This window comes from Malus sylvestris, chromosome 6 (genome assembly GCF_916048215.2).
Source record: "Malus sylvestris chromosome 6, drMalSylv7.2, whole genome shotgun sequence".
Lineage (NCBI taxonomy): Eukaryota > Viridiplantae > Streptophyta > Magnoliopsida > Rosales > Rosaceae > Malus > Malus sylvestris.
In genome coordinates this window covers 6,577,687-6,639,687 of record NC_062265.1, presented here as the reverse complement: position 1 = coordinate 6,639,687, position 62,001 = coordinate 6,577,687, and the positions used below count along the sequence as shown (strand labels likewise).

The following is a 62,001-nucleotide window of genomic DNA, read 5'->3' as shown; positions in this document are numbered from 1 at the left end:
TTTCAACGATATTTTACATTGGGTGGAGTATATAGGCTATGTCACATATTGGGCTTACTTGAACTTACTATCCACGAGAGTCAAATTTTAGAACTTTCACTTACAAATGAAGAAGAACACTAAGATTGTATTACTAATAACAATGGTAATGGATCAACTTTAATTGTTATAATGCTAACGTCTTGTTACAATATAGACATAAGATATTATTAGTGAACATCATGAATGACCAGTGATCGTTATTCATATTTGGGACCAGAACAAATCTTCCTAGGCCTCCCCTAGCTTCTGGGGTCATGGGGATCCCTATCCCTCTACCAAAGAAGAAAGCCAAGACTGATGTTGCCTCTACTCCTCGGGCTTCTCTCCCTGCTGAGACTGCTTCCACCGCTGCAACCTCTGAAGGATTTAGAGAGATGCCCCCACCCCTTGCATCTATCTCTGTAACAGTATCCTTCTTCAAATTTATCGGTGTTACAACATGACTGTTAAGTTTCAACGTAAGATTGCATATTATAGTGATCAAAGTATTCTAAATATGAAACGTGTGAATTGGTCATCTCTATATATAATTCCCTTTTGTTGAGGGATCCTTCAAATAAGTTTATTTGAGAGATCTTTTGTGAGACCAACGACCCCATGTCGTATTTCAACGATCCAACAGTCTATTATCTAGGTCTTTTTTCAAAGATCATCTCTATCAAAAATCACCCAAAACCCAAAACAATTTGACCGTTGGATTAAATGGTAACATCAAGCTTCTAAAAGACTTTAGGCGCTAGTTGGGCGGCGGGCTGGGGGGCCTAGCGCCTAGGTGGGTGCCTAAGCGGATTTAATTAAATCTATTATATTTCGGGTAAATAAATGTCTATTTATACTTCAAATATATATAATTTCATCATAAACTACAAAATAGAATGACATATATATATTATGAGCTATTGGAACATAATGAAAACATGGGAAACAAGCACATAATGTGTGTTCATTTAAGTATTCAACAAGTCCCTTACAATTTATTGAAAAAAATAAAATGCAAAATGAAAGTTATCTATTTTTTGTCTAAGTGAGTCGCAAACTAGGTGGGTCTTGGCAGGCTAGAGGATGCCTAGGCGGTCTAGGCGGACGCCTCAGTAGGTCTAGCGCTAGGCGCCCTTTCTTAATCTTCAAACGCATAGGGATTATCGAGGCGATGACTAGCCGCCTAGCGCCTGGGTGGGGTTTTTAAGAACAGTGGGTAACATATTAGCTTCTTTGAAAAACCGTATTTGTGGTAGCAAAATCCTCAATCTTCAGTCTTGAAGTTAGTTTCTCTTAAAAGAGTTGTATGCATAGCAAAAAACTCACCAAATTTTTTGGAGATGGAGGCATTTGTAGGAGGAGGTCGCCAGGCATGGGGTGGGTTTTGCCCTATACATGGAGGCATCTTATTGGTCAAGGTGTCATCTGTTGGATGAATGAGGAAAGAATATTCCTACAATATTAATTAGGAGGAAATATCTTGAATAATGGTGGAAGTATCCCTAATTGATTGTGAGAGGGATCCTTACTTGGTTAAGTTGAACTTAAAAAAAAAAAAAGGATTTAGTAATTAACCCTATTTTTAATACCTTTGACTTTTCCACGACGCAATTGAGCAGTCGTAGTTAGCTGCTTAGACCTTCAGGAATGCTAAGCTGCGGGTGAGAACAGTTGAGGATCCTAACCATTTAATTAGGGCAATCTTGTATTCTTGAGAACAGTTCACATATCGTCTTCTGGATTTTTTGGATTATTTCTGGCTACAATATTCGTCTATTTTCTTTACTCAAATTGGATGTCTTAATGGTTTTGGATTTGTATAATTTTTGTAAGAATACTCTATAAATGATGTGCTAAAATATAAACGTTTGGATTGTTAAAAAAAAGTTATGGAATGAGCAACACAAAATGTCCCTCAAATACAATTATTAAGGAATCTCACAGCGGAAGGGAACTCTCTCTCTCTCTTTCTCTCTCTCTCTCTCTCTCTCTCTCTCTCTCTATATATATATATATATAAGTGATTTTTAGTAGAAATGATTTTTAGAAAATGTTTAAAAGATAGACGGTTTGAATCATTGAAAAAGTTACAGAGTGGGCTCTATAAAATGAATACCAAAAAATGGGTGTTCCCCAATCCTAATTCTTGAGCAAATTGATTAGTTAGGTCAAGTGAAAGAATATTGGGAAAAAATCTCCTGAGGTATTGGGAGAAGTCAGCTGCCAAATGTCTGATGTCCTAGTCACTTTGTGAATAGTTGCAAACGTTATCGAGATCAAGAATATTAACCAAACATTTCAAGATGCTTACTAGGAAACCAGTTATTAGTGGCGTTTTGAAAACCGACAAAAAACATATATTACTGTCGAATTTTAAGCAAAATCCGACAGAAAATGGATCCAGTGGTGGATATAATAAGTGACAGAATTGCCTCTGTTAGGAAATTAATTTTCCGACAGAAAATACTCTAAAACTGACAGAAATTGTGTCGGATATAACCAACATAAATTGTGTCGGATATAACCGACATAAAGTATTTCTGTCGGCTAAAACCGACACAAAATGCTTAAACCATTCGACAGAAATGAATTAATAATGAATAAATAAAACCATTTCCTGTCAGTTTTAACCGACAGGAAGAAATTAATAATGAATAAATAAAAACATTTTCTGTCGGATAAAACCAACAGGAATGATATTAAAAATATAAAAAAATATAAATCACTTTCTGCATTTTCCATATCCCCGCATTCACCATCCAACCTCGCCGGAGCTCGATCTTGCCGGTGACTGTCAAGGCCCTTAAAATCTTAGGCAAGGGAGCAATAATGGGCACCGTTTTCTTAGTCCACGACTGGTCATCCGACCCCTCCGCCCATCACCACCGTATGTCACCATTGTCTGCCTCCCTCCATCACTTCATCCAACCCTAGTTCAAAGTTAGGTGTGGATTAAAGTTCTACAACGAAGTAAAAGCAAAGCTCATATCAACCATGAAAATCAATCACCCTCCATCGAAACCAAAGTCCAATGAACAGTTCTTTATTGAAATCATTAATCATTAACCATTTATCTACTCTATACATACAAATTTTAGCTACTCTATACGTACATGGCCAAAACTATTCCAATGAATGGTAACTAAGAATTATAATGATCAAAAGGAAGGTATGTACCGCAAGTAAACAATTGAGCTGAAAGAATATTGTTGACTTGCGAGGAAGGTACGTACTGAAAGAATATATGTTGCAATCTGTCCTCATCTGCCTTATTCCGACAGCTACCCACAAACTGAAGCTTAGGTTTGGGCAAGTGTGCATCTAATTTTCGTATGGCAACTGCAAAGGCCTCAAGTTGGAGACCATGTGCCTGAGAATGGAACAACGAAATTAGAAAGGACTTGCAATATCCACAAATAATAAGGGCCCCATAAAAGAGCCGTAAAAATCTTAGTACCTTGTGCTCATAAGGTTTATATTCCCACCTTCTCTGGTCGAAACTGAGCAACAGATATAAATTTTGCCGGTTCAACTGGCCTTTCCAACGAAAGCGCCTACACAGACAGCAACTTGTTAACAACCACACCTAAAGACAATTACACATTTGCAGCTCATCTCACACAAAGACTAGTCAAATCGTTGAAAACCACGTTTCAAAGTAATATGTTAAGATATTACTGATAACAAACCTGAAGTCCAGAAGTGTCACAAGGAGGGTAGACCCGCTTAGTCCGTGTGGGAATGTTCCAGAGCTTTTCGATATGGGACTGAGTCCAGGACGAATTAACCATAACAAGATGAGCACAATAGCCTACAATCTCTATTCACTTTAACGAGACGACTAATAACTTTCTGTTAGCTAGCTAAGCTTGGTAGCTAGAATCAAGTACTACTATGCTGTGAGTGTGAGACAGACACCAACGAGAGAGCGAAAGAGTCTGTATGCAATGTGTGTGGAATTGTTGGTTGGAATTGGTTGCAAGCGTTCGAACAGAATAGAAAAGAAAAGAGGAGAAGTAGAAGGAAATGAGGATAGGAGAATAGAGGGAAGGGAGAAGCACCGGCTCAAGGAAGATGGAGGAGTTTTAAAAATTTAGGTTATTTTAATTACTGTCGGTTAAAACCGACAAATTTTTTTTTTTTTTAATAAAAACCGACAGAAAAATTTCATTACAGTCGATTATAATCAACAGAAAAAAAAATGGAGGCAAAATTCCCTCTAAAAATTTTAAAATTTCCCTCAAAATTTTAAATTCCCCCCAAAATTTTGTTACGATTTAAAAAAATAAAATAATAATTGTTTCGTTTAATAAATAAATAAATAATATTTATTTAAATAGAATATGTTTTTAAAAATTACATAAATAATTTATTTGTTTCTTTATCGCATATTTTATTACATGGATTATTCTCTATTAATTCTTTTTACACATATTATTTAAATACATATTCTATTTAAATTATTTATTTTATTTAATAGAGAATAAATAGAGAATAATAGAATTTGTATTTAAATAATATGTATTTGTTGACCCTAAAAACTACCAAGCCTATGTGGCGCGTAGGCCGAGTAATTAGTAAGTTAACTACGTCCTTCGGTTGTATGCGGGGCATGCCAACTCATCGGTCGAGCTCGGCCGAGGAGTAAAATTTGTTGATATTGCATTGGGTGCGCTGCTGACTTCTGAATCTCGCGACTTCGGCCGAGGAAGGAACTTGTCTCGGCTTTCGGGTTCTAGAGCCTGAAGACAAGGCTGCTAACTTAGCGAAGTTCAATATCAAATTCGGCTTTCAATGTGCCGAATGTAGTAACTTGTAACACCTCACTTCGCCAAAAAGGCTAATGAGATGACCTCGACCAATAAGGATTCGGAAATCCTTTTCGACCGAGACTTGGATAGATAACCAATCGTCCTTGCCGCAGTGCTGTTGATGCCAAAGGAAGATGCTGCGAGATCAGCTGATTCTACGGTGACAGAGCTATCTATGCCGACTGAAGATATCACCGGTTGCTTTCACAGTGCTGTTGATGCCAACGGAAGATGTGTCAGTGAAAAGAGAAAATAAAAAATCTCAAAGTTGTTGAGAGAGTTTGCGCAGGGCAGTTGTGTGTTGAATTGGAAGTCCTCCTTACGTTGCGCATTGCCTCTGTATTTATAGAACTGAAGTACTTGCTATCCACGATCAGATAATGTTGCAGAAAACGACTGAAACTCAAACTCGTAAAGTGACTGATCCATGGCATAAGCGCTAAAGCCTATCTTCATATGGCTGACTTTTTAAAATAATAAAAACCATTCTGACTTATCTTATCATGACTAGAAACCTAGGCTAGCTAGGCTTTCCTATGTCATCATAACACCACCATAAAAAATAAAAAATAAACAAAAAAAAAACTAGCTTTTCTAGGTCTTGTCGCATCATCATCACCCAAAGTAGCTATTTCCTTACCCCATTGTCGCATGCAACTTGACCCTATGAATATTAAATTCACTTTTAATTATCACCATATTTAAATGGATAATAATCTGACCAGAATCCAATCCCCTCAGTAGTTTCCAAGTGATCTCATTTATCTGATGCTGTGCTGTTATACTTCAAGATATATATCTCATAATAAATCATTATTAAAAGATAATTATGATAAAAATCATAACTTTAAAAATCATTATCTTTTAATAATGACCTTTATTTCTTGATCCAACAGTCGGGAGCTATGTTCACTCAACGGCCTTGATTTCACAGGCCGATGGTGTAAATTTGGGTCCAAACATTACCCCCAAGTTTCCTTGAGCTTCGGCTCGTAAGCTGAATGGTTAAGGAAATTAACTAGTTCATAGCCAACAACATCTCGTCGTATTGCCGAAACAAATTTTGTTCCTCGGCATTAAAGTCACCTTTGTTCTGCCAATGTCATGATCTTCCTCTGCCAGTGTCGTAAACTACTCCAACTCTGGACTGCCGGGGTCGAGAAAACACTAGTATCGGTCGAAAATACTGGGGTCGAGGGTAAATGGGGCCGAGATCGAGAAGAACTGGGGTCGAGGTCGATAAAAACTGCTCATGGAGCTCGACCTGCCTATATATATAAACCTGATTGCTTGATGTGATCTGTCGGCCATGCAATTGACATATAATAAACATATATATGTATCGAGAAGAAAGGGTGTCATATATATATATATATATATATATATATATATATATATATATATATATATAAGTACTAATGTAAGGTGACTTCAACACCAAAGCCATATGCCGCACATATCTACATAAAAGTAGCTTGAAAAGTAGTCTGACTTTGACACCATACTCGGCCAAATTTCTTTTACTCGGCATTGTTATCTTCTGTCATGTACTTCTTGAGCCCTCATGTCACCCTCTGGAGGACTCCACCTAAAAGCTGCCGCAACTCTCAACTGCCGAGGCCATGAAAAAATTAGGCCGAGGTGAAACAGACCATTCTTGACAGCTCGGAGTTAGTGCATCAAAGACCATGATCATCGAGAAGCAAACCATGATTCATCCTTTGTCTCTCTTCTGCACCGAGTATCAAATCTCGACAAGCAGCTCTTTTATATATACTCATCCTCGGCAAGATTAAGTCTGATCTGCCGATTATTTCACCCGTGCACCCGTGCCCCCGTGCCCCCTTCATTTTCTTAATCATTGGCTAAGCAGCCGAATGGTTTAATAAAATAATTTATTCTTAAAAATAAAATGAAAGTGGCTGAACTAATAAAGAGGAGGAGGCCAACGATGCTTTACTCCAAGCCGAGATCTTAGGCCGAATAAAGAATTTCCTCCAAATAATTTTGACTCAGTGAAATATTTTTCATTTTCGGCCACCGAATGTGTTGAACAATTATTATGCCCCCAGGCATAATTTCGGCTTTTAATTCAAACAACTTAGTCGAACGGGACTTCTCCATATCGGCCTTATCACCAATAATCATGTCGATTGGCGTGATTTTTTCGATTAGGCCTATGTCTCGGCCTTGTTCGTCATTGGAGCACTTTTCTGACAAATCATTTTCTAAGTTGAGTTGTGGCTCAGAAACTTGAATTTTTTCTTCTAGGTCTACCACACTTCCAGTCTCGACCGAAAAAATAGGTGGCCTTTGTTCTTCGGCCAAATTAGCAATTTTCTTATGCCGAATATTGGTTGTGGCCGGAGTGGAAATTTGCCCCCCGGCCTCTTGCCTTTCAGAAATTCTTCCCAATCTCTCGAGAAGTTTTTTTTGCTTCTTTAATAGGCGATGACACTCATCCCTTGAAGCCTGATCGAGATAGATCATGTGAACTTAGTAGTTTTAGCACTAGGTCCCACTGGGCGTGCCAAAATGTTGACCCTAAAAACTACCAAGCCTACGTGGCGCGCAGGCCGAGTAATTAGTAAGTTAACTACGTCATTCGGTTGTATGCGGGGCATGCCAACTCGTCGGCCGAGCTCGGTCGAGGAGTAAAATTTGTTGATATTGCATTGGGTGCGCTGCTGACTTCTGAATCTCGCGACTGCGGCCGAGGAAAGAACTTATCTCGGCCTTCAGGTTCTAGAGCCTGAAGACAAGGTTGCTAACTTAGCAAAGTTCAATATCAAATTTGGCTTTCAATGTGCCAAATGTAGTAACTTGTAACACCTCACTTTGCCGAAAAGGCTAATGAGATAACCTCGACCAATAAGGATTCGGAAATCCTTTTCGACCGAGACTTGGATAGATAACCAATCGTCCTCGCCGCAGTGTTGTTGATGCCAACGGAAGATGCTGCGAGATCGGCTGATTCTAAGGTGACAGAGCTATCTATGCCGACTGAAGATATCACCAGTTGTTTTCACAGTGATGTTGATGCCAACGGAAGATGTGTCAGCGAAAAGAGAAAATAAAAAATCTCAAAGTTGTTGAGAGAGTTTGCGCAGGGCAGTTGTGTGTTGAATTGGAGGTCCTCTTCACGTTGCACATCGCCTTTGTATTTATAGAACTGAAGTATTTGCTCTCCACAGTCAGATAATGTTGCAGAAAATGACTGAAACTCAAACTCGTAAAGTGACTGATCCACGGCATAGGCGCTAAAGCCTATCTTCATATGGCTGACTTTTTAAAATAAAAAAAAACCATTCTGACTTATTTTATCATGACTAGAAACCTAGGCTAGCTAGGCTTTCCTATGTCATCATAACACCATTATAAAAAATAAAAAATAAAAATAAAAATAAAAATAAAAAAAACTAGCTTTTCTAGGTCTTGTCGCATCATCATCACCCAAAGTAGCTATTTCCTTACCCGATTGTCGCATGCAACTTGACCCTATGAATATTAAAATCACTTTTAATTATCACCATATTTAAATGGATAATAATCTGACCATAATCCAATCCCCTCAGTAGTTTCCAAGTGACCTCATTTATCTGATGCCGTGCTGTTATACTTCAAGATATACATCTCATAATAAATCATTATTAAAAGATAATTATGATAAAAATCATAACTTTAAAAATCATTATCTTTTAATAATGACCTTTATTTCTTGATCCAACAGTCGGGAGCTATGTTCACTCAACGGCCTTGATTTCACAGGCCAATGGTGTAAATTTGGATCCAAATAGTATTTAAATAGAATATGTATTTAAATAATATCTTTTTACATGTAAAATATGCGATAAAGAAACAAAAAAAGAATTAATAGAGAATAATTTTTAAAATAAATAAATAAATAATATGTATTTAAATAGGATATGTTTTTAAAAATTAATAAATAAATAAATTATTTGTTGTGGTCTATTTTATCTGACAGAGGGACTAGGGCCGGCGACAGAGAGAGAGAGGAGAGAGATGTGTGTTTGTAGATTTGTAGGGGAATGTGTGTGTTGTTATCCCTCCTACATTGTGCCTTTATTTATAGTAGTAAAGGGAGAGAAGATATTCCTTCTCCTCCAAGTAATACAAGTTGTAATAGGAAAGGATAACTAGAATCAAATCTTATCTAGGATTTACACAATCATACTTAAACTAGGAATGTTTACAACACTCCCCCTTGAGTGGGTAAATACTCAAGGTAGATTCAGCATCATGCAGAAGTTGAGGAAGTCGACTCGTCGGCATTGATTCCAAGGAACAACGCTTATTCTCAATAAGGTAGGAACTTGCATAAGTAGTAAGTCTCACTAAAAACCCCTAAGGCTATGGCAAAAACCCAAGTAGGGACAAAATCCATAGTCTAAGGAAAAATGCGTGAGAAATGCAAAGTCAAAAGAAACGTCTACAGGACGTCATCAGGGATATGACTAGCCCAAGGTGGGTGCCTCGTTAAAACCTAGTTAGGTAGCAAAAACCCAGTGGGAAAAATGCTCCTAATCGTAGGGAAAAAGAGTACATTAAGATCAAGCAAGTATCTAGAAGATACTCCCCCTGAGTTTGACATAATTCCACAGAGAAATAGCAAAGTTACAACTCAGAAAGTTTACGCATACCAATTCCATGAACAAGCTTCTGAAACGTCGCCTTCGGTAGTGATTTGGTGAAGAGGTCGGCCATATTGTCTTGTGATCGGATTTGCGTGACTTCAATCTTCTGATGCTCTTGTTGTTGATGTGTAAAGAAGAACTTCGGCGCAATATGTTTGGTGTTGTCTCCTTTGATGTAACCCTTCTTGAGCTGTTCGATGCAAGCTGTGTTGTCTTCAAAAATCGTCGTCGGGGCATTAACGGCGGGATGAAGATCACAGGAGCTTCGAATATGGCCCACTACTGCTCTCAACCAAAAGCATTCCCGAGTTGCTTCATGTAAGGCAAGAATTTCAGCATGGTTAGACGAAGTGGCAACTAAGGTCTGTTTAGTTGACCTCCAAGATATTGCGGTGCCTCCAACGGTAAAGACATAACCCGTTTGAGAACGCGCCTTGTGCGGATCAGATAAGTATCCAGCGTCGGCATAACCAACAAGGCGAGAATCAACCCGATGAGCATAGGGTGCGGCATCACTCGAGGATTCGTAGGGATAGAATAAGCCCAAATCCGTAGTACCCTTAAGGTAACGGAAGATGTCTTTCACGCCAGTCCAATGTCTGCGTGTTGGTGCATTGCTGTATCTTGCCAAAAGATTAACAGCGAAGGAGATGTCGGGTCTAGTGCATTGAGCTAAGTACAATAAAGCGCCTATCGCACTTAGATAAGGAACTTCAGGCTCCAAAATCTCTTCATCATCCTCCTTCGGACGGAAGGGATCTCGCTTTACATCTAGCGTACGAACGACCATAGGAGTACTCGAAGGCTTCGCTTTATCCTCGTTAAAACGGCGCAACACCTTCTGGGTGTAGTTCGATTGATGTACTAGGATTCCATCCGAACAATGCTCTATCTCGAGACCGAGACAGTATCGAGTCTTACCTAGATCTTTCATCTCAAATTCCGACTTCAGGTGCGAAGCAGTTCTCGCGAGCTCTTCAGGAGTTCCGATGAGATTCATGTCATCGACATATACTGCAACAATCGCAAATCCGGAATGTGACTTCTTAATGAACACACAAGGGCATAGTTCGTTATTCACATATCCCTGACTAGTCAAATACTCACTTAAACGGTTATACCACATTCTTCCGGATTGTTTCAAACCGTATAGTGAACGCCTCAGCCGAATTGAGAGCGTGTTCCGGGGTTTGGAAATATTTGAACCAGTCAATGTAAGTCCTTCAGGAACTTTCATATAAATTTCCGTATCAAGATCCCCATAGAGATACGCGGTTACTACGTCCATCAGCTGCATATCCAGTTTTTCGGAAACTACCAAACTGATAAGGTATCGAAAAGTAATCACATCCATAACGGGTGAGTAAGTTTCGTCATAGTCAATCCCGAGGCGTTGTGAGAAACCTTGTGCTACAAGACGAGCTTTGTAACGCACAATTTCATTCTTCTCATTACGCTTCCGAACGAAAACCCACTTGTAGCCAACGGGCTTCACATGTGGAGGAGTAGGAACTACAGGTCCAAACACCTTACGTTTCGCAAGTGAATCAAGTTCAACTTGGATTGCTTGTTTCCAGTTTGACCAATCAGCTCTACGTCGACATTCATCAACGGAACGCGGTTCAATGTCATCGCTCAACATGATCTCAGTAGCTACTGCAAATGCTAATGCATCGTCGACAATCATCTCATTTCTACGCCACACATCATCTAAGCTAGCATAATAGACCGAAATCTCACGATTCTCGGGAGGAGGATTCGTCTCTTCAAGGACGCTTCCATAATCTAGAATTTCCTCATGAGTTGGGTAAAATGAGTAAGCGATAGTCGGATTCACGGTAGGCTCTTCAGGACCTTGTGCCGTGGTTTTCCTCTTCCGGGGGTGTGAATCCTTTGAACCAAGGGGTCTGCCACGCTTTTGTGTAGGGGCAGATGATTGGCTAGCCGCTAATGTACGTGGATCACCAGAATTGGCGTCCCGGGCTTCCAGGAGGGTAGTCCGTCGTACATTTGGTACATCCATCTTTGCAGGCGTATTCGCAGCTGGAATATGTGATCTTGTCACGCGCGCTAGATCGGTGAAAGCATCTGGCATGCTCTGAGCTATGCTCTGGAGATCTAATATGCGCTGCACTTCAGCTTCAGACTGAGCGGTGCGGGGATCTAAATGAGACAAAGTGGGAGTCGTCCACGATAATTCGCGTCGTTCATTAGGAACGTTGACGTTCTTATCTCCCCCTAACGACGGGAAGACTGTCTCATAGAAGTGACATTCCGCGAAACGAGCGGTAAACAGATCGCCTGTCAAAGGTTCTAAGTAACGAATAATCGAAGGAGAATCATATCCGACATAGATTCCCATCCTTCACTGAGGCCCCATTTTTGTACGTAAGGGCGGCGAGATCGGCACATAGACCGCACAACCAAAAACGCGCAGATGCGATATGTCGGGTTCGCATCCGGTGACCAACTGAAGGGCACTAAATGGTTGTGTCGTAACAAGCCTCAGGCGGACCAACTTTGCTGCGTGCAATATTGCATGGCCCCAAGCAGCGATCGGGAGCTTGGTACGTATGACCAACGATCGAGCAATCATTTGTAAACGCTTAATGAAAGCCTCTGCCAGGCCGTTCTGGGTGTGAACATGGGGTACATGATGTTCAACTTCAACCCCAACCGACATGCAATAGTCATCAAAAGTTTTAGATGTGAATTCTCTAACATTATCCAATCGAATAGATTTGATCGGATAATCAGGGTGGTGAGCCCTGAGCTTGATAACCTGAGCCAACAGTTTGGAGAATGCAGCGTTCCTTGTGGACAACAAGCACACGTGTGACCAACGTGTAGAAGCGTCAACCAAAACCATAAAATATCTAAATGGTCCGCAGGGAGGTTGAATCGGTCCACAAATGTCCCCCTGAATCCGTTGTAGAAAAATGGGAGGATTCGAACGAATCTTGTCATAAGAAGGCTTAGTAATAAGCTTTCCCATAGAACATGTTTGACATGCAATTTCATGGATCGAACCTAAGCTTCGGGTTAGTGGATGCCCGTGTGAAGTTTTGAGGATACGGCGCATCGCTATTCGTCCAGGATGTCCCAAACGATCATGCCAAAGTGTAATTTCGTGTGCGGTCCCTGTGGTAGGGCCGGCCACATAGTGGCATTCTATGGGGCGTATGGTCGTAATATACAGACCACTCGGGTTGCGCTTCATCTTCTCTAGAATACGCTTCTGGCCATATTCGTAGGAAGTTACGCACAGAAATTCAACTCCGTTTTCTACGTGGGTTTTAGCGTGGTAATTGTTATCTCTAATGTCCTTGAAACTTAGTAACGTTCTTCCGGAACGTGGAGAATAGAGTGCCTCAGCAATGGTCAAGATTGTACCATTGGACAACATTATACGTGCCTTACCGTATCCTTCGATCAGGTTGGATGGGCCTGAGAGGGTTGTCAGAGGTGCATTCTTAGGTACGAAGTTAGTGAAATAGATGCGTTCACGCAAAACAGTATGCGTGGTTGCACTATCTGCCAGACAACTAACTTTCCCACTAGTCATACCTAGAATGAAAAATTAATTTGAATCGGTCACATGCATAAAAGTTTATAAAAACAAGTATCAATTCAAAATAATTTCATTTATTCAAGGGAAAAACTTAATATCCAAAATAAATCGCCAACTAATAATCCAAAACATAAAGGAAAATTGTTCAAAATCAACCAAAAAACAAGGTGGGGTTCGGCCACAAGGTGGAATTCGGCCCCAATTGTCTTATTTTAACTGAAAAATAAGTCTATGTCTAAGATTCTAATCTTCCATAGGAGTGGTATCCTCCTGAAAATCAGAAACCTCCATCTTTGTAGTCTCCGGTTCGTCCACTTGCAGGAAGTTTGATTCAAACTTCGTACGACGAGAATGATATGCATCCACAACCTTCTTGGGAGCACGGCAAATACGGGACCAATGGTCCTTGGAACCACAACGATAGCACATATCGTCATTCATTGTGGCAGGTGCTTTGCCCTTATTCTTGAAGTTCGGGGCCTTGGGAGCGAGGTTTGGGCGCTTTTGGGCTTTGTTTCCTCCCTTGGATGGGCCTTGGCTCTGTTGACCTTGGTGGGATGGCTTCTGGCCGCCCTTACCACGCCTCTTCTGGCGTTTTGGGTGCTGATTAGTGCTATAATGTGCTTCAGGCACAGCAGTAGCCCCAGTAGGTCGAGCTTGATGATTCTTCATCAACAGCTGGTTCTGCTTTTCAGCAAGAAGTAAAACAGAGATCAAATCCGAGAACTTAGTGAACTTCTGAGCTCTATATTGTTGCTGCAGGACAATATTAGAAGCAGAGAAGGTCGAGTAGGTCTTCTCCAGGAGATCCTCTTCAGTCAAAGTTTCATTGCAAAACTTGAGAAGTGATCGGATTCGACAAACTTCAGAATTATATTCATTCACAGACTTAAAGTCTTGGAAGCGCAAGTGCTGCCAGTCGTGTCTTGCTTCAGGCAAGAATATGTCCTTTTGGTGATCGAAACGATCAGCCAAAGCGACCCATAATGCACGTGGATCCTCCTCAGCAAGGTACTTAGTTTGTAGAGCGTCATGGATATGTCTTCGGATGAAGATCATAGCAGTGGCTTTTTCAGCCTCGCCAACAGGTGCATCTGTTGCTTCTTCAATAGCAGGACGCAAGTTCTTTGCAGTGAGGTGGAGCTTCACATCTTGAACCCACTTGAGGTAGTTCCTTCCAGAAACCTCCAAAGCGGTGAAGTCGAGTTTGTTCAAATTCGACATGTTCCTATCACAATAGATGGACAAGATGTGGTTAGTGTAATGGAGAAAAATCAATCCATTCACATAGGAGTAGAACATACAGGTTCTAATAGACATGTATTGGTTTAATTTTGCATGAAAAACTTCGGGTTTTCATGGGTGATATATTTAAGTGAAAACTTCGGGTTTTCTAACAAGGCATGTGTATAAGAAACTTCGGGTTTCAAAGTAATTATGAACTTCAGGTTCATATATTCCTGCAGGCAAACACAAATATATATGCAAACAAATATGCAGAGAATATATGCAGAAATATTGTATAATGATAAGTGAATTAATTTATTTTTGGTCTTCGGGGCCAAATTAAAGTGTGGGTGAAAATATAAAAAACCCATATTATTTTAAAAAAAAATTAAATAATAAAATCTCGGGGCCTAAAAATATAGGCCGAGAACCCTTGGGTGGGATTATAGGCCCACGGGGTGAGAAGGGGGAATGGGCTGCTGTGTGCAGCCCTAAAAAAAATTTTTTTTTTTTTTTTTTTTTTCTCGGGCCGTTCCAGGCGAGCCCAGAAATATTTTTTTTTTTTTTTTATGCGGGCCGCTCCAGGCGAGCCCATAAACTTCTTTTTTTTTTTTTTTTTTTTTATTTTTTAATTAGATGCATATATAATTCAATGAATCACATATTTACTTTGATGCATATGCAAATAATAGTTTCAATGCATGTACATATGTAAGATTCAATTCATGGCAAATATCAAATTCACATAATTGTAGCAATTTTGATTATGAAGCATACACAATTTATGTAGAATCTAAAATACGTAAAACGTAAAGTTGGGTCATGCATCATGGTGAATGTTCATGCTATCATGGCTTGCAAAATATCGAGTTAAAAACCGTTGTTTGGAAAGAACCTGATTGCGTGATGATATGGATGAACTGGTTTGATGCAGAAAAAAAATCTTCAACGTCAGATTCCTAAGCGCAGCGGTAGGAGCGTGCTGATAACGTGTTGTGGTCTATTTTATCTGACAGAGGGACTAGGGCCGGCGACAGAGAGAGAGAGGAGAGAGATGTGTGTTTGTAGATTTGTAGGGGAATGTGTGTGTTGTTATCCCTCCTACATTGTGCCTTTATTTATAGTAGTAAAGGGAGAGAAGATATTCCTTCTCCTCCAAGTAATACAAGTTGTAATAGGAAAGGATAACTAGAATCAAATCTTATCTAGGATTTACACAATCATACTTAAACTAGGAATGTTTACAACATTATTTAAATTATTATCTATATATATAATTTTTACACTTTTGGTTTAATAGAGAATAATCCATGTAAAATATGCGATAAAGAAACAAAAGAAGAATTGTACCATGAAAATGTCATCACACAAACTAAATATTGTCTAATCAATACTTGAAAAACATAAATAAATATTGTCTAATGAATAAATTTGATATTCAATTTAAAATATTTGCACTTATACTTAATGGAAGTATAACATTAACTCTAAGTGTCACATCCCGGCCCGGGGCGGACCACTTCCCAGGCCCGCTCCACCACCGTAGCACGATATTGTCCGCTTTGGGCCCCGACCATGCCCTCACGGTTTTGTTTCTGGGAACTCACGAGCAACTTCCCAGTGGGTCACCCATCATGGGAGTGCTCTAGCCCCCTTCTCGCTTAACTTCGGAGTTCCGACGGAACCCGAAGCCAGTGAGCTCCCAAAAAGCCTCGTGCTAGGTAGGGATGGGAATATACATTTAAGGATCGCTCCCCTAAGCGATGTGGGATGTTACACTAAGTGTTTGTTTAATCTACCGTTTTGATGCGATACGTATTCTACGAAGCGTTTTTCAACAATACAACCGTCAAACTTGTTTGTACACACTTTGAGATCGCATACGTAAAAAATCACAAAAAACAAACATTAGGAGATTAGGTAACAAAACAAAAGTTTTCAACGGTTATAAACGAAAAATCACAATTTAACGGTTACTTTAGCTCTGATTTTGATGATTTTTTATAGCTACACTCCTCGACCCTATAAGAATGCATTGAACGAATTCGATCTTCAATTTAAAATATTTACACTAATGGATAAATCTTATTTTATACTTAATGGAAATATAACATTAACTTTAAGTGTTTGTTTAATCTACCGTTTTCATGCGATACGCATTCTACGAAGTGTTTTCAACGATCGAACCGTCAAACTTATTTGTACACACTCCAAGATTGCATACGTAAAAAATCGTAAAAAACAAACATTCACATATTACGTAACGGAACAAAAGTTTTCGACGGTTATAAATGAAAAATCACAATTTAATGGTTATTTTAGCTTCGATTTTAATGATTTTTTACAACTACGCTCCTCGACCCTATAAGAATGCAATGAATGAATTTGATCTTCAATTTAAAATATTTACACTAGTGGATATCTTATTTTATACTTAATGAAAGTATAACATTAACTCTTAAGTGTTTATTTAATCTTCCGTTTTGATGCGATACACATTCTATGAAACTTTTTTCAATGCACATTTTAATGCAAAGTTGAGTGAGTGAATAGAGCCCCATAGGCATACTTATGTTTATATGAGTCACTCAGTCATGCTACAAGGTGTTTAATGAAACACCCCCACTTAACTGTCTCTCTCTTGAATGCCACACTCATGAGTTATTGTAAAGAGAATCGATGGGAAGACACCTTGTATCTCTTCCATAACATGATATTTGAGTTAAGAGGCAATGATGAAAAACTCGATAATTTCACCATTCCTATCGCTCAGAAGGCATGTGAGAGGTTAAGGCACTCACATATGAGAAAAAAATACATGGGTTTGTGAAGAAACATGACAAGGTTGGATTGAATATGTTTGTTAGTTATGCATTGATTGAATTGTATTCCAAATGCAGAGAAATGGACGAGACTATGGAAGTGGTTGACGAGTTTTCATACCCACCCCCCCCCCCCAATTTATGGCTTCGCCACCGGTTGAGTTATATAGGAAGATGTCAAAGATAATTAATCTAGGTCACATCGATAAAACTTTTTTCCCCTTACTGCCCAATGAAGCTTCAAAGTCATGTCTCTTGAAAGAAATGAAGCCTTCATTTGTTTTCTTTCAATTTTTTGAAAATTGAAGAACTTTTTTAAAATTATTATTAAAGGAAGGGAAAGTGTTTGAAACTATTACAATAATTTAAGGAATGAAGTTTCGAACTCATAACGGATGGGTGGAAATTCAACACCATATTAGTTCACCTACTTGCAAACTGAAAAACTTATTTGGTAATTGTTTTCACTATTTTAAGAAAAAGGAAAGCTAAAAAAAAATTGTTACCAAACAAGTTTAAATCATAAACATTTGATAAAGAATGATATCTAGATACAAGAGAATTTGGAAACCTATAAGATTTTCTCCGATGATAGATCTCTAAAATTTAAGACATTAAAATGGAATAACATTAAGGAGCCATTATTGACAATTCAAAATAATTATTGTGCACTCTAACCATATAGAAATACAAGAGAAAAAATACAAACACACTTGAAAAGAGTGTCAAATAACTTTTTTAAAGTGTCAATAACACTATTTAATTTTTTTTTTTCCAATCATGTATTGTCAACCTCTCACCATCTCGACTAAAAACACTCAAAAATGAAGGTACAAACCATATTATTGAGTGCATATGTCCAAACTACACTAACAGATGAAAATACTACATCATATTTATCACGCATGGATGATAAAAGATAATTGTAGGGGAAAAATAACAAACTCCAAATAGAGGTAAATGAATGTGACAATTCATATATCTATGGACGGCCAACTAATCTCCCCTTTCATACAATCTCTGTACCACATAATGCGAGTGCAGTTGTGTATTTTCGATTTCTGAGTTAAATTGTATGTTAAATTAGAACCAATGATGACAAAAAATACATTCTAAGAGCTCAAACTCAAAGTTTGAGTTCTAAACTTTGCTCGTTTTCCACTAAACCAAACCTATGTACGCAAGTGCCCGAGTGGCTTGGCAGTTGACATTCACTGTTCAAAACTTCAGTGGGTCACTTGGTGTCTTGCACTTGAACTCCCACCATTTTATAAACTAAACTAAAATTCAAGAAACAAATTTTATTATTCATGAAATAAATAATAATTGGGGTTAAATATTACAACGACAACAACAATAACAAAGCATTTTTCCACTAAAATACTAAAATAATAACCGCCATAAAGTAAAATAATAAAATAGTCAAATTTTGTCGGTTATAACCGCCATCATTAACTTAAAAACTGTCAGAATATGTAAAAATATTTAAAAAAAAGATTCAAAAATACTGTCGGTTATATCCGACAGTATTTTCTTTCTATCCGCCAGTAATATCCGACAGGAATTGATGTCGGATATAACCGATAGGATTTTTATAATACCCGCCAGTAATTAAATGATGTGTCGGATATAATTTATCCGACAGGAGTTTCTAATATCCGCCACTTAAAACTAATATTGTAGTAGTGTCTAAGGTTTACTGAAAACAGGAAATCTGGGCTAAAGTGATTTCCCGATGTTTTTGGGCTTAGCTAATCAAGGTAATATTGATGTATAAGCATCCCTTGTGGACTTATATGGACTCATTACGTAATATATATGTGTGCGCGCGCGCTCGGGGGGCGCCGCCGGGGGGGGGCGGGGGGGGGGGGGGGGGGGGGGGGGCGGGGGGTGCTATTAGGATTGTATTGGTTCTATATGCTATAAATATAATGCTTCCCCATTCATAGAAATCAAGAAGATGTCAATCAATCATGTAAGTACAAATTTTGTGTTTTAGTTATGTAAACACTGCTAGGTAATAGTATTCCACTCCAGATGTAACCACCTCAAGTCTTCAAATTCTTAGTGTGAGTGAGAAAAAAATAGTGCAAGCAAATTTATACCCGTCATGTCTTGAGCATAGAATTTAGTAATAGTAAGATGTCTTTATGGTTGTAACTTTAATATCGCCGCCTCGAGAACATAGACACATAGCCAAAAATCCTTAAATTCCTTGGTCTCTAACGTTCAAAAGTTTATGACTGAAGTATGAAGAAAAAACTAAGCTTGAATCCATGTCCAGATTATCTCATAGTAAAAAATGAGTTGCCCACAAGTTTACTTACTAGAATATGATACTTAAATCCGAGATAGCTTATTTCTTTGACGAGTCTAAAATTTTGTTCGAGTTGAATTTGTTTCTTTTACAAAAACAAATTCGTTGATTAGAATATTGTTTTTATCATTTTAAAAAATATATAATAAAAAATTTTAAGCATCGATCATAATTTCGTACTTTTGTAACGAGTCTAAATTTTGCTTGAGCATTAATTCAGAGGAATCGAAGCTGAAATGAGCAAAAGACTAACCGAACACAGAATGTATTGAACCAAATTTGTAATCCTATGTACGAAAAATGCAAAAACTCTCTCGCTTTCCCAATTTTTATGTGGGGCTAAAGAACCATGTGAACATCACTTTCCTATTTATGTTGTTTTGTCACATGCATTGTATCCCCACCATGAACCACCACTAGAAGCCCATTCTCCTTTAATCCTTTAACCCACAATAAAAAAATATAAAAAATTAAATAAAAACAGAAACTACTAGTACTACGGTCTACTCATATTATTTTTTACATGTAAGTAGGTTATGTTTGACTCTTGCAAATACGACTTCGATTCTAAATTATTGCTGATTTATTGTGCGACTTAGTACAATTCATTTCCTTACATAGAAATGCTAAGGATATTCTCTCAAAAGTAAGATCCTCCATAGACTCTTTACCACCTCATAGTTTATGTCAATTCTCATGTCAACATTACAAAACATTGTGCCAAATAATAAGGTTGCAGAAAGTTCATGAAGAGTCTTACTTTTGAGAAAGTCTCCTTAGAATTACAGTATAGTTGTATGAAGAGAAAAGAACAAAAATCTAAGGACACCATCCTATCCCCAAAAGCAATTTAACATTCCATTTCTTCCACATAATCCTAGTCCATACAGCTAGCACCTTAACCCTTTCAATCTTTCCATTTCTTCCACATAATCCTAGTCCATACAGCTAGCACCTTAACCCTTTCAATCCTTTCAATCTTTCTTCATTCATTCACCACCACTTCCACTACATACCAATAACACCTACATTCCGTTCATCACTCCTCCACCTACCAATTCCAGCAAGCCAACTACCTTTTCTATTCTTAGGGCAGGCATTTTTAAACATCTTTTTCTTTTCCCCTTTTCCCTTTTTGATTAATTGGTTGAGTTCTTATCAAAAGCTCTTTGATATATTCATTCTTTCTCCCATGCATCTTTATCAAACAGTTCAAGGTTATTCTATCACTTAATAACTAAGCCATGATTAGTTGCTAGATATAAACAATTACAAGTTGAATATCAGAGTGCGGAACAAACAAGACTACAAAATAATAGGAATTTTATTGAACAAATTGAGAATGCCGAGATGGCTACAAAAACCCTAGAGACTACATTATGAATGACTTATTTTCTAATGAATAACAAAGCACCCTATTTATAATAAACTAACCCTAATCTCTAACAAAACCTAATTCTAACGGGCTAAGCCCAAAATACCAAACATTAAAATAAACTAAATAATAATATTTTCCAACACCCCCCGTCAAACTCATGGCGGTTCACAACATGGGTTTGCCAAAGTAGATGTAGATGCAAGCCTCCAAATTCCGATGCCGATGCCGATGCCGATGCCGATGCCGATTCCAATTTCCGATGCCAATTTCAATACAAAATTTCACCGGTGCAAGTACAAGATTTCAATGCCAATGCAAATTCCAACTTCCGAACAAACAAACAAAAAACCATATTCAAAACCATATTTTTTCTTGGCCCGTGTGGGCCTAAGCCTCAAACCAGCCATACTTTTTTCCTTTTCTTTGCTTTGCTTTTCCTTTCCTTTTTTTTTTTTTTTTACATGGGGTGTTCTCCTGATCACGTAAAACAATGCAGCAATTCCATTCCAAATTGCAGACCGAGTTGGTGCGGATACAGTGCAACTGCTGAAGGGTGCAGAAAACGGATAGGGTGCTGATGAGACGGTGCGGTGCATATGCAGGTGGTGTCGATGCTGGTGGGAGATGCAGATTCAACGTGCGTATTCAGACGGCGATAGACAAATGAATATCAAACAAGCAGATTAAATCCCGAAGGATCAAACCTGCTCTGATACCAAGTTGATTATCAGAGTGCGGAACAAACAAGACTACAAAATAATAGGAATTTTATTGAACAAATTGAGAATGCCGAGACGGCTACAAAAACCCTAGAGACTACATTGTGAATGACTTATTTTCTAATGAATAACAAAGCACCATATTTATAATAAACTAACCATAATCTCTAACAAAACCTAATTCTAACGGGCTAAGCCTAAAATACCAAACATTAAAATAAACTAAATAATAATATTTTCCAACATTACAATGTTGAGAAATTAATTTAGAACTTTCATGGTCAGTATTTTTTTTTTTTTTTTTTGTAGAACATGATCATTATTTGATTATTGGGTTATGTAAATGTAGTTATGGCTTTTTGTTTTTAATAAGCATAAAGCTATTGGGTGAGAGATTTCTAAACCATAGAATTGAAAGTCAGGTTATAAAGAAAATACTTCATGTGAGCGTTATAAAGTCATATGAGAGGGATTAGCTTTCAATGTGTTATTTGCAAATCCTTCGTGTCTTTGTAATGTTTTATGGTGCATTTTCTACATATCCAGCATTTGGGGCACTTTAGATACAGTCCTTAATTATCATTATTTTTTTACTGAAACATTGTTGGTTTTCAATTTTTGATTGAAATCCCTGAAATTAATGTGATAACGTAATTCTATGTATGTTACTATATTTTTTAAATTAAAAATTGAAATATATAGTTATTTATATTAATGAGATTTTAAATAATAAAAAAACTCATAATTTGTGGATTAAAAATATTCAATTATAAATTATACTCTCCAATATATTTTGTGTGTGTCTGTGTGTATAAACATGGGTACATTCATCAAAATTAACAAAAAAAATTGTTGTACCAAAATATTGGTACATTCTTCAAAACCACATAAAAACTAGTAGATATTAGGCTTAATAACATTAGTAAGTTTCTTCGATTAAACTTGATATGGATACATTTTCAAATAATTAAAAAAAATGTACCCATATAAGTTTAAAGATGTATTAGAAATAAAAAAAAAAAATGAATAGATTTTATATAAAAAAAAATGGGTACATTTTGCATACAACAAATTGGTATAGTACATTTTAAGATTAAAAAAATTGAAAAATTACATGAATGTGTACATATAAGATTAAAAATTTGAAACCCTTTTTCTAAAAAACTTGAGGGGTACAAACTTATTCTTTTTTTTTTGGAAATTTTTTGAATTGAAAATTAGTTAGGAGTTTAATAAAGGTGTGAGTATTAAAATTATAAATCAATTATTAATTTTTATTTTAAAAATTATGTAATTGACATGTAAATTCATTATTGCATTGATGCTAATGACTATGATCAAAATTTGAAAACTAATAAAGTTTCAGTCAATGAACATTAGTAACTAGAGACCGGATACTAATTTTTCTTTTTTTTTAATTACAGTATAAGTCTGGTTCTAAAGCTGTGAGACTTGTTTCATTGCTTAACCATATGAAATTGAAGTGAACAATATACATAACGTGTATCTACGCTTAGGAAATTAGATTGTATAAGATTTGGAAACACAAACAAGAATGAGGGGGTCTCTCTTTATTCTTAAAGTCCTCATGAAAATGCTACAAAACAAGAGCTGCTATTAATTAAGTACATCCAACAAATTGTGTCCTCCAAACTATCATCACCCTCCTTTCACAAATTATCATAACATGGAGCTCCCAAAAGTCGTCAACAAAAATCAAAAATAAAAGAAAGGGTAAAAAAAGTTTTAAAAGAAGAAATATGGAAAACAAAGAATACACATAATGATGATATACCATCTCTAATCTACATGTAAATATCAAACGAGGGCCTTTTTGTGATTAAAAAAGTAGTGCAAGTCCACCCAAGAATGCCACCAAGGCCATGCTACTTCCATGCACAAAACCTGAGTTTTGAGTTGGGGTTGGTGGCATCATCATAGGCGATGGCGTCATCATAGGCGGCGGTGTCATCATAGGCGGCGTTGCCATCATAGGCGGCGGCGTCATCATAGGCGTCATCATAGGCGGCGGCGTCATCATAGGCGTCATCATAGGCGGCGGCGTCATCATAGGCGGTGGCGTCATCATAGGCGGCGGCGTCATCATAGGCGGCGGCATCATCATAGGCGGTGGCGTCATCATAGGCGGCGGCGTCATCATAGGCGGCGGCATCATCATAGGCGGCGGCGTCATCATAGGCGGCGGCGTCATCATAGACATTGGCGGTGGTGCCATCATAGTCATCGGCGAAGGTGCCATGGTGATGGGCGTTGATGGGGTGGAAGATGTCGGTGCTACAACAGCAAGTGACATTGTGAGGAAAAGCATGGCACGTGTGAGGGCCATGGCTCTGTCAGAGTTGAGCGCCAGAGAGAGAGAGGGAGAGTTAGGGTTTGGTTTAGGAAGAGGTGAGAATGAGTGAGTGGGAATTATATGAGGAATAGGGGTTGGAGATATATAGAGAGTACAGGAGTAATTATAAAATCTTTTTTGTGGCAAACATTTGAGTGCTTAGAATTTCATGCTATAAGGGCAGATGGTTGATTTGATTTTGTTTGGCCAATATATATGGAGAATAACCTTTTCTGTGGTTTGGCAATATTCTACAAAGTGCATCGATTTGATTTTTTCGCTAAGTGTTTTAGGTTCGTTTGATAGCTATTTCATTTTTATTTTTCATTCTTGATACTAGAAATAAAAGAAAAAAAATGTGTAGGAAAACTGAGGAATGCAGAATGATGAAAACAACTTAAATTTATATTTTTCAGCCTTTTATTTTCAGTTTTCATTTTGTGTTTCATTACATACGTACATATTCCTTTCATATATTTTTCTACCCCTCCTCTCACCTTTCTCCATTCCTCATTTCTCCGACATATTTTTCCTCTATTTATAGCATAAAATATGAAAATTAAATAACGAATTAGTTATCATACTGTACCTTTATAATTTAGGCCGTACATAACAAATTATTTTGGCATGGTATATTTTTATTATTGGAATTAGAAGAGTCAAACATTAAACTTTATGCGTCGCATTTGGTGTAAATTAAAATAGCGCTTCAATGAAAAGAGTTAGTGAATCACTTTGGCATGCTTCATTTACTCAACAGGAAAATATGTTTCTTAGAAACATTAAATAAAAGTGCCATGCATACCTGTGGCAGGAACAATTTTTCATGACAGATGATAAAGAAAGAGACTACAGAAAGAGAGAGGAAGATGCACAAGGGTTTGTGGTGGACGTTGATTGTATTAATTTTTCTTTTTTCCTTATTTTAATTGTTTCCACTTATTTGTAGGGTGACCCTGAAATCGCAAGTCTTTTGGGGACTTCGTCCTGCGGACCACGTTAGTGGAAAATATTGCACAACTTAAAGACTTGCTGGGTTGCATTAAGGGTATCCATCCTTTGCCCCACTAAACTTGCAAGGGAATCGCAATGACAAAAGCATCCCACCAACATACAATAATTTAAAGAAACCCCTCCATTTTAATTAGTATAGTTTTACATGGCATGTATACATTTCTTCTGGACTTGAATTATGATTAGTTACGATATCTACTCAATATGCACTGAGCTTGCAAGTATTCTTTGAAAAATCTAAGTTGTGTTATAATGTTATGTTGTTATACTGGAAATTAAGGTTGCTATTCAAGTAAATACGTGTGTGATTCAATTTATTGAATTAATAATACAATATGTCTGCTAATCAACCCTATATATTTCAAGGACGCTTTTTGTTTGCTTTCACATATGCACATTTCGTGATTTCACACTTTATAGAAAAATACTTTAAACTCAATATATCAAGGAAAGGGATACTTTGGATACATTTCCTAACTATCAATGTTCTTTGACTGAAACATTGGTGGTTTTTAGTTTTGGATTAAAGTCCCTAACATTAATATAATAATATATTTCTATGTAAGTTATTATATTTTTAAATTAAAAATTAAAATATATAGTTGTTTATATTAATGAGATTTTTTTTAGTACATCGATATTTTTACACTAAGGGGAGGGGGAGTTCGGCTAAGCCACACAATGGGCAGCCTAATTTGTTATCGAATTCGTCATTTACGATATTCAAACCTAAGACATCTTACTTCCAAATAAGAAGAATACTACCAGACCATAGTACGGAGTGGCTATATTAATGAGATTTTACATAAATCCCATAATTTTTTAGATTAAAAATATTAAAGGATAAATTATACTCTCCACCATATTGTGTGTGTGTGTAAACATGGGTACGTTCGTTAAAACTAACCAAAAAATAATAAATATATATATGTATATAAACATGGGTACGTTCGTTAAAACTAACCAAAAAATTATTGTACCAAAACATGAGTACATTTTTCAAAAACACAAAAAAATAAATAACAGATACTCAGCTTAATAATATCACTAAATTTCGTCCATTAAACTTGACATGGATACATTCTCAAATCAATAAAATAGAATGTATCCATATAAATTAAAATTTTGAATTAGAACAAAATTGAATGGATTTTATATTACAAAAATGGGTACATTTATATTGAAAAATGGCACATTTTATATATAACAAATTGGTATATTTAAGAATGGTTACATTTAATATTAAAATAAATTGAAAAAAAAATATGAATGAGTACATTTAAGATTAAAAAACCGAAAATATGTTCATAAAATGGGTACAAACTTATTCTTTTATTTTATTTTTTTTTTTGTGTGGAAATGTTTTGCATTAAATGTTACATCCCACATCACCTAGGAGAGTGGATCATGTAAACCTTATATGTATATTCTCATCTCTACATAGCACGAGGCCTTTTGGGAGCTCACTGGCTTCGGGTTCCATCAGAACTCCGAAGTTAAGCAAGTTCGGGCGAGGGCATTCCAAGGATGGGTGACCCACTAGGAAGTTCTCATGTGAGTTCCCAGAAACAAAACCGTGAGGGCGTGGTCCGGGCCTAAAGCGGACAATATTATGCTACGGCGGAGTCGAGCCCAAGATGTGGTGGGGGCCTGGGCCGGGATGTGACAATTTGGTATCAGAGTCATTTCTTGGCCAGAAGTGTGCCAACGAGGACATCGGGCCTTTATGGGGGGTGGATTGTTACATCCCACATCGCCCAGGGGAGTGGATCATGTAAGCCTTATATGTATATTCCCATCTCTACATAGCACGAGGCTTTTTGGGAGTTCACTAGCTTTGGGTTCCATCGGAACTTTGAAGTTAAGCAAGTTTGGGCGAGGGCATTCCCAGGATAGGTGACCCACTGGGAAGTCCTCGTGTGAGTTCCCAGAAACAAAACCATAAGGGCGTGGTCGGGGCCCAAAGCGGACAATATCGTGCTGCGGCGGAGTCGAGCCTGAGATGTGGTGGGGGCCCGGGCCGAGATGTGATATTAAAAATTAATTAGGAGGTTAATAAGGGTGTGCATATTAAAATTCTAAATCAATTGCTAATTTTTATTTAAAAAAATTATGTAACTGACATATAAATTCAATAATACATTAATGCTAGGGATTTTGATCAAAATCTGAAAACTAGTCAAGTGAATCAATGATAAGGTTTTTTTTCTCCAATTAAATTCTTAAAGTGTTAATTATTTTTATAAAACATACAATTTTCCGGTACTTTTGTTTTTCCTAATTTACTATTTTACTTCTCATCCAACACCGTCTTTCCCTTCTCCCACTTTTCTCTTTCTAAATTTCAAGTTTGTCTTTATCTAGCATGAACCAGCTCATATCATCAATCAGAATCTATAACCGTTGAACCTTAATTTAATCATTGAATCTTTAGCTAAAGATTAACGATGGTTGATCTCAGTCCATACTATGAACCAATCTATTATACAATTTTCACCCATAATATATTGGCATAGAAGAAGTAAAAGAAATTGTATTAGCACTCCAAAAATCTGATTTTGCACTCCTCATACGTGTATTTTTCTTTCTAATTATAGAAAGTTAAGTGCAAAATAAGATTTTTTTAGTGCTAATAACAATTGTTGAAGCAAATTCTCAACTAACAGTCTAAGACCAGTTACTACTTTATGGCCAACAACTGAAATTATTTCATTCCATCAAAGACTTAGAGCTAGTCAAGACAAGAAACTCAACTAAAAGAAAAATCATTAACATGTTTATAAACTTTTTCTTGTTGAAGATTACCATGGGAGCTTTATCACCTTTAGACCAAAACCAGTCCACTTGCTCCACGCTCTAGTTGTAGCCATGATGAAGAGGATGCAAGTGCAGTGATATGTGGTTCCAATTTTTGCCCCAAGACCCAAGCCACCGGGCACTAGTTATGTAGCCATAAACTTTGTCGTGTAATGCCGCTGGCTAGCGTGTTTGTTTGTGTGTTTGAGCATATGGAAGGTGAAAATTTTAGGCAGGAACTTCGTCACTACATAACAAGATGAGGAGAGAGGTATTATCTACACAATTCCGATGATGTGACAAAAAAGTCTTCATCGATGTTTTGCTCCTAAAAAAAGGTGTTCGAAAATTGAAACTTGTGCTTTGGATTATGGTTTCTAGATGGAAATTCAAAGCACCACAATGCGATGCTGCTGCCAGCGGCTTAGCAGTTTTGTGTGGAATGAGTGGATAACAAGAAACGGAGAGCACTACAAGTTGCAGTAATAGTTCCATGCCTTCATCCTGACATGCTATCAACTTTCTATCAAAAGCAATCCTGACTTTTCCACACAAATCATTGGAATAGTTCTGAAATTCACGTACATGAGCAACATTGACCTTAAATTAAAAGGAAAACTAATGAAAATGGCTTGAAAACTTTGAGTTTTAATAATAAAGACAAAATAAATGGTAAAGTGAATAGTACCAGGATTGACTTTTTAGTGTAAAAATGTGGTTTTTCGTTAAAGTGAACAGTACCGGGTGCTTTTCGTTAAAGTTCCCTAAATTAAATTTAGAACTCTTGACACAATTTAATACAGAGGAAATTGTAACAATAGTCCTTCAACGTGCAATTATGGCCTTTTTTATCAATTCTGTCAGAACTTCTTTCAAAATGATTCACGTGTCATGCACGTGAGGTTGAATCAATGGGCAAATATAGAAACCCAAATGAGAAAATTGTAACAATAGTGCGTCAACTTTAACCCAATTGTAGCAATGGTCATTTCAGCATGACTCATTTTGATAGAAGTTGGCAGAGTTGGCGAAAAGAACCATAACTGCACGTTTTGATAAGTTAATGGACAAATGGTCATAACTTTTAAGTTAAAGGACTATTGCTCTAATTGGATTAAAATTGAAGAACTATTGGTACAATTTTCTCATTAATATAAAATCCTTTTTCTCATAAAAAGTATATTATGCTCTCCAACTATTTTGTAATGATGCTATGGTGGGTTTAATCAAAGTTGATTAAAAAAAAAAAGGTCACACTATTTTTGAATGTGAAAATTTAAGATTACAAAAGAATTCTAAAATAATATAATTTTATTTGTGAATTTTTTATTTTTTATTTTTTAACTAATCTATATGTTGATGCACAAAATCAACGATACTCTGGAACAATGTAAAGTGTCAAGTTTGTGACATTCACTTGGTTGCTCCGATCACCTGATGAGGATAATATGTAAAGGGATAGAGATAGGGAAGCAAACACAAGATGTACGTGGTTCTCATTAATAGTGAAGGGCTACACAAATATATAAGTTTAAGCATAATCATCATTAGTGGGTTCTAATGACTAGTTTAAGTACAATAATGACATTCGGGCTTAATTGTAGGACAATGGTCTTCTTTTATAGTTGAGGAGAGTCTCCAACTTCGCTTCGCGGTCGATGTGGGGCTCTAGGAGCTTTATTCTAATGTTTCGATAGGGGTGCCTCATCATGAACCCCTCAATGGGTCCTTGAAGGTCTGAAGTTGACAGGTGCTTGGTGGTTTCGGGATTGGTCAAGTATGGTACAAACAGTTTTCTCCAAAGTTCCTGAGTGAGGAAAGTTTCTTTGTTAGGGACTTGAAAAATCTAAATCATTGAGTAATCACGAAACTTCTGAGTACCGAAGTGTATTAGTATATAGTGGGAGTCCCCTAAGTTTCCAAGCGAAGAGGATAGCTGAAAGAGGTGGCCTGATATCCTTGAGTCATTAAAGAAAAAAGACTTCAAAAATTACCTCCTCTTTTTTTTTTTGGGTTGTAGCCAACCCAACTAACTGGAAAAATGCTTTACTGTTATTGTTTTGGGTTGTAGCCCAAGTATGTGTGTGTGTTTATATATATATATATATATATATATATATATATATATATATATATATATATATTGTTTGTTTGTTTGTTTGTTTGTTAAGCCCAATTCCTTCTTTCTTTTTGGTGAGAAAAGAAAATGTGGTTGAAGCCTTTTCCTTTGTGTACATACCTTGAATGGTTGAAACTTTTCCCTTTGGGCACATAGCTTGAATGGTTGAAGCTAACCATATGACCCCATAAATTGATTTTGCTTCACACTATCGTGATCAAGAGTGTGTGATGCGTTTTACATGTAGTGTTGAAGTTTTTTCCTTTAGGCGCATAGCTTGAGTGGTTGAAGCTTTGTAGGTGAAGCTTTTGATTGAAGCTTTGTAGGTGAAGCTTTTGGGTTGAAGCTTTGTAGGTGAAGCAAGCTTTTGATTGAAGCTTTGTAGGAGAAGCTTTTGGTTGAAGCTTTATAGGTGAAGCTTTTTGGTTGAAGTTTTGTAGGTAAAGCTTTTTGGTTGAAACTTAATAGGTGAAACTTTTTCGTTGAAGCTTTTTTGTTGAAGCTTGGTAGGTACAACTTTTGGTTGAAGCTTTGTAGGTGAAGCTTTTTGCTTAGGCACATAGCTTGAATAGTTGAAGCTATTTCTTGGGCACCATAAATTGATTTTGCTTCACATTATCTTGTTCAAGAGTGTAAGAAGCTTTTGACATTTGTAGTTGCCTCCTATGTGTTGAAGCTTTGTTGGCTTTTCCCACATGTCATAATTAATAATTAATTAATTACTTAATTAATAATTAGTAAATTATTAATTAAATAATTAGTAATTATTTCGATAATTATTCATTAGTTAATTTCGGATTTTTTTTGGACAGTTTTTTTTTTTGTCCTTTTTTTTACTAGGGACAAGAAAATGTGGCAGAGACCACATATATGGATTTTGCTTCCACACTCTTGAGCAAGAGTGTGCGAGGCAAACCAATATTGTAGTAGTTGAAGGTTCAGAGGAACCATATAAATTGATTTTGCTTCGCACAGTCTTCATCAAAAGTGTGCGAAACTTTCTACGAGTTGTAGCATTTGCATTATTACAGAGGGGAAATGTCTGGAACAGATGCAAGAGGGCTGAAGAGCTTGATCTTTGTGTGCCATGCACTGAAGCCTTTGTTGGCTCGTAATAAGACCTTGTGCCTTTGTTGGCTCGTAATAAGACATTGTTGGTGACTATAACCCTTGTTGGGCATAAGTACTCCCTTATTTGGGTTGAGTTAAGCTTGCTTATCTCCCTTTTTGAATTGTAAGGCTTGAGGGTTTTTAATTATTTGTGAATGCAAAGAGTTCACATTTACAAGTTGTACTGGTCCTCACTTAGTTGGTGGGAAGAATGGTGAGTTGCCGAGGCAAAAATGTTTATTAATAGTACTAGTTGTACTTTTCATCACCTTGCTAATGATACAAGGGTGAGTTCCTTCATCACCTTGTTGGTGGCAAGAGTAGCAAGTTACAGAAGGATATTAGAGTACGGGTTATACCCTTTATCACTTGGTTGGTAATAGAAGACGAGTTCCTTCATCACCTGGTTGGTGGCAAGAGTGGCAAGTTGTTGAAGGATATTAGAGTACATTCTTCATCACTTGGTCATTGATACGAAGGTGAGTTTCTTCATCACCTCACCTTCGTCACCTGGTTAGTGGCAAGAGTGGCAAGTTGCCAAAGGATATTAGAGTACAGGTTATACCCTTCATCACTTGGTTGGTGATACAAATGTGAGTCCCTTCATCACCTGGTTGGTGATAAGAGTAAGGGCAAAGTGCCGAGGCACATTGTAGCAAGTGCCGAATGACACAAAGTATGTTGAAACCCCTTCGAAGCTTAAGTGGTTTATGTATGAATGTGTTGAAATGTATGATGTTTATGTTAATTGACATGAGTGATGCTTATGCATGAAGGAATCCATGCTTTGGATATGTGAACCATATTGGTTGTAACACTTAGTTTCACTTACTTTGTGTCAAAGTACTCATGTTGAAACTTTAAGTTACAGTGTAGAGGTAGGTTAATGTAGACCAAGTGTTCTAGTGTTAGGAATGTAAAAGACTCAGAAGAAGTTGTATGAATTCCCTCTTCATTAAAATATTTGTCGTATGGCTTGTGTTACAAAAGATCTTAAACGGTTGAGGGTTAAAACATTTGTAATGTGTATGCCTTCTTATAATAGTATTTCCTTCAGCATCTAGTCCCCCCACTTTGAATGAACGAGGCTTGACCCTATAGTCATAATAGTTGAAGGTACGTTCATTCTTGGTTGTCTTTATAAGAACATTTGATCCCTCATGTTGTAATAAGCTTGCTAAGAATAAAAATTCTTCCTCTTACCAAAAGATGAATACGTTTAGTAACTTAGCGAGTGGCTTAATAAGGCAGGAAATGATGTAATGAGTGTCTGAATAGCCAAAACCTCCTTACTTGGTAGAACTTGACTTCCACTCCACTTGTTGATAGGGGTTAACCATATGAGGGTTTCCTTGGTATGTCATTGCCTCGACAAATGCATGATTGTAAACTTGCTTCATCACCTCAGAGTAAGTCTTCCAAGTGTCAAATGATCATGTACTTGAAGAAACATTCACGCATGCCTATGGTGAAGGCCCTAAGTGTTGTTTTATCATCTACCTCAATGCAATGAGAGTACTCGTGGCTGAAATGACCGACATATTCACGCAATGACTCGTCTGATTTTTTATGAATAGTGTATAACTCAAAGCCGAGTGTAAGCGATCAGCTTGAAAGATGTGTTGAGCCACGAAGATTCTTCTTCGTTCAGCAAAAGAATCCACAGTATTAGGTTGAAAACGACAATACTAATTGAGAGCTCTACCAGAAAAAGTTGAGGGGAATATGAGACATCGTTCCTCATCATTGTGCCTTCGGTATGCCATGGTAGATTCGAAGACGTGGATATGCTCAATTGGATCTTCCCTCCCAGTATACGATTGTAAGCCAAGCTTTTGCTTTGTCTTTGCTTGGAGAGGTGTGTCAATGATCCTCCTTGTAAGGGGGTCGAGCCAATGTTAATTCCAGTCAGGTATCTTGGCTTGACGTTCAACCTTCAACTTGTTTACTTCCTCAATGAGCTGTAAAACAAAAAGGTCCTGAGTGGAGTCATGTACTACTGAAGCCTTCCTTCATAAGTTTCCATCACCTCTTGGAAATAGGGAAGTTTGATCAAGGGCAAGTGATCTTTCCTTGGATTCACCGTACTGGATTCTAAGGCGTGCCTATTGGTAGCCCTCCGAGTTTCCCCTACACCATCATGTTCATCCAAGACTTGTCGCTCCTTCCCTGGATTAGTTGTTAGCCTGGGTCGTGGTAGAGGACCGAGTCTTTGGAAAACCCTTGGGTCATTGATCTTTGAGCTTATGTGGATGGAGTTTTCTCGACATTGCCTCAGGAAGTCTCTACAATCACTATAAATAGCCTTCGATCCTTCTTCCACTCTTTCTGCAAGGAGGTGCATCCTTCTACTTCTCCTGCTTCGGGTCGAAGCAGCTTGATTGAGAGAAATCTCAGGTTGATCAACACATTAATGAGCAATTCACTCCTCATTAAGAATATCCATGTTGAAGACCGATGACCCCCCGTGTTGGGGGGCACCTAGGTAATGGTTGATGTCTACAGGGGCAATGGGCTCGTGTGATTGAGTATGCCTAGCCTCGTGGAGAATCTTGAAGAACTTCTCATACTACTCCTGGAGAATTTCATTCTTCATTGATATCTTGTTATTCTGAGCCTCCAGCTCTTCGTCTTTAGCTTGAAGAGTAAACTTCTTTTGTTCCTTCCTTCGTTGCCTCACACTAGGCACAAGGGGAGTGTCGTTATGTGTGATGCGGCTTCCTTCCCTCCCCATGTTGGAGAGGGATGTCTAGTCAAATGAGAGTGTACGAACAAAGGAAATCATCTTGACAAAGCTGGTGAGAGTAGGAATAAGTTTCGTTTCCTACAAACGGCGCTGAATGTTGATGCACAAAATCATTTAGACTTTGGAACAACGTAAAGTGTTAAGTTTGTTACCTTCGCTCAGTTGCTCCGATCACCTGGTGAGGATAATATGTAAAATGATAGAGATAGGAAAGCAAACATAAGATGTACGTGGTTCAACCTAAATTTGGCTACGTACACGAAATAGAAGAGTTCTCATTAATAGTGAAGGGTTACACAAATACACAAGTTTAAGCATAATTATCATTAGTGGGTTCTAATGACTAGTTTAAGTACAGTAATGACATTCAGGCTTAATTGTAGGAGAATTGTCTTCTTTTATAGTTGAGGAGAGTCTCCAGCTTCGCTCCGCGGTCGATGTGGGACTCTATGAGCTTTATTCTGATGTTGACATGTATCGTGCTATGATTGACCTCTTGATTGGAGGGAAACTCTTGTGCTTCAGCAATTGTGCCTCAACATGAACCCCTCAATGGGTCCTTGAAGGTATGAAGTTGACTGGTGCTTGGTAGTTTTAAAATTGGTCAAGTATGGTACAAACACAATAAAAAAAATGAAATTTAGGCTTTATCTTTTATATTCAGTATATGGTATTACCAAGAGGTTCCATTGTTTTTGTAGACTAGCGAAAAAGCAGAAGCAAAATTCACAAGTAAAGTAGAAAAGATTTTTCACCAAGAAAAAAAAATGTTTATAAAGATTAATGGCCACTTTTTTATAGATGAGGTAATTTTTGTTAGTTTTGATGGAAAAAAAAAAGGCATATTTTAATTATGTAACTAACACTTTCCTTAATTCACAATAAGCATATAATGTTAAAACCTTCTTCGAATTGTGTTTGGAATTAGCTTAAATGATAAGAAAATGTAGAATAATGAGTTGGAGGTTTTTGTCACACACATTTATACGTATGCTTATTGTCCAAATTATTTAAATATGAATGATTTTCTGTATCTCCAGCATATGCATGATAGAGATTGATGGTTATGTCTGAGTTGGAGCTTTCTAAATCGACATAGGTTGTTTTTTCGTTACTGCATCATGGGAACCATAATTTTGCTTTTTTTGGTCATGAGGAACCGTAATTTTTTAAATGGAAGGTTTATGACCACATCTAGCTTATGACCTCAAAATTCATGGATTATTGTAGATGATTATGAATTTTTTAAACAGTCATTTGATAGCTATTTTGTTGTTAGCTTTTAGTTTTAATTTTTGGGTAAATTACATTTTCATACCTCAGGTTTGGGATCTATTTCAATTCCTTACAACATCAACATTTCATTTTCATACCTTAAGTACTATTTTATTCAAAATAATATATCCGTTACATTTTCCATCTATGAATCTGTTAAATGCTGACGTGGCTGCCACATATATGACACGTTGCAGCCAAATGTCTGCCACGTGGCAAATAAAATAATTTTTTTTTTTTAAACCTGAATTTTTTTTTCTTCTTCTTCTTCCTCCTTCTTCCTTCTTCTTCTTCTTTTTCTTCTTCGTCTTCTTCTTCTTCTGGGTTGCAGGGAGTTCCCTTTTTTTTTCTTCTTCTCCTTCTTCTAGGTTGCAGGGGGTTCCTCTTTTTTTTTTTCTTCTTCTTCCTCCTTCTTCTTCTTCTGGGTTGTGGGGGGTTCGGGTCCCCCTTTTTTTTCTTCTTCTTCTTCTTCTTGCAGGTTTTTGGGTTCTTCAGGGATGTGGATCGCTGGGGAGAAGAAGAAGAAGAAGAGAAAAAAAAAAAAGGATGGAACCCCCTGCAACCCAGAAGAAGAAGGAGGAAGAAGAAGAAGAGAAGAAGAAGGAGGAGGAGAAGGAGGAAGAAGAAGAGAAGAAGAAGAGAAGGAGGAAGAAGAAGAAGAAGGAGGAAGAAGAAGAAGAAAAAAAAAAAGGAACCCGAACCCCTTGCAACCCAGAAGAAGAAGAAGAAGAAAAAGAAAAAGAAAAAAAATCAAGATTTTAAAAAAAAAATTAAAAAATATTTTTATTAGTCACGTGGTAGACATTTGGCAGCCACGTGACATATATGTGACAGCCACGTCAGCATTTAACAGATCCATGGATGGAAAATATAACAGATGTATTATTTTGAAATAAAATAGTACTTAAGGTATGAAAGTGAAATGTTTTGAAGATGTTGTAAGGAATTGAAATATGCTCCAAACCTGAGGTATGAAAATGTAATTTATCCTTAATTTTTTATTTCATTCAAAAAATGAAAATATGTTTGGTAACTATTTTCATTTTTTAAATTGAAAACTGAAATAAATGGTTATCAAACGACCCGTGAGTGATCTTACAAGAAATTGTGCAAGAAAATTATGAAAACCAAATACGTGATGATGATGATACTAAATATTTACGTGAAGGAAATCATTGATACTAGAATGCTTAATTGTTATCATACGATAATGCTTAACAAATGATTATTATTTATCTATTTTTTTATCTGTGAATGTGAAGCCAAAAACCCTGGCTACTAGGCCCCCCATAAAAGGCATCCTCTTTTTTAATTTGTATAAGGGCACACCTAAATTCCGACAGGCATCACAAAAGATTGTACATGTTATTGTTGTTGTTCTAAAGTATTGCGAAGTTTTGAGGAATTGAGAACAAGGTGGTGAGTAATGGGGATTACGATCCTAGCCGAATCCTCTTTTAGGGGATCCGAATGATCAATTAATTAGGTTCGTTCATCGTAATTCTGTGATAAGAAATTATTTTAAATTTTTTATTTAAAATTAAATATAAACAGTACTTAACGAAAAATAACTGCACAATGTTCAATAAACAAACACAATTAATTGATCCTCCATATCCCCACAAAGAGGATCCGGATAGGATCCGAAGAATGGATAACAAAAAATTGATAGGATGAATTAAAAAATCCACTTCTTGATCATTATAAAGACATACAATAGAGATTTGTAAATGACACCTTTTAAGTACGGATTTGCATAAACAGAAGATCAGTACGACTGCAGAGAAAAAACACCTCTCTCTCTGGTTGAAAACACAAACAGAGGAACAAGCAGAAGCCATCGGCCCTAGCCTTTGGCTTGGGTGCCGGAGGCAACCCCCTTTTCTTCTCCTCCTTTCTTCCTTCTCTTCTTCTTCTTTTATTTTGGTTCTCTTCCAAGTGTTATCTCAGTTTTCTTTGACCTTAGTCTCAATCACCCTCTAAGCTTGTCTCAGTTTTGGGTTTCATGCCCCTGCTTTCGCTTTCATCACCACTTATCCTCTGAGCTTGTCTCAGATTTGGGCTTCATGCCCCTTATATGACGTTTTTCACATATATTTACTACTTTCTGGTATTTATTTTTCCTTCCTCTCCCCTCATTTGGGTTGTAACTCACCTTTTTTCTTGAGCCCTTTACTTTGTATGGTGCTGTTTAGCTGCTCTTTTTGGGCCTTTTTATTGTTTTTGTTTTTCTTTTTTTTCTGTTGTTTTGCTTGTATTTAAATTGTGGGATGCCTTTGGATCTCTCTTGTCCTTGTACTTATTTTTTTTTTCAAATGAAAGTAACTTTGTTTGACAAAAAAAAAAAAGATTAGGGATTGGCATATCCCTCTCAATAATGGTCATGGAGGGCTTTTGTAATCATTACTGTCTAACATTTTGTTGAGAACTTGACCTTAATCCCTCGGTACTTGAAAACACCTCACGCGCAAGCATAAAAAAAATTTCAAAACCAAAGATATATGTATATTTTGATGTCAAGAACTTTTGTGCTGCCCATAATTTTAAGCAAAATGGAGAGTTTGTAGCATTTGTTTCATTACCAGTGTTAGGACTTGGGACCACAGACTAGTGACTAGAGACTAGGGATAGGCAAAATACCCATGAGTTTTGGTAACCACGGATATCTGCCTATTTAAAGTTCATGGTTACGGTTATGGATAACCGTTTAGATAAACAAACGGTTATGGGTATAACCGTTTATCCATGAAATTTAAATGGGTGGTTATGGGTATTACCCACGGTTATAACGGGTATCCATCGGTTATGGGTATTACTTGCGGTTATAACGTGTTTGTACCATACTTGACCAATCCCGAAACTACCGAGCATCGGCCAACGCTATACTGTCAAGGACCCAGAAGAGTTCCCCTCCGACCAGGAGGCCAATCACTACTCGACACGTGTCAAGATTAGAAGCCAATCAGAGCGCAGCACGTGTCAACATCAAGAACCAATCATAACATGACACATGTCAATGTGACAAAGCTACAAGTTTTTCTATAAATAGGGGTCATTCCCCCACAATATGGCCTAATGCCATTTTGTGTTAAATCATTCACAAGAACTCACTAAATTAAGAGCTTGATCCTTTGTACTTGTGTAAGCCCTTCACTACTAATAAGAACTCCTCTACTCCGTGGACGTAGCCAATCTGGGTGAACCACGTACATCCTGTGTTTGCTTCTCTGTCTCTATTCATTTACGTACTTATCCTCACTAGTGACCGAAGCAACCAAGCGAAGGTCACAAAACCTGACACTTTCTGTTGTACCAAAGTCTTCGCTGATTTTGTGCATCAACATTTGGCGCCGTCTGTGGGAAGCGACACTTATTCCTACTCTCTTCAGCTGTGTCAAGCTGGTTTCTATCATTCGTACACTTTCTTTTGACCAGGCATCCCTCTCCAACATGGGAAGCGAAGGAAGCCACAGCACACAGAATGACACCCCCCTTGCACATAGTGCGAAACAACGAAAGAAGGAAGGAAAACGAGTTCTTCTTCAAGCTAAAGTCGATGAGTTGGAAGCTCAGAACAACAAGATAGCAATAAGGAATGAGGTCCTCCAGGAGCAATATGAGAAGCTCTTCGAGACACTCCACGAAGCTAGGCAAGCTCAGACACGCGAGCTTGTTGCCCCCGTGGAAGTCAACCATCAACTGGGTGCCCTCCAACAGGGAGGGTCACATGCATTCGACATAGATATCCCTGATAGGGAACAGATTACCCCTCGACTTGATAATCAACATGAGGCTTCTCTTAACCCAGTTGCTTCGACCCGAACCATGAGAAGTGGAGGGAGACACCTCTTTACTGAAGGGGCAGAAGGATCGAAAGCCGTCTTTCGCGATTGTCGGGATTTCCTGAAGCAACGTCGAGAGAATTCCATCCATATAAGCTCAAAGATTAATGACCCAAGGATTTCTGAGAGACTCGGTCCCCTGCCACGGCCCAAGTCGGCCACCAATTTGGGGAAGGGGCAACAAGTCCCAGAGAGACATGAGGGTACAGGGGACTCAGAGGTGTTCCGACAGACATACCCTGGAAGCCAGTACAGCGAGTCCAGGGAAAAAGCACATGCCCTTGATCAAACCTTCCTAATTCCAAGAGGAGATGGAGATTTACGAAAGAAAGCTCCAGTGACACATAACTCCGCTCAGGACCCCATTGTCCTACAACTTCTTGAGGAAGTAAACAAGTTGAAGGCTGAACGTCAGGCTGAAATACCTGACTGGAACCAACCCAGGCCTGGCCCTCTTACAAGGAGGATCCTCAACACCCCCCTTCAAGCAAAGACAAAGCAAAAGCTTGGCTTGCAACTTTATACTGGAAAAGAGGACCCGATTGAGCACCTTAACCTCTTTGAGTCCACCATGGCATACCGGATGCACACCGACGAAGAGCGATGTCTTCTCTTCCCCTCCACCCTCTCTGGTGGAGCTCTAAATTGGTATTGTCGTCTTACACCTGAGACGGTAGACTCATTTGAGGAATTGAGGAAACTATTTGTTTCCCAACACATTTTCCAAACCGATCGCTTGCACTCTGCAGATGACTTGTACACTATCCGCCAGAAGCCAGACGAGTCATTACGTATGTATGCTGGCCGCTTCAGCCATGAATACTCCCGGTGTGCCGAGGCAGATGACAAGACTGCCCTCAAAGCCTTCACGGCAGGCCTACGTGATTGTTTCTTTAAATACATGATCAATGCCAATACTTGGAAGACTTACTCTGAGGTGATGGCGCAGGCTTATAACCATGCCTCCGCCGAGGCAAAGACATATCAGGGGAAACCCCCTACAACCATCCTTTATCAACAAGTGGGAGGTGGAAGCCAGACTCACCTAAATGAGAAGACCTCGACTTCCCAAACAGCAGTGGCACCTCCCCATGCCTTGCATAATGCTTCACCGAATCAACAGACATATCAATTTCAAGGCAAGAGGAAGGATTTCCATCCTCACCACTCTCCTTTCAGTAAAAAGAGTAAGGGACACTATCCCGATAACCAAGGGTATCGCCACAATAACGCTCGCCCCCAGGCAGTCAATGCAGTGGGTCAAACCCGCGTCAAGATACCCCCTACCCCAAGGTATGAGACATACACGCCCTTGAATGCCACATGCGCGGCCATTTACCCCAGCATAGCTCACCTGATACCAAAACCAAAGCCGAGGCACCCAGATTACACGCCCCCGAATAACGCGGGCACGTTTTGTTGCTACCATGAGCATAACGGCCATGATAGCGAGAAATGTATCATCCTCCGTGATCGTATTGAAGCTTTGGCACGAGAAGGAAAAATTGATCAATTCCTTCTTCACCCTCAAAGGGATAACCGTAACCAACGCCAGGTGAATGTCATATATTCCATAAGCGGCGGCACACCCATATCTGAATCTTCCAATAGGGCCATGAAAAACAGTGAACGAAGTCTGAGGCCTGGTCACCAAGTGTTTCACGTGGAAGACATCAGGGGAGGGAAGTATCAAAAACCTAACTGGGATCCGATATGTTTCTACCCTGAGGAAGAAAGAGGCATCATCTACCCTCATAACGACCCATTGATCGTGGAGGCTCACATAGCCAACTTTGATGTTCGACGAATCCTCGTAGACACAGGGGCTTCGGTCAATATCATGTTTGCCGAAGCTTTCAGGGCGCTCAGTGTAGCTGAACACTTGCTCGATCGCTCGATTTCTCCTCTGATAAGCTTCTCCGGTGATATCGTGCAACCCTTAGGGAGCATACATTTACCCTTTACTATTGGTACAGGCCCTTACACGGCTACCATTACCACTAACTTCCTAGTGGTTGACTGCCCAACGGCATACAATGTCATCTTTGGGCGCACAGGCATCAATGATCTCAAGGCTATGGTATCCACGCATATGCTGTTGATGAAATTTCCAACCCCCCATGGCAACGGCTACATCAGAGGAGATCAGCTTAGTGCACGATCATGTTACAACACTTCAGTTAAGCAACAACACTTGCCCGGACCCAAGGAAACCCTGTCTGTACATGACCAAGTCACAAAGACCAGCCTAGATGAAGCGAACTTGGATCTTCCTGATAGCAACAATCAACCCGATGATCCTCGAGATGACTCTTTCACCCAGCAAGCCCAACCTGCTGAAGAGTTGGAGAAGGTACCTATCTCAAGAGATTATCCAGATCGCATGGTGAAGATTGGCACCACATTGTCACCACCCCTTCGGTTAGCATTGATATCTTTTTTGAAAGAGAACACTGAAGTCTTCGCCTGGTCATACGAGGACATGTCAGGCATCTCTCCCGATGTCATCTGTCATCGTTTGAGTATTGACCCCAAGATCAAGCCGGTGAGACAGAAGCGAAGATCTTATGACGCTGAACGATACGAGGCAATGAAAGCAGAAGTTGAAAAACTCAAAGGCATAGGCTTTGTCCGCGAAGTCAATTACCCGACATGGGTAGCAAATGTGGTCCTTGTTAAGAAAAATCCGACCAAAGAAAGTCTTTTGCTTCAAAAGGTCTTGTGGAGAATGTGTGTTGACTACACCGACCTAAACAAAGGGTGTCCGAAAGATAGCTTCCCTCTTCCTCTTATTGACAGACTTATAGACTCTACGGCCGGGTGTGAACTCCTGAGCTTCATGGATGCTTACTCAGGATACAACCAAATCCTCATGAACCCTTCGGATCAAGAACACACAGCCTTCACTACCGACAGAGGACTATACTGCTATAAAGTCATGCCTTTCGGCCTAAAGAATGCAGGAGCGACTTATCAGAGACTAGTCAACTCAATGTTCGCCGAGCAGATTGGGAAGAGCATGGAAGTTTACGTTGATGATATGTTAGTCAAGAGCAAACATGCTGACCAACACATCACCAACCTATCTGAAACTTTCACTATTTTGAAGAGGTATCGAATGAGGTTAAACCCCAACAAATGTGCCTTCGGCGTAGGCTCTGGCAAATTCTTAGGTTTCATGATTAGCCAACGAGGCATTGAAGCTAATCCCGAGAAGATCAAAGCAATCCTCGACATGAAGGAACCGGTAACTTCAAAGGACATCCAGAGCCTTACTGGCAAGGTGGCAGCCTTAACCAGGTTCATTTCTAAGGCCACAGACAAATGTGCTCCCTTTTTTAAAGCACTTAAGGGAAGTAGGAAGTACATTACATGGACTGATGAATGTGCCGAGGCATTCAAAAACCTCAAGGAGTACATGAGTAAAGCCCCTCTACTCTCCAAGCCCGAGGTAGGAGACATTCTCATTATCTACCTATCGGTATCAGCTTCAGCCGTAAGTTCCGTTCTCATTCGAAAGGATGGGAATATTGAGCGACCTGTCTACTACGCTAGCAAAGCCCTACAAGATGCGGAGACACGATACTCCAACATTGAGAAATTAGCTCTAGCATTGGTCATGTCTGCTCGGAAACTTCGCCCTTATTTCCAAGCACACGCCATCATCGTGCTTACCAATCACCCTCTTCGACAGATACTCCAGAGTCCTGACACGTCTGGGCGAATGATCAAATGGGCGATAGCATTGGGTGAGTTTGACATCTCCTACCAACCAAAACCAGCCGAAAAAGGTCAAGCAGTAGCAGATTTCATTGCCGACTTCACATATCCGGTTGACATTGCTTCTACACCTGAAGCAGTGGCTTCATTACCCCCGGAAGCTCAGAAGGTAGAATCAACGACCTCAGCTTGGAGTCTGTATGTTGATGGCTCATCCAACCAACAGGGCTGTGGAGCGGGACTAGTCTTGACTACGCCCGACAAGGTAGCAATGGAGTATGCTCTTCGTTTCAAATTCAAGGCATCAAACAATGAGGCCGAGTATGAAGCCCTTCTGGCAGGATTACGTTTGGCCAAACACCTCGGGGTTAAACAAATTGATATTTTCAGTGACTCCCAATTAGTGGTCAACCAGGTTACCAACAACTTTGATGCTAAGGACAGCTCCATGGCAGCATATCTTGCGCAAACACAACTTTTGCTCAAGCACTTCCACTACCAGATCACCCAAGTTCCTCGAGCGGCAAACAGTCATGCAGACGCCCTGGCTCGCCTCGCCTCAGCTGTGGAAGACAAGATTGGAAGAAAAATTCATGTCGAACTGTTGGCAACACCAAGCACCATGGCCGCAGAAGTATGCAACTTACAACAGGGGGATAGTTGGATCACCCCGATCTATAATTTCCTTGCTCATGGCACCCTCCCAAATGATAAAGTCCAGGCTAAGCAAATTCGATACAAGTCTACCCGCTACATGATCATCAATGATCAACTCTATAAGCGAGGTTTTAGCCTGCCATACTTAAGGTGTCTTACGCCTGCCGAGGCGGAAATCGTCCTTCGGGAAATACATGAGGGAGTCTGTGGAGATCATGCTGGATCTCGGTCCCTAGCACACAAGACTTTTCGCCAAGGATATTACTGGCCAACACTCCACCAGGATGCCATCAAAGTATCCCGCTCATGTGACAAATGTCAACGATATGCAACTATTCCTCATTCCCCTCCAGAGCCTCTTACTCCTATGATCAGCCCTTGGCCCTTCGCCCAGTGGGGACTTGATTTGATCGGCCCAATGCCGGCAGGGAAGGGCAAAGTCTGTTACGCAGTCGTTGCAGTGGACTACTTCACAAAGTGGGCCGAAGTAGAACCCTTGGCAACCATTACTGAGGCAAAGATAGAAGACTTTGTGTGGAAGAACATCCTTTGTAGATTCGGCATTCCCAATGCGATAGTCACTGACAATGGGCGACAGTTTGACAACAAGAAGTTCAGGTTGTTCTGCTCTAAGTTCAACATCAACTTATGCTTTGCCTCTCCAGCTCATCCCCAGTCTAATGGACAAGTTGAAGCCATCAACAAAATAATCAAGCGCACTTTGAAAACCAGCTTGGACAAAGCTAAAGGCTGTTGGCCAGAATTTGTACCCCAAGTTCTTTGGTCATATCGCACTTCATATCGGACTTCAACAGGAGAAACTCCATTCTCACTTGCCTTTGGCACAGAGGCGGTTGTCCCTGTTGAGCTCGAGCAAGCAACATTCCGAGTCCAGAACTACATTCAAAGTGAAAATGACAAACAACTCACCCTCAACTTGGATTTAGTCGAGGAACACAGAAACCAAGCTCACTTGAGGAATGTCGCCTACAAGCAGCGCATCTCCAACTATTATGACTCTAGGGTCAAGCTTCGTTCTTTCAAAATAGGAGACTGGGTCTTAAAGAAAAGATTACTCTGCGACAGAGTCCCGAGTGAAGGCACACTTAGTCCAAACTGGGATGGACCGTATGAAGTCATTGGCATCAGTCGCCCTGGCTCTTACACACTTAGAAGCTCCGATGGCAAGACCCTTGGCCATCCATGGAACGCTGATCACTTGAAGTACTACTACAAATAGACTCACGATGTACAAGTGTTGAGCTATAGCCGTTCGGCATCCTATGTAATGAAGGCCATTTGGCAATGAATTCAATAAAGAGGTAATTTAGCCAACTCAGCCCTCACTCTTTTACATTCCTAGCAAGGGAACACTCAAGTGTTGAAACCTCAAAGCAGATATATCCAACACGAAACAAAATCTAAGTATGTGTCGACAAGACTATACAAAGAAAGGAACAACCAAACAATGGCTTATATCCAAACAATAGATCTATTCATACATAGCCAAACATGCATTAATAATAGTGCAAACACTCATAAACACCTAAAATCCAAAACTCTCAAGCTTATAACATGGGCACATGTTATACACACATCAGACTACTACATCCAGAATACATGCAGATAGTAAAGACACTGCTATTCATTCTCATCTGAAGCCGAACCCCTGGCAGTATCATTCCGCGTCCTACCATCATCCTCTGCATCCCCAAGATCCTCTTCACCATGCTGAGTCTGTGCATCAGCACTACCTTCATTATCAGACTCATCTTCGCTGCTAGGATCAACAGCAAGGACAAATGTCTCGCCCTTTCGATGATGCTCATCTATATCTTCGTGGTATTTTCGAAGAATGCTCCCATCATCATAACGATCAAGGACGGCCATCCATTTCCTTTTTTCAAAGCGAGCTTCTTGAGCACAGTAGGGTTTAATAGCAAGATGAAAGGTCGAAGAACTTAAGTATTCTTGCACAGCAGCCTCCCTTTCAGTTGGAATGCTCTTCTCCAGTTCAGAAATCTCAACTAAGGCACCATCCAATTCTCCCCTAACCTTGGATACTTCCAAGGTAGCCACCTCCAACTGTTTTTTAGTTGCCTCAAACAATTTCTTAAGCCTTAGGTTCTCACCATTTCGCCTTTTCAAGCTCTCCATGGTTTCATCCTTCAGTTGGAGAGCCTGAGTCAAAAGTCCCTTATTCCTTTGGGCCTCGTCCACAAGCTGCTTATTCTCCTTCAGTTTTGCCTTGTACCGCTCAACCTCTTGCAGTCTGTCGTGATACTCGGCCATGACCTGCATGGCAAGACGATCATCACTACCTAAATAATGATAATAAAGAGGAAAAAGTAAGGAAATGACAAAGTAACACTCACATATGAAGACAGCATCAACATCCGGTCGCAATCCGATTCATCCTTAGCTAAGGGCTCTCCGAGCTCATCGAAGGCGAATCGACGCCCTGCCAAGCAATTGTTGATATCCCCAAAATCCTTTGGCCGCGTGGCAACCCTCAAGTCCTTCCACGGGACACTGCCAGCTCTTTCCTTGCCTTTCCCCTCATGGCGGGAACCAGGATCACTTTCCTGGACAGTGTGCTCCATAGTAAGAGGATGAGGCAACAGTCGGCTCCTTTCTCCTGCAACTACGGCAGTAGCATTATCAACGGTCTCGACTCCAGTCTTCCTAAAGGCAGGCCCCTTAAGGACCCCATCTTGGGACTTAGGTCTAACGGATGGTTCCCCTCGGAACTTATGAATTTTCTTATGCGGTAGGATGTCTTCCGAAGGAACTAACACTGGTGCTTTCCTTTTATGGGTGCTAGTCCCTGTTTTCTTGCTTACCTTCTCCACTGCATAAGGAAAATCAAAATAAGAAATACAACTTTCCAAATAAAGTAAGGAATTGAGCTAAGTTTACATGAAGGATACAACTTACTCGATCGTCCCTGGCTCTCGGAAACTAAGGGTTGAAAACCGTACCGACGAAATAAGGGTCGTAGCTTGCTTAAGTGTCTATCCTCTTTGGGCACCCTCAACACCTTCTCTATGTCAGATAGCTCCTGCCCAAACAGTTGGATGGTGCCCCGCGTCACTACATGAAGCAAAGTGTTAGAAGCAAGAAAAGACCACAACAAATAGCAAATAGTACGAACGGTTGATACGTTACAACCTACAGTCTGGAAGTGAGTAAGCACACGTCGCTCAGGCGTGACACCCTTATCATACTCCCAATCATTATACAGAAAGCACCAACGGTTTTTCCATGTGTAGTATGCCTTTTTCTTACCATACACAATACGCTCTCTCTCACTCCGACATGCACACTCGGCATAACCAGTGCATGATTTTGCTGGGCGCATCTTGTAACAGTAACGCCACTGATGGAAGGAAGGCTCACACAACCCACACTCCATCCAAATGATATAAAATCCAATCAAAGTATCCCAGAAACCAGGATTGAGTTGCCCAGGTGCATATCCGATCAAAGATAACATCTTTTGCAACCACGGATGTAAAGGTAGTCTCACCCCTAAAGTCAGTAATATCTGGGTGTAGAACATAACATGACCCTGGGGAGGCTCAGAAGGCCATTCTTCATCATGTACCAAACGTATCCCTACACTACGAGGGATATTACATGACTGCCTTAGCGCCTCAACCTGCTTCTCATTATCTAACAAGTTATTCTTTAGATGGTCTGCTGTGAACTCAGAGCGAACTATGGGTATGGCATCAAAAACAACCCCCTCACCCAACGCCATGGAGGAAGAACTAGCAATAGCTAAAGTTTGACGGTTGGGAAGATCATCCAATGTTTCTCTAGTACCGGACTCTAACAAAGACCCTGAAGACTCCGACATTGCAGACTCAGACTTAGAGCTAAAGCTAGAAGAGCCCTCATCACTAGAACTTCCAGGCTCTGACATCTACAATAAGAAGAAACAAATTCTATCACTACATGCATGATCAAAACATAAGGAAGTTCCTATATTACCCACATGAAGATGGTGCAAAGCGATGCCGGAACCCTTCTCAATCAGAAAGCAATCCGTCTTCCACAGTCACTACAAAACAAGCAAATGAAGACCGTGTCAAGCGCCAAAAAAAAAAAAAAAAAAAAAAAAAACAGCTTCATCCAAAAAAGCTTCACCCGAAAAGTTTCACCTCCAAAGCTTCACCCACAAAGCTTCACCTCAAAAGCTTCACCCACAAAGCTTCACCCAAAAAAGCTTCACCCACAAAGCTTCACCCAAAAAAAGCTTCACCCGAAAAGCTTCACCTCCAAAGCTTCACCCACAAAGCTTCACCTCAAAAGCTTCACCCACAAAGCTTCACCCAAAAAAGCTTCACCCGAAAAGCTTCACCTCCAAAGCTTCACAAGGGCCCAAAGCTTCACCTCCAAAGCTTCACCCACAAAGCTTCACCTAAAAAGCTTCACCCACAAAGCTTCACCCAAAAAAGCTTCACCCGAAAAGCTTCACCTCCAAAGCTTCACCCACAAAGCTTCACCTCAAAAGCTTCACCCACAAAGCTTCACCCAAAAAAGCTTCACCCGAAAAGCTTCACCTCCAAAGCTTCACAAGGGCCCAAAGCTTCACTTAAAAAAGCTTCACCTACAAAGCTTCACCTAAAAAAGCTTCACCTAAAAAAGCTTCACCTAGAAAGCTTCATCTAGAAAGCTTCATCTACAAAGCTTCACCATCAAAGCTTCACCTAGAAAGCTTCAACACCAAAGCTTCACCTACAAAGCTTCAACACAAAACCTTGCTCCAAATAAACAAATTTTGTTCACACAACCTAAACATTTTTTGTTTTACACCCACAAGGGCCCAAAATCTTCCTTCTTATTTATTCACTTATATATGTTCCCAAACATATTATGATAGATCAAATAATAATTCAAAGTCCAAAATTTAGTTATGGACAAAAATACAAGCAATTCACCAGTACTGAAGTTGCTACAAAAACTGGAATCTTCCCCAGCCTAGAAATCCAACAAAGCTTCGCCTCCTTTTCTCTATCAAATTTTTGCAGCTGCTGCTTCTCTCCAATGGAGCTGAATTTTGGACACCCTCTAGTTCTTGAGCAGATGAACAACTTTCAAGAAGGAACCATTTCTGTTTGAGCCACGGAAATTAAAGTGTTGAAGCTCCAAGCATGACAGTCGGATTCTTGCAGATTTCGAAGCTGCTGTGATGTTTCGAAGATCTGGAAATATTTAACCATTAGTTCATTCTGAATTTTTGATATGTTATGAAAGAGACGATGAGGAACAACTTCAATGAAGAAAGCATGCTGATCTGAACAATAGAAAATAGAGTTTCAAAGCTCACAACAAATCTGACGGGTTGACAGAAAAATAATAACCAGTCATTCATCATACCTGGATTTCTGGAGTTATACTTCTCCGAGGGATCTCAAATTTGGATATGTTGAAGTTCACAAGCTGAGGAACAACTTCAATGAAGAAAGCATGCTGATCTGAGCAAGAGAAAATAGAGTTTCAAAGCTCACAACAAATTTGACGGGTTGACAGAAAAATAATAACCAGTCATTCATCATACCTGAATTTCTTGAGTTATACAGCTCCGAGGGATCTCAAATTTGGATATGTTGTAGTTCACAAGCTGAGGAACAACTTCAATGAAGAAAGCATGCTTATTTGAGCAAGAGAAAATAGAGTTTCAAAGCTCACAACAAATCTGACGGGTTGATAGACAAATGATAAACAGTCACTCATCATACCTGGATTTCTGGAGTTATACTGCTCCGAGGGACCTCAAATTTGGATATGTTGTAGTTCACAAGTTAAGGAACAACTTCGATGAAGAAAGTATGTTGATCTGAGCAAGAGAAAATGGAGTTTTTGAAGCTCACAACAAGTCTGACGCGTTGATATACAAATGACGAACAATCACTCATCATACCTGAATTTCTGGAGTTGTACTGCTCCGATGGATCTCCAATTCGGATATGTTGTAGTTCACGAGCTAAGGAACAACTTTCATGAAGATGGTTTTGCGATCTGAGCCACAGAAAATGGTGTTATATTGAAGAAAAGCTAAAGGAAGACTAAAGCAAAGCAAAAGAGAAGCTAAAGGAAGACAAAATCATGGCACATGATAATGAGTCATACCCTACCCCTCATTCAGCTCCATTCGAATACACCCATGTAAATGACACAAGAAAAAGGGAGGGAGTAAAAATAAAAAATAAATAAAAAATAAATAAAAATAAATAAAAAAAGTTCCTAGGCCTCCACTTCTTTGGGCCTAACACATCTTCATAACAAAAAACAATATATGAAGAAAGAGCCCTGGGTTACCACTTCGAAAAGAAACAAGTGAAGTTTTCCTACTCATGACATTGACTACTAGCTAGACACCTCATTCGGCAACTCTCTTCGCCTGAAGACTTGGGGGACTCCCACCATATGCTACTGCACCTTGATACTCGGCAGTCTCACAACCACTCAGTGACTTGGATTTTTCAAGTCTCCAACCGAGAAGTTTTCCTCACTCGGGAAATTAAGGGAACACTACCTCAAACTACATGCTCCACTCACAAAGCTTCAACAATACAGGTTTCAACAAAAGCAAAAAATTCAAAGAACTTTATGAAGAAGGCTTTGGTGTATTTAACACAATATGTTGAAATGAAGCAAAGCTTATTTATTAATATTTTCGATAAGCCACAAATATGTACATATACATGAGTCAAAATAAACAAACAAAAGGGAGCCTTCACAAAGGTTGCTTAGGGGAAGTCTCAGCAGTCGGTAGAGCCCCAGAAAGAGAAAGCACCGGAGGGTGGTTATCCGGAGCCTCAGTACTTGACAAAACCCCAGAAGGAGGAGGCATTGGAGGTTCATCATTTGAAGCTTCATTACCAGGTACAGCCCCAGAGGACGAAGGCAATAAATGCCTTTGGAACAAACCCACAAACCGCTGATGATCAAGTAAAACCTTACCATCAGATTCCTTCATCTGGTCAAGCTTCCTCTTCATGTTTGTAGCATAGTCATGGGCGAGCCGGTGCAACTGCTTATTCTCATGCTTGAGCCCTCTAATCTCCTGTTTGAGACTCATCACTTCAGCAGCCAATGATTCAACTTGGCGGGTTCTAGCAAATAGGTGTTGGGCCATATTAGACACAGAACCTGCACACTGAACACTAAGAGCCAGAGAGTCCTTAACAGCCAACTCATTAGACCGTTTGGAAAGTAGTCTGTTATCTTTGGGAGTGAGAAGGTTCCTGGCCACCACTGCAGCGGTCATATCATTCTTCATCACAGAATCCCCAACGGTAAGAGGACCAGTAGGGGATATGAAGGATGGGCGCCATATGTTGTCTGGAGAAGGCGTGGCTGTCTCTTCTCCAAGGTTCAAGTCAAAACGACGGTCGGAGGGTCCAGACATTTTCAAATGTGTTGAAGAAGGAAGAGGTCAGACAAATCAAGATCTTAGAAGTGCAAGAAATGAGCTTCTACTGGTAGAGATTCAAGTGTGCTGTGGAACTTAATGCCAGCCTCTATAAAAATCTGCACTCGACGGAGCTTCAGAAATCGAAGAGGCGTTTGCTTTCTCAAAAGCTGGGCTGCTCAGAGACCACGAGGGCCGATTTCAGAAATCGAAGAAGCACCTGCTTTTGCAGCCTCGTCAGCACCTGTCACATGCACAATCAGCTTTGCGGAAATTACGGGCAATCTGTCGAAGATTTCTGGTGAAGTAGAAAGCACGTGAATCTTACTGATCAATCACCGCTCTCCATATGCACCATCAACTCCTCGGGTACCACATATAACTTTGTCAAAGATCTCTGACAAAGTTTAGGCACGAGAATTTCGAAGTGCCAGCTACCCTACTATTACCCATAAGGGTAAAGGAACAGCACCACTGCTTGACAACTGGAAAGTCCATATGTGTGTCGACCTCCGTGTTTTGTGGCAAGACAGGTTGGCAAGAACGACCAACCTTTACTCACATTCGAGAAAAGACTCCCAACATAATTACTTTCTCAAAAACCGGAGTAGCACCGCTTTCCGAATCTCGAGAGTCAGATCCTCGACGGGATTGCTTGTTCGAAAACCGAAGAGGCACAACTCTCAGAACTTCGAGAGCCAGATTTCCTTAGATAAAGCTTGTCTGTAATCTCCACACGTAATATCAGCTTTCCAGATACCACATACCACTTTTTCAAAGTGCTCTGACAAAATTAAAACACGTGAAGCTGGCAGCTCCCACTACATTGCTGTGACCAAGAAGGGTAAAGGAATAGCATTACTACTTGTTATTGGGAAATCCCTATATACATTGACCTCCCTCCTCAACGGACAGGCAAACCTGCAAAAATGCTCAACCCTTTCTCACATTCGAAAAGGCACCCTCAACATAACCTCTCGAAATACTCAGCTTTATTTCCCCCCGATAATACCTCAGCAAATAAGCCACACCAAGAACAAGAGTATCTCATATCATCAGGGTCGAAAGCAAGAGTATCCCATATCATGCTTTCTCCCTGTCTTTGTCTTTGTCCTTGTCCACACCTGCAGGACAAGGAGAAAGAGAGCAGTCAGTCGGAACCTGAAATCAAACCTCCAATTTGGAACTGACTGCCTGGAGCCTTTGCCTGGTTGCTTACTTAGCATTGCTCTCGAGTACTCATCCTCAACTGCTGTCAAGGTCACGAATTCCACCGGCAAATACCTCATGACAGTTGATCAGATATTGGCTCTTTACACTGAAGCTGCCAAGCGTGGATGAGTCACTATGAAGGAATGTTCTGAAGGACCATTTAAATGCAAAGGTTGCACACCACTTCTGCCATGCAAAAGATTGAAGCAGAAGGTTCAACGGTGAGCTGAAACAGATCACTACAGCACGACACCTTTCCATACCACATTCATTATTCCGTCAACAGCAAAAGTATCCCATATCATCAAGGTCGAACGTACTCTAGATTTGATGGACTTGTTTTGACCCTCAAATTTTTGAGTCGGCCTTATACTCTGAAGGGCACCAGAAAACCCTCCAGCACAGTTCAAGAATAAGCCTGTGGAAAGTTACTTCTTCAAAAGCAAAAGTATCTCATATCATCTCTTATCCATTTGCTTCTCCTTATCTTGGCAGTTGAATGAGAGACAAGGAGAATGAGAACAATCAACCGGAAGCCGACGTCAAACCTCTGATCCTGGGTTGCTTACTTGGAAGTTTGACTGCTTACCTTGTCTGTCACCTCTTTCGGCAGATCTCCTAGCTCGGCGACTTGGGGGACTCCTACTATAGGGTTTGTATCACACTTGACTAAGCCCGAAACTACAACTAGGCTTCAAGTGAAATTGATACATTACCTTGTGCGTCAACATCAGCTAAGTACACCATTCCCGGATGGAGGAAAGGTACTTCCAGAGAAGGGCAGATGAAGATCAGACCACACTTCGGTACTTAGAAGTTTCGTGATTACTCAAGGCATTGGATCTTGCAAGTCCCCAACCAAGAAGTTTCCCTCACTCGGGAACTTAGGGGAGCACTGTTTGTACCATACTTGACCAATCCCGAAACTACCGAGCATCGGCCAACGCTATACTGTCAAGGACCCAGAAGAGTTCCCCTCCGACCAGGAGGCCAATCACTACTCGACACGTGTCAAGATTAGAAGCCAATCAGAGCGCAGCACGTGTCAACATCAAGAACCAATCATAACATGACACATGTCAATGTGACAAAGCTACAAGTTTTTCTATAAATAGGGGTCATTCCCCCACAATATGGCCTAATGCCATTTTGTGTTAAATCATTCACAAGAACTCACTAAATTGAGAGCTTGATCCTTTGTACTTGTGTAAGCCCTTCACTACTAATAAGAACTCCTCTACTCCGTGGACGTAGCCAATCTGGGTGAACCACGTACATCCTGTGTTTGCTTCTCTGTCTCTATTCATTTACGTACTTATCCTCACTAGTGACCGAAGCAACCAAGCGAAGGTCACAAAACCTGACACTTTCTGTTGTACCAAAGTCTTCGCTGATTTTGTGCATCAACATAACGGATATTCATTTACCCACACTTTTGCAACAACCAATCAAATACTTCCCTCACTCTTTAAGACAAAGGACATTTTGGAGGAGGGAAAATTTTAAACCTCGATGGCAAGAGTAAACGCTTTTAGTTACCGATGGGCACTTGAAATCAAAAATTGAAATGGATGGACTAAATTAGACCCCACTAAATGGTTTATTTTTTGCGGTTTTGAAACCGAACCGCAGACTAAATGACTTTAGTTCCTAATAAGAACTAAACAACAAACTAAATGATCTAATTTCCTCCTCTCTCACATCCTCGACTCCCCAGTCCTCTTCTTCGCTTTTGTTCTTTCATTCTGCCCTCTCATATGGTCACACTGCAAATCGTGACCAATTCCAAACAACCTCCAAACGAATCGCTCATGGTCCTCAGTATGGTGATCATGTATTAATGCTATAATTAAAGATTTGCTTGGGTGTAGCAGAAAAATATCGTTTGTAAACTATTATTTTAATTATTGGAATTGTATGAGGACTTAAATGATTAAAATAGGGAAATGCATGCTAAAATGTACCTGTAACAGTGTTTAATTGTTAGAAAACGAAAATGATGACAAATTTTTCTTTTGTAGTTTTCAAGCTGTTAAAAAAAAACATGTAGACGGGTGAAAAAATGGGTAAATGGTTATGATTAAATGGGTAAACGGTTATGGTTAAATGGGTACACGGTTATGGGTATGGTTAACCATTTATAAACGGTTATGAGTATGGGTATAACTATTTATGCAATTACCCAACAGGTAAACGGTTATGCAGGTATGAACATAAATAGTTATGGGTAAATGGTTATCCGCCCGTCATAATCATTGCCCATCCCTACTAGAGACCATATTCATGAAGAAAGTGGAAAACACATATTACTGGCCAAAGAAATTAAGCACTAATATATGATTATGGTGATGCACCCATCTCTACATTATTAATTAAGTATTGCAGTGAGTGAAGGATTACTTTTGTGATTTTGTTGCATTTAAGAACCTGATGTGAATATTTTTTTTATAGGATATATTTACACCAAGTGAGAAATTTGTGTTAAATCACACCATAAGCCAGCTATAATAAATTGGTATCAAATTCGTCACTCAGAAAAGTCGAAATCAAGACCTTCTACTTATAAATGAAAAAATTAGGGTAGAAAAAGAATTGTTGATACACCCCAACCTAAATCAGGGCATAATGGTCGTCACGCGAGGTTGACGTAGCCATATGCACAGTGCAGAAGTAATAGAGATATAAGGAATTACAAATAAACAAAAACCAAATCAACTAGAGTACTAGCTAAGATAAAGTGTTAGTGCGAGATTAAGTGTGAAATACACAATCAGAGCATAAATAGCCTAAGTGCAGTCAAGCAGGACAAGTACTAATTATAAAACACATAAAGGTGATCCTACATTTATGATGTTCTGCCAGAACCACGGTTGAAATCCTCGTGAGCCACCAAAGCTCTTCTACCTAAAACCTAGAGGGGCGCAAAACAGAAAGTGTGAGTATGCAAAAACAAAGCTTTTCAAAATCATTTCATTTCTCAAAAGTTCTAACCCCTCGCCGTAAAACCTGTATAATTTCCCAGAAAATAATAATAATAATAATAATAATAATAATAGTAAGTTGTATCAGAAATCATACGCAAGATAAAAATCCATAGCAGTATACCATCTCAATGCAATGCCATAAGTAATCCAGACAAAATATATCAATATCAGATATCCCATCATCCAAATCCCTCTAACTCAATCTATACGGCTGAGTCTATAGCTCATAATCAATCTCAATCATATCAATTCAAATCCTGCACACAAGTTGGAACCACCTAAAGTAATCTGTACGACAAGACTAAGTGTAAAATAAATATGCTCTAGTGCTACGATCACGTGAAGACTGTGCGAATGATCGCGGGTCACCTACAAGTTGAAACCACCTATAATGGTCTATACAACAAACATGTGCACCTAACTTGGATCCAAGGTGAGCATATGGTGTAGGAGGTGAACTCAAGTGAAGGATTGTGCCCTAACTCTGGGTGGGAGCACTAACACCGGGGTGCAGGTTTATGAGCTCTCAATACATCACATCATATCTCACATAACTGAAGTAATCTCACATCTTTAATTTATGAACTTACCTGGCACTTACCTGTGCGTCCGCAACACCAATCATAAATATATGCAACTACTAATGCATAAATAAAATAGGCAGATACTTTGCATGGCATTTCAAACGTATAATCATTCAAATTCATTTTCTGGGAAAAACTCAAGTATATAGGTATATACGGAAAACCAAAAGCCCACTCACTGATATGTCGAAGGGTCGTAACCCCTGAGCCTTGATTGATAATGCTCGTCCTCAGGATATGTTTCACCTATATGTGAAATAACTAAATAAACGTTATTTAAAGCATATATACAAAACAAGGAAATAACTTCTCAAACATTGCTCAAATGGGGTATTTGAATATACCACCATGACCTACTCAACCTCAAGAACACCCCTAAATTTTTAGAAAAAATTTTCATGACTGCACGCGCCCTCACGTGCCTGGCACACCTAACGGCGTTAGGGAATATTCCGTCAAAAATTAGAATATGCCGTTAAAGTTACCTGACGGTGTCAAAATATTCCGTCAACTTTGACGGAATATTCTCATCCTTCTTCCTTGATTCGCCAGAGTCCGGTGCCGGTCACCACTGCGATCGCCGGAAATTGGGAAATTTTAAAACTTCAATATCTCGCTCATTTTTCCACCAAAACTCATGAAATTTGTACCAAAATGAAGCTTAGGACTAGAAGAACAAAACCTTACCACTTTCAAGCCTTCAAATCCACGGGATTTCGCCAGAGGAACCTTGATATGCCGGCCAAACTTGAAACTTGTCAAACTCAACTTCCCAACGTCCAATTCACTTCGTTTTTCTTCTCCGAGCTTCGTGAAGATGTTTTAAGGCTCCCTAGCAGCTTAAAATCCCCTAAAAACTTCGAAATCACGAGTGCATGAACAATAACCCAAAACTGGGTTCTCAGGTTCTCGGGAAAATGAGGTCTTCACGTTCTAAAAAGGGTATAGATGTGTTCCTAAGCTCACAAGGAACACAAAATTGACTTCAAAAACCTCGATTCGTGAAGAAATTGTTGGTTTGAGGTTTGTCCGTACGTATTGTATGGAAAATGAAGAAAGTGTGTGTGTGTGGTCCAGTTTGCAACCAACCAAAACAAAAGAAATTAAAACCTAAGTCCCAAATAGTTCCAAAAGTCTAGGAAAATAGGAATTGGACCACAACCAAAACATATCACACAACACACCTCAACGTCTAAGGGTACTTCAGTCAATTCACACCATCGAAAAATTTATTTCGGGACGGGCTGTCACAATTGCCAATTAAAGTGTTTTCAATGTTATGATTGCTATGATGAAAGGGTTTTATATGGAATTTTAAAACAGAAATTTTATTTCCTACAAGGAGGATTTATTCCAATGTGGTTTTTTTGAAGTCAGTTTTCAGATTTGCACAAAGCTTCTACTACATTGGTGCACTTTGCCTAATTGGACGTTCATGCGACTAATCGAAAATCTTTATTTATTGAGAGTTAGTGCGTATAGTTGATGAATGCAGGCTACTTATGGAGCCCTCTCGACGTATTACAAACAATTCGAGTCGTCTATTTTTTAAGTCTCATTTCATATCATTTTTGTAAAATATTAATCAGAATCAGAATTGATTAAGACATCTAATTGTGTTTAAAAAAATTAACAAACATAGTACTCAAAAAAACATTAAAATTTCAACATGAGAATTGAATTGGTAAAAGGTTTCAAAATGAGTTGACTTTTTACAAATGTGATATATTGATGGAGAACTAAAAACAGGTTTTTCGAATCATTGTAAAAATATATTTAAAATGGGGATCTCTTTCTTGAAGGGTTTTTATACATGTAAATCACGTTTTACACTTTCCAAATTTATTCAGCAACATTTTCCTCGTAACGTTGAGGTTCTAAAAGTAACCTTCGTCTTTTTTTCTTTTTTATTCAATCAATATAGAATCGAACTCTTGTTGTAAGTGTGATATTTCTTTTCGAAAAGTCTCCATATCGCTAGTTTTCTATGAGAAATGATAAACACACATCGTTTTTCTCCTCCTACACACCTCTTTTCATTTTGGCCGTATCAAACAAAAACGACAGACAAATTAAACACGAGTGAGAAAAAAATGTGGGTATCATATTCCCTTTTCTTTTACTCCTTTCAATCCTGTAATTTTTTGGTTACATCCAGCTTGTCAACTGAATTGATTCATTTGTTAATCACGATCATTCTACAAAAAAATCATATAAAACAATGTGACATACTTTACAGCATGCAATCATACCCTTTCACCGAAACATAAAAACTACAAAATACAAACATTATTAATAGCTCCATTTTGTTTCCAACTCCTGCAAATGTAACACTTACAACAAAATTTTATACACTAACTTCTCCCCAGCAGCTCTACAGAGCTACATTATCAACAAATATGGAACCAAAGAAATGAAACTACAATTCGGGCAAATGTCGATTGCTATAAAACCAAAGTCGTGAACTTACAAACATAAATGTTTTGAATCTTGACAGAAAACTAAACAGCATCAGTGCCACCTAGTTGGATCGAGACGGTAAATCAAAATTGTCAGACGAAAAAGAAGTCGAGAAAGAAAGAATTATATCTTAACCAATAGCCGTAAACACAATTCACCCGGTCCCTCAATGACAACGGACCTACTTGGGAGAGCGATTATCCATACTAGGGAAAATCTTAATACCGTTTATTAGTTTGCTTGTATTACAGTCAATGAACCCCAAAATGACTGCTAAAAAGCTGAAGGCATTCATTTTTTACTATACTGATGCTTTGGCTTCGTTTTGCAGAATGTCCAAAAGAAAATTGCTTTTGAAGACCACAAAATGCCACTTACATGCTGAGCTTGAACTTATCAATGTAATTAAGATTGTTTTTCACGATTTCCAGCATATGATGAAGCTTCTTGAGGCTCTACTTTAGTATCATCGTTGATCACTTAGAAGTGGTTGTGATGCAGGAGCTGCACAAGGAAATAATACAAGTAAGTACAATATGGAATGAAAATGTACTGGTCAATTTAGCAAGGACTGCACATAAGAATTCTAGTCATCCAAGAACGAATTTTTGACGTCTAGAGTCAAAGGGTTTATTTTCCTTATATCAATCATGATCTGGCCTTCTTCACAAAATGGATGGAATTGATTACACAGACCATCCAGTCATTCTATATTATCAGTATTGGCTGGGGAAAGGAAGAAATGCAGGAAGTTCCCTTTAAGCAAATATTAAGGGAACAATGCAAAAAAAGTAAGAATTACCTCCAAAACTTTGCTCACTGGATACAGGTACTGGTTTGCACATCTTCTCAGAAATTTCAGCTATAACCAAACGTGATAAAAGAAGCGTCGCAATAAGAGCACAAATCATTAACATCACAAATACTGCATCCCACCCCTTTGTTGAAAGGAAACCAGTAAGAAGAGGGCCAAAAGCTGCACCAACTGATCCTGTACCATCAATTATGGCGGTAACTGTTGCCAGTGCTCGAGAATCCCCTCTAAGGGAGCTGTGCGTACCAAGGTCTGCAGAAACTGCAGTGGTGATAAGTGCATAGGGCCCATTAATAAACAAGCCAGCAACCATCATAAGTGCAATGTTGGCATTGTGTGAAATGCTGCCATATTTCCGATATAAAAGCATTGCCGGAATTGCAAAGGACATGAAGCCTGCTGCCGTGGTAGCTCGAGCATTAAGTTTATCAGATATGTAGCCAGCAAGGATTCCACCAACTATGCCTCCCACATCGAACAAAGTGGAGAGATTTCCAGCAGATTTCACAGAAACATACTCTCCCCCTATTTCTGCAAAAGCATAAGAGGGAACAAGATGAGGAACAAAATAACAGATGCATGAACACAATTTAAAATAAATACCTCAAAAATTTTTATATATATATAACTCTGCTGTCACCTTGCCAGTTCATGAGCATTGTTGCAATGTGATATAACATTAGACAACAAAGATTGATCAATTTCCAACGGCAATGTAAAATCAACACTTACTAACAAGTAAGAACAGTGTGTGCGAATTAGGTTCTAATAGACATTACCATCGACAAAGAACATAGGATCAGCATAAATAACTAGGTACGCATGAGACCAGTATCCACATTAGCAGCCTCATCAAAAGACATGTTTCCTCTGTTGTTACTAGTACTCAAACAATGTTGGAAACCAGGTGAACCGCACAAAGATAAACTTTTGCAGGCTACTAGGACTCCTTATTTGAGTACGACATGCTTATTCTTTGCAAATCATCTGGAAATCATATAAAGGAATTGGTAAAAATTGCCCTCAAAAACCTATTACCATCTACAGGGTGTTTACAGAGAAAATAGATTGGCCACTCCCTGTCTCTCTCTCTCTTGGAACTTGTTGAAATGAAACAAAAACCACAAGAAACATGAGAAATTTGTCAGACAAATACCCTCCCTCACTTGCAGCTCCATCCTATACATGGAAAGGCAAAGAAATACAGACCGAAAGAGGCATATAAGTGCAGCCTTGTCTGCACCCTTCAGAACAACAAAAAGATGGGGAATGGCAATTGGAGGCTTCAAACCCAAGTCCTTCTGAAAACCAGAGTTCTATGCCATTTTAGGCAATTAGATAAGAAAATTAACACATACAACTGCATAGATTAGAAAGATGGAGACATAAGTAATATGAACTCTATCAACTCATAAGGAAGTTTATTGTGCACTTGTAGTATAACAGAGAGGCCCTAGACCCTAAGCACCAATCTTCTGCCAACATGTTCTTGACTATAAAATTATAAATAACAACCCACGGATACTGCAATGTTTATAATCTTCTTGTTCCAGATTAAAATAATAAAAATACAAAGGCAGAAGATATCTGAAAATGCAGATGGCATTCCCAAATCTTATAATTGTTACGTCATATCAGTCAATTCAGATTATATATAAAACTATGAATGTTATATTACCTGTCTGACTGAGATAAAATGGTAGCCAGTACAGAAATGTGTAGGCCACAAGCTTTGAGAAGAAGAGGCACAACGCAAAAGGTATAACTCCTGGTATTGTACAAGCTTGAATAAGTCCAATACTTGTCCTACTCACAGACCCAATTCGGCGAACAGTTTTTGTTTCACCCTCGACAATAAATCCTTTTTTTATATTAGCTTCTTCGTCATCGGCCGTTGCCTCCAAATTAGGAGCTGAATTTGGCGGGAAAGAAAATCCAATATCTTCAGGATAAGCAGCCAAGAAGAAGAAAACGATTACGCCTCCAACTGCTATAAAAACACCTGGAACAATAAAGCACCAACCCCACCCATAATCCAGAACACTAGCAGCAAGAAGTGACCCACTTATATTCCCAACCGAAGTATGCGCATTCCATATGCCCATTATCAAACCCCTCTTACCCTTTCCAAACCAATTACCAATCACAGCAACAACCGAAGGCCAACCCGTTGCCTGGAACAACCCGGCAATCATTTGCATCCCAAGATAGTAACCAAACACATGGATATTCCAAAAGTATCCCATCCCAAACAGGGCAACAAAAATGCCACTCCCAATCATCCCGGTCGTCAAGAACAACCGGAGGTCCAAAGTATCTCCCAAATGCCCAGCAACATACATTCCCAAAGAGTAACATGCAAGAAATGCAAGATCAATCTCCCCCAATTTCGACGTCCCATCGGTTCCGTTGAAGGGAGCCCAACCCTTGTCTATCCTATAATTCTCATTGCCCCCAAACTCTCTCTTGACAAAGACTTTGCCAAACAAGGGGTCCAAGCCATTGCCTTTATTGGGGTCAGGATACAAAACACTTTTAACTATACTACTGGGCTTTCTAGATGCATGGTAACATGTATAAGCTATGAAAGTAACAAGCAAAATCACATATCTATATGTAGAAAGACTCCAATCTTTGCCTCTAATGCTTCTAATCAGCAAAATCCCAGGTGGGATTCCTCTCATTGTATCAGAGTTCTGAGACATTTTAATCCCACAAAAAAAACAAAATCAAAACTACCCAAAATTCCTCACAAGACCTTCATATCGCATTCATTTTCAAATTCGAAAACTACCCGGAACGCAAAATTGCAGGTTTCATGCGTCAAAATATCAGAGCAAAAGCTTTAGAGAGAGAGACAGTAGGATGAGCTTGTTGATTTGACAAGAAGAACTGAGGCCTTAAGAGGCCAAAAATTCAGGCTTGAATCGCTGAGAGGATGAGAGGGAAAGCGTAGAGGGCGGGGAGGCAGAGGGAAGACAAGTGGCGGGATGTGAGCAATGGAATGGAACTGGTTTTGCTGTGCTTGGGCGCCACGCTTTCTTTCCGAGTCTGAGACCGTGACGATTGGTGACACAGTGGATGATGGAGTGTTTGTATGTGCTCGGCTGCGAGAAACGCGTGGTGGTTTCTGTTGGGTTTTGTGAAACATGAATCACGCATGTGTGCAAAACTGCAAACAAATTTATAAACTCTAAACTATCTCCAATAGTTCGGATAAATCTTAAACCGCTCAAATCAATTAGGGCACACCTAACTTTTTTTTTTTTTTTAACAAATGATATTATCTACTTATAGTTTAGCGATGTAATCAAACTCAGATTTGAGATGATTTTATAAGATTTTAAAATTCTAGTGTAGTCAATTAAAAG

General features: G+C 39.1%; 4 protein-coding genes and 3 long non-coding RNA genes across 10 annotated transcripts; 1 reads left to right on the top strand and 6 right to left on the bottom strand.

Annotated features, from left to right (window-relative positions):
- Window positions 1–2,585: 2,585 nt before the first annotated feature.
- Window positions 2,586–4,085, bottom strand: LOC126627307 (GDP-Man:Man(3)GlcNAc(2)-PP-Dol alpha-1,2-mannosyltransferase-like). Of its 3 annotated transcripts, none has more exons than XM_050296762.1 (4): window positions 3,711–4,085; window positions 3,507–3,575; window positions 3,199–3,391; window positions 2,586–2,981 (listed from the first exon to the last, which is right to left on the bottom strand). In XM_050296762.1, exons 1-4 carry the CDS (start codon window positions 3,810–3,812, stop codon window positions 2,974–2,976), a joined length of 372 nt encoding a protein of 123 aa, XP_050152719.1. In that variant the 5' UTR covers window positions 3,813–4,085; the 3' UTR covers window positions 2,586–2,973. The 3 variants fall into 3 exon arrangements, with proteins under 3 accessions (XP_050152719.1, XP_050152720.1, XP_050152721.1); XM_050296763.1 differs by having other exon boundaries at window positions 3,255–3,391; XM_050296764.1 differs by having other exon boundaries at window positions 2,586–2,951; window positions 3,255–3,391.
- An 18,972-nt stretch (window positions 4,086–23,057) lies between these two features.
- Window positions 23,058–23,868, bottom strand: LOC126627471 (proline-rich extensin-like protein EPR1). Its single transcript, XM_050297034.1, has 2 exons — window positions 23,535–23,868; window positions 23,058–23,486 (listed from the first exon to the last, which is right to left on the bottom strand). The coding sequence occupies exons 1-2, from the start codon at window positions 23,866–23,868 to the stop codon at window positions 23,362–23,364; spliced, it is 459 nt and encodes a 152-aa protein (XP_050152991.1). The 3' UTR covers window positions 23,058–23,361.
- On the top strand, window positions 23,343–24,115 carry LOC126627472 (uncharacterized). 2 transcript variants are annotated; one of them, XR_007625025.1, is made up of 2 exons: window positions 23,343–23,486; window positions 23,565–24,115. It is a non-coding gene; the product is annotated as an uncharacterized LOC126627472 (long non-coding RNA). The 2 variants fall into 2 exon arrangements; XR_007625026.1 differs by having other exon boundaries at window positions 23,535–24,115.
- A 4,938-nt stretch (window positions 24,116–29,053) lies between these two features.
- Window positions 29,054–47,261, bottom strand: LOC126625412 (uncharacterized). Its single transcript, XM_050294512.1, has 3 exons — window positions 46,091–47,261; window positions 45,705–46,004; window positions 29,054–29,118 (listed from the first exon to the last, which is right to left on the bottom strand). The coding sequence occupies exons 1-3, from the start codon at window positions 47,079–47,081 to the stop codon at window positions 29,054–29,056; spliced, it is 1,356 nt and encodes a 451-aa protein (XP_050150469.1). The 5' UTR covers window positions 47,082–47,261.
- Window positions 47,262–47,937: 676 nt separating this feature from the next.
- Window positions 47,938–49,305, bottom strand: LOC126625361 (uncharacterized). Its single transcript, XR_007624415.1, has 4 exons — window positions 49,083–49,305; window positions 48,901–48,998; window positions 48,539–48,636; window positions 47,938–48,363 (listed from the first exon to the last, which is right to left on the bottom strand). It is a non-coding gene; the product is annotated as an uncharacterized LOC126625361 (long non-coding RNA).
- Window positions 49,306–54,462: 5,157 nt separating this feature from the next.
- Window positions 54,463–56,374, bottom strand: LOC126627437 (uncharacterized). Its single transcript, XR_007625014.1, has 4 exons — window positions 56,044–56,374; window positions 55,842–55,927; window positions 55,536–55,602; window positions 54,463–54,699 (listed from the first exon to the last, which is right to left on the bottom strand). It is a non-coding gene; the product is annotated as an uncharacterized LOC126627437 (long non-coding RNA).
- Window positions 56,375–57,645: 1,271 nt separating this feature from the next.
- On the bottom strand, window positions 57,646–61,764 carry LOC126625160 (putative glycerol-3-phosphate transporter 4). The gene is made up of 3 exons (XM_050294242.1): window positions 60,309–61,764; window positions 58,619–59,161; window positions 57,646–58,320 (listed from the first exon to the last, which is right to left on the bottom strand). The coding sequence occupies exons 1-3, from the start codon at window positions 61,333–61,335 to the stop codon at window positions 58,283–58,285; spliced, it is 1,608 nt and encodes a 535-aa protein (XP_050150199.1). The 5' UTR covers window positions 61,336–61,764; the 3' UTR covers window positions 57,646–58,282.
- Window positions 61,765–62,001: the final 237 nt, after the last annotated feature.

Coding starts and splice junctions, on each gene's coding strand:
- LOC126627307 (XM_050296762.1), bottom strand. CDS start 3,812: ATGGTTAATTCGTCCTGGACTCAGTCCCATATCGAAAAGCTCTGGAAC. Junction 3,576..3,710: donor GTGACACTTCTGGACTTCAG/GTTTGTTATCAG, acceptor CTGTCTGTGTAG/GCGCTTTCGTTGGAAAGGCC. Junction 3,392..3,506: donor CTCAGTTTCGACCAGAGAAG/GTGGGAATATAA, acceptor TTCCATTCTCAG/GCACATGGTCTCCAACTTGA.
- LOC126627471 (XM_050297034.1), bottom strand. CDS start 23,868: ATGGCCCTCACACGTGCCATGCTTTTCCTCACAATGTCACTTGCTGTT. Junction 23,487..23,534: donor GCCGCCGCCTATGATGACGC/CTATGATGACGC, acceptor CTATGATGACAC/CGCCGCCTATGATGACGCCA.
- LOC126625412 (XM_050294512.1), bottom strand. CDS start 47,081: ATGTCAGAGCCTGGAAGTTCTAGTGATGAGGGCTCTTCTAGCTTTAGC. Junction 46,005..46,090: donor CGAGAGCCAGGGACGATCGA/GTAAGTTGTATC, acceptor TTCCTTATGCAG/TGGAGAAGGTAAGCAAGAAA. Junction 29,119..45,704: donor TTCCCGCCATGAGGGGAAAG/GCAAGGAAAGAG, acceptor TATCCTCATCAG/GTGATCGGAGCAACCAAGTG.
- LOC126625160 (XM_050294242.1), bottom strand. CDS start 61,335: ATGTCTCAGAACTCTGATACAATGAGAGGAATCCCACCTGGGATTTTG. Junction 59,162..60,308: donor ATTTTATCTCAGTCAGACAG/GTAATATAACAT, acceptor ATGCTTTTGCAG/AAATAGGGGGAGAGTATGTT. Junction 58,321..58,618: donor CAGTGAGCAAAGTTTTGGAG/GTAATTCTTACT, acceptor TTCCTTGTGCAG/CTCCTGCATCACAACCACTT.